Source organism: Anastrepha obliqua, chromosome 6, assembly GCF_027943255.1.
Source record: "Anastrepha obliqua isolate idAnaObli1 chromosome 6, idAnaObli1_1.0, whole genome shotgun sequence".
Taxonomy (NCBI): Eukaryota; Metazoa; Arthropoda; class Insecta; order Diptera; family Tephritidae; genus Anastrepha; species Anastrepha obliqua.
In genome coordinates, this window is record NC_072897.1 from 7,900,889 (window position 1) to 7,972,977 (window position 72,089).

Here is a 72,089-nt window from a genome sequence, read left to right on the forward strand (position 1 = left end):
CGCACCATGGAAAACATTTTGAGACAATTGAAGTCATAAAAGAGAATTCGAAGAACACACTCGAGCTTGACTTGTTTACAGTAGCACAGAAAACAAACTATGTGACATATCACGCTGAAATTTGCCATATAAGCTTATAACAGTACTACCAAAAAACAAAAAAATTATTTTTACCATATGTCATCCGCGGACCGTTTTATTGATTACGTCTCGTTCATATTTGAGTATAAGGTATAATAGCAGACTGTAAAAAAAGAACACTGTAGCTAGCCTATGTTTGTTCAAATAAATTATCTCTTCTCTAAAATCGAAATATACGTGTTTTTATTTCTCGATTCCAATATTTCCGATTTTCCACCGTAATATTAAATCCTAAAACATCATAGAAATCTTTAATTGGTATGAGTAGTAGTGAATTTTTAATTTTTATTCTGAACAGATAAAAAGTTTACCACTTCAGGCAAGCTTTTCCTTGTAGATTTGGATCTTAGTTTCCAATATTACCTTTTTTGGAAAGAGGATTTGGTTTGACATCAGAAGCTTTAATTGCAATTTGTTTTGTTATTTTTTCGCATAGGATAACGACTTGAAGTGCTTGGTTCAGAATTTACGTTACGTTTGATACGCGCTGTATGTATTTAAAGGGGGCTTAATATGCGGTTATGTTGCGATCAATACCCCTCTACACTGCCGACTCTATATTTATTGAACTGATGGAGTTTTGTTTTAAGCCTTTTACTTTTGCCCGAAAAAATAAGTTACATTTTAAGCGTTATTATTTGGCGCTGTGAATTTTACTGAAACGTTTTCAAATGGTTTTTGGGAAGGAAAATTTATCATCATAAACCTTTTTATTTTATGATAGGAAATCAACAATCACATTTTAATTACTTTTAAAAGCACTGAGCAAATATTCGACATTAGGAATGCATTGAGATATATAAATAACTTGTGCTAACATCCTTTTTTGATGCTTGGCCGAGCTCCTACTCCTACTTTTGGCGTGCATCTTGATGTTCCGGCAGATACTTCATATGAGGAGCTTTATCATGGGAGAAATACACTCAGGTTTGCCATTGCCTTCCCAGGAGCACCTTAGAAAAAAATGTTTCTATCACTTTGGTGTTTCATACACGGAAATTTGAACCTACGCATTTCCGAATGGTAGTCACGTACCACCGGCTACAGCCATTGGGAAGACATATGTACCATATAAACCATTCGAAACATTTTTTTGGGGACCGGGTTCACACGTTTTTACCCTGGATTTTCTCTTGACTGCCCTGTGTATTATATATGTACATATATATCTTTGTTTTGTCCTTTTTTCTTACTAACCCAGATAATCGATTTATTCTTTCCAGATGTGCCTAAAGGTAAGCAGTTTTTGTTTGAAACTCACTTTTCGAATTTACTTTAGTGAATGTTGAGAGCAATTTATAGAAAAATAATTTGCCACCTCCGAAGTCCCAGTAACTGTAGATGTAAATAATTTAAGGGTTGCGTACGAAAAACTTACGCAATTCCAATATCAGAAAGAGTATGGACTCCTTAAACGAAATCCTCGACAACCAGTCGCTCACTTGCCAATTGGCCAATGACACAAACGATTTGATTACTACAGCCTCATCCGTAGCTGGCCGTCGTGAGGTCAACTTCAGCGTCAATCATCTGTCATCGCCGAATAATACGACGCTTTTTGTTGGTAACCGCACCTCGTCGCCTCCGACATCTGCACACAACGGTGCCGTAGATAAGCATAATGTTGTGGCGCATACAGTAGTGACAACCAGCGATGGCACTATCACCAACGTAGAGGGAGCCGGTCCAGTCGTAATGGTACGAACTATAATTGATGGTCTCAGCCATAGTCCAGTACATTCGACGTTTCAGGCAACAGCGCCTGCTTCCGCTCCAAATCATCACCTAGATCAACACCCAAACAATCAATATCATGTAGAGACGTCCCATGAGCAATTGCTCCAAATAGGAAATGACCACCAACGTCAGCAAGACCATCACCGCCAGCTCCCAGAGAATCGTTTACATGGCAGAAGTCCTGTCGAATTTGTAGGCTCCAATGTTACCCTAGATGAGTTAGCTGTTGGCTCATCACCCAACTCAAGTGATGTAAATATTATTGGTGTAAAGCAAGAGCATAAGGATGTGATATTGGATACGAACGAAGTGTGTAATAATAGTAGTGGCAAGCGAAGAAGGGAAGAAACCAGCAATTTGTTGGTCAGGGCACACTTACATCATGGCAGTAATAGTGGGAGTTTAGATGTGTCACACATTGATGTTAACGTCAGTGTAGATGCGATCGATGATCTTTCGTCGGATACGGTTGAGGTGACCTTAAATCAACATCACCACCACCACGTTCAACAACATCACCAACAACTGCTGCAACATCACTATAGTGGTAGCAACAGAAAGAGTGGAAATTCAGCAGCACAGGACTCTCAACATCATGACCATCAGCAACATCTTGGCCAACTGGGTGGATTGCACAATCAACATAAAAATGCCCAATATTCTGTACAAGAAACACCCAGCCATCATCACCAGACATCCCATCACGAAGTGTTATCGGTGATTGTGCAGCAGCATGAAGATTCCCGCGGCTCGGCTGCTCAGATGCTCAGTCCTGAGCTGGGTGTGGTTGGGGACAGCTCAATAGAACCGACCACGTACCAAACATTGACGTCAGTAAATGGACGCATGTCTCCTCCAAGCTTTAGTCCGACGTCTTCATATGCCACTCTGACACCGCTACAACCCCTACCACCCATTTCGACCATGTCTGACAAATTTGTGTATGGCGGTCACATAAACGGCGGCGGCGTGGGTGTCGGTGGCAATGGCATTGGTAGCAGTACAAGTAGTAATAGTAATTCTTCGTCGGGAGGTGTGGGACCATTCGCAGCAATGCCACATCAAAACAGTTTGGGAGGGCTCAGTTTAAGTAGCCTTAGCAGCGTCCAGTCGCCATACTCATCATACGACAAGCTGCCTTCGATAGGTATGCCAATGTCACCACCGCACAATTATGTTACCCCGCCATCGCACACACTCTCTGGGATGGTGGTAGCATGTGAACTTCAAACTGGATCTCCGAGTCCGTGCGGTGCGCTTTCACCGCAGTCAGCCTATAGTCATTCTACAGAATTGCAGTCACCTCCCCTTCCTACCTCCAAAACAGAGCACGGCGGGCTTACTGGCAGTGGCGGTAGAACAACTCTGCAAATGCACCAATCTGAATCACAGAAGCAAGTTATATGCCTTTCGCCACGCGTCACGATGGGTAATGGTACTGTTGTTAGGGAGAATGTTGTTGTTACTGGCTATGAATCACCATATGACCCCAATCACAGAGATATTTTGGTAAATACAACGCCGACGTCCTCTTCAACGTCTGGAGGACGAAGTTCTCACCTTCAATTACCGCATAGCCCCATATTGAGTCCGCACTCCGTATCAGCTGGGTCGGTATCATTAAATTCACCAGGTAGCTGCAGTATGGTTAATCAAACGGTGTTAACGTTGCCACCCATCAATGGAGCAATGGCAACCTTATCTGCCGCCTCGCTTGGAAGTAGAGGTATCGCAGAAATTTCCCCATTGCATCGAGATACTGTAGTAGTATCACTTACCCCATCGCCACCATCTAGCGATATGGTGGAAACAGCCCCCACGCTATCGGTTATTCATCAACCCACGGCTCATACACATCATCAACAGCAACAACAAGTAGTCATTGGTGCACAACAACAGCACCAACACCACAGCAAACACTCGCATCCTGTCACTAGTGACTGCAGTCTCAATGTTAGCCTGTCCAACAGCAGCAATCTGCGCTTGACCAATATACACGAACGGCAAAATATGCTTGGTCACAACAATAATTTGTGCAATATTGTACAACAGCCACGGCAACAGTTTCAAAGCGACCAGCAACCACATCAATTGCAGATAAATATCCAACACATAACAAGCAGTAATAATGGTAGCAATAGTTCTAGTGGATCAAGTGGTGGTAACACCATAGGTGGAAGTGTCGGTAGTAGCAGCAATAGCAGCGGAGGTGCAAATTCTGCTAGTGTCCTTACTGGCGGAAACGATATGGAGGAAATTAATACCAAAGATCTGGCGCAGCGCATATCGGCTGAGCTGAAACGGTATAGTATCCCGCAGGCAATATTTGCTCAGCGAGTGCTTTGTCGTTCACAAGGTACACTTTCCGATCTACTTCGCAATCCAAAGCCATGGTCAAAACTCAAATCCGGGCGCGAGACTTTTCGTCGCATGTACAAGTGGCTGCAAGAGCCCGAGTTTCAGCGAATGTCGGCGCTTCGCATGGCAGCAGCACAGATGCCTCAACGCAGTAGTATCAACGGAACGAATGGTACGGTCACAATTTCTTCTGGTGGTGGTATTGTTAGCCCCTGTAGTGTTAGCATTGGCAGCAATTCCAATGGCGGTTAGTATATTTAAAATGATATCATCAGGAAATGAGTTTATATTCCCACATGTGTTTGCTAAAAAATTTTATCTTTTTTGTAGGAGGCAGTTTGAGCGGAAACGGAGTGTGCCGCCGTAAAGAAGAGCCACATATAGAACAAATGCCACAACCAAAAAAGCCGAGGCTTGTCTTCACAGACCTGCAGAGGCGAACACTCCAAGCAATATTCAAAGTGAGTAGAGTACCACTGCTGATAAAAATCGATGTCTATACAATTCTTGTATCAGCATATATATATGAACATTTAAGTTGAGATATACTATAGCTTCATATACTTGTGTATGCTTGCTATACCGGCCGAGTGGAAAACGACTATATAGACATGCCTTCTAAAACGTGGTATTGTCGATAAGGATCAAAACCGGCTACGTAGACCTATTCTAAGGGCTTCCATAATGGCTACTTTCTTTTCCCGCATAAAATACATAGGAAAATTATACACTCAGGGTTCAATCTTGGTGATTTTCCTCGAGTTTTTTTTTTATAAGGGAAAGCAAAATAACTATTACGGAATCTCTTAAAATTGTCCCGCGTAGCCAATCCTAAGTTCGGGCGTTTCTGCCAGAGAGTACTACGATTTACAGAGGTGCCAATCTAATAAAAAGATTTTCCTTCGCCCGGTCGCCCAAATTTATACATGTCATGAGTGAAATTGCCATTTTCTTATAGGAAACAAAGAGGCCTTCAAAAGAGATGCAAGTGACAATTGCTCGTCAGCTAGGATTAGAACCTACCACCGTTGGGAATTTCTTCATGAACGCTCGTCGCCGTTCCATGGACAAATGGCGTGACGATGATTCGAAAGGAGTGGGAATGCAGCGTCATGGAAGCGGTAGCGGAGGTAGTGGAAATCGCTTTAGTAACAATAATAGCAATGATAACGATATCCATCATCACAACTATCACCATCAACATCATCATGCACAGCAACATCAGCAGTCAGCGATCTCCCCAAGTAATCACAATCCATTGGATCTGGATGATGATCCCGAAGTAGACTTAGATCTCGGTCATGATGATTTCGATCTTGAAGGTGAACACGATCATGATCCAGATAATGACGACATGTTGTGACACCATACAAAACACATAATCAAGGAAGAGCGACAACAAGATCAAACAAGTCAGACATTGCAGCAGAAAAAGTCACAACAAAAGCAGTACAGATGCAAAAACCGACTACAAGAAAAAGTAACCAACAGTCTTACAAGCGATTTTGCAAGCCTTCAGCATGCACACGATTTAGGTCACAAGCGCAGCAAACGCATGCACGCTAAGACAGCGTTACATTCTGCGACCTCAGTCGAAGTCATGCACGCGAAACAAATTTTAGTTAGCAATAAAAATTTAACGATTGCCAAGAAGCATAAAAAGTGGTATACGACCTCTGCAACTACAATATTATCGAATGTGGATACTGAGCTGAAAAACAAAATCATGGTATTACAAACCAATACGAAAAATGACCATGGTTGTGGTGGTCAACATAGGACTTGCTTACCAACTATGAATTTGATACCCGAATTCGGTGACGGTAGGAACAGTAGTTTGATGTGTAAATTCACATATAGGGATCACAGCAGCGGTACCGTTTCAGATAATATTTTAAAAAAAAATCAAGATTTAGTTATTGAAAGTCAGAAGAATAAGCAGTTAAGTTTCAAAAATAGCAAGTTCTTACGGTATCCCCTGATTAATTACCTCAAACCGAACACAATAAATACGACCCAGAGCCACATCATTGATCATGCTTCTGACGTTCGGCACAAAACGCAATTCGTGCCAACTGACGTGGCAAAATACCAAACTAATACCAATAATATGGGGCAGTTTTCTTTGGCGTCTGGCGACTCTAACTGTAGTCTTAGGAAACAGCTTATAGTTGCTGTTGTGGGTTGCGATGGCAATATACAGCAAAGAAACAGCGATAATTTCGAGATTGGGAGTGCTGGCATGAGTATTTCTAGCGAAGTCAACACAATTGGAAATAGAAATAACAATGAGGATCCCCATGTTCAAAACATGACGAATAATGTCTTTGCCGAATTCGTTTTAAAAAACAATGATTCCGATAATATACTCATGAGGAGTTGCACCTCAGAGTTGTCCAAATGTAATGACAACAATGTCGCTATATACTGTGTGCCCAATAATAATCATATTAGGGAAGATTTAAGAAAGAAAACGAATAGTCCTCAATGGCAGACACCACAAGATATGAACATTACTGGCAGTTATAGCCAAGTTGGCTGTTTATTGACCAATTCGCCCAATATACGGGGTATTGACAACGCTGGTGTAATGCACGATATGCTTAATGATCCTATTGAACAGGTGTTTGCAGGTTTAAATAATGACAATAGAAATTGTATCGATCACAAATTAATGCCCAAATACGTTCTAAAATTGCACACGAAACAGTCGCATGCTCAATATCAGCAGCAACGGCAAAGGCAATATGCGAATGCAGATATAACAGCCGACAATTTGCGTAATGCTGACTACGTGAGCGATTGTGAGGATATACAGCGATTGATGTGCCCCAGTACCCTTAAAGGCGCGTTGACACTGCAGCAGGACATGGTGCAGCAAGACGATCTGCACCAAAATAGAAGTGGAAAGCTCCTCGATGACGATAATAATACTTCAGGGATTCCGTTTTGCGTGAGCAGCATAAGTGTAAGCGATTGTGTCGAATATTTAAACGACGAACTGGAAGATCTGAAGGTTATGTTAGTCTGCTAGCTGTACTTAGTGCTAGACTTTTGCAAGTACAGCTTCTAAGTTTGTGCATATTTAGAAGGTGCAGACTACTCCATACAAACAAATTGCAGTAAGAGCTTCAAGTGTGTGGAACAATGTGACTTATGCGCGGCCGGGATTGCCTGCTTTACTAAGATATTCCAATGTAAGTATAGGACTGAACATAAAACTAAATTCATTAATAAATAAATCCTGCTAAGAAAATATACCAACGAATAGTTTGTTGCCGATCTGACTCCTCGGAATGGTCCAAAATACAAGTCTGAGCAGATTAGTTCTGATGATTGGTTAATTATAGTATTGTTTGAGCAGTCTTCCAGGTATCAGTTACAAAACCGATGTACTTACATTGCATGGCGAGGGAAATCTGCTTTCATAATGGCGATATTGTAGGAAGCCGTAATCTTATTTCCAGCAATCGCATTTATTCAATAAATACATTAAAATAAAATTTTTAGCAACATTAAAATCTTACTAGCTGACGTTCCTGCTATATGGAACGATCGTTTTAAATTAAACTCGATAATATATAAAGTTTGTAGTGAAAATAGAATGAAGACTCACGAGGGCGACGCTACAACAACAACCCTGAAAATCCTACTTCTACTGAAAGGACAAAATCAGTATTGATTTTTACGGCAGTACTTTAGCACAACAGAAGCCAAGATCAAATTTAGAACTTCTTTTTAAATGAAAAAATAACTACTATATGTGGAAAACAGGCATGATTTCATTCTGGCAATTCCAACTGAATTATTATTCAAGAGCTAGCAATATTTTCTACATGCCCTACTCGTTAGTATGCAATATATAACTGGGCATGTGAAAGTACGGATTTTTTAGATTTATTCCGCACATTTAAAGTGATTGACCTTGAGTCTTGTTAATGGTCATAGAGAATACAAGACAAATAGGGAACTGCAGTAGTTTGAAATCGAATGGCTTATTGATGGGAATAACGGGAATGCGTAATATGAGCCCATCTTCTCTTTTTGACTTTGAGTGAAAATTTGGCACTCCAGGAAGATCCTTTAAATTTAAAAACTTGATAAATTTACAACTTCGTCCAACTGCATGGCGCATTCAATCGATTTAGTATCAGTTTGTTTTTTGCTGCCGAAATAGCACGTTCACAAAGCCATTTGCGTTTTATATAGGTGGTGATAAATTGCCAAATGAGAAAGGAAATGAAATACATTTTATGGTAGCATCAAATGGTCCTTTACCTTCAACAACGTTCAACAGTTTTAACGTGAATCTTCGAAAATGTCTCCAAAGATGCGATAATTTAAGGCAAACATTAAGCGTACCAGCTAGTGTTGATTTAGATACCACAGGAAGAGTTTACCGAAAGTTGCCAGATAATAAAATAATAGCGCTTCGAAACTGCTGTGGATTTGATCGCACACGTTAAAGAGTTCAATCAAGCACTTCAAGTGTTTTCTTATGAGCCATTCCTTCCACCATTGAGTAAGTAATAAAAAAGAGTCCCAATCACAAAATTTTTGGCAAACGGGCATATTGATGCGGTCGGTCGGGTGAAAATAAGAGGAAGGGCGAACCGTTGTAACAAATTCGCGACGCGAGAGACGATGTCTTTACTCATATGCACAAAAAGAAATCGACACGAAGTACATACAAATGCGGCGATTTGTCTTTGCCTAATAGTGCTCACAATCACAAACGTATCGTAGTCCCTTACCGCAGCTCGTAGGATACACACTTTTTCACACATCCGCGTCATCAGTTACAATTTTTCATTGTTTAATAAACCAAATGCAAATAATTCATTTATCTATAATTAACATTACTCAACATTGTTATTAAATTATTTTAAAAACAATTATATATTAATTTTTCTAAGTTAATTTTGTAAATGATTTCAAAATGAACTGTTTGGCAACACTGTGTGGTGAGAGAGCAATCAGATGACACGAATCTACGGAAATTTCCAAAATCCTACGATAAAATTTACGATACTACGGAACGGAAGGCTGGTTTTTTTTCGTTTACGTGGGGCTCTCATTCGTTTCATCCTAACAGCTGACACGGGCCTGCGTTTACTTTGGTGAGTGTGAACACCTTAAGCACTGAGCAAGCGTACGGTAAACTTATGTACACACATACATATATATATATATATATATATATAAATATATATATATACATATATATATATATATATATATATACAAAATATATATATACATTATTATTATTAGAAGGCCATTACGCACTGCGACCAGAGCTGATCTATTGTGAAAGGCCTATTTTGTAACCCTAGAGTTTTAGGCTTTTTAGAAATTTTAGCACAGTTTTGGGTTTGTTGTTCCAAAGATTGCATGGAGATACTACGATACCACCAAGGTGGTGAAGTCTTTGTCTGCCCAACGCAGGACACTCACAAAGCACATGCTCTGAGCTTTCTATGTCCATTTCGCAAAAGCTGCACACATTGGTCTCGGATAGACCAATATTGTTTAGATGGTACCTCAGGCTGCAGTGACCTGTAAGGTATCCAGTTAAAAGACGCAGATCTACTCTGTTTAGTGAGAGAAGTTTGTCAGATATTCCTTTGTTGGGACTTAGGAATAGTTTGGCTTGACGCTGACCGGCACAGTTTAGCCAGTGTGCGGCAAGTTTTCTTTCCTCCCATTTCCTAAGGAATTCATTAATGTGGCCTTTTGTCAGTCCACAGAAAGGCTCAGGACCAGTAAGTTGCATATTTGCTCCTTGTTTTGCAAGGTCGTCAGCCATTTCATTTCCCTCATGTCCTTCATGTCCCGGAATCCAACATAGTGTTACTGTGTTGAGGTTTCCTAACGTGTTTAAGAGGTTTAGGCAATCGTTTACCAATTTAGAGGTGATGGTTGTAGATAGAAGGGCTTTAAAGCCGCTTGGCTATCTGAAAGTATGTAGATGTGAATACCTCTCATTTTCCTTCTAAGGCATTCTCTCACACATATTTCAATGGCATGTATTTCTGCCTGGAATATTGTTGGGTAGGATCCCATCGGAATCGATTTTTTGAATTTGGGCCCATTGATTCCTGCCCCTGTTCTACCATTTTCCAATTTGGACCTATCAGTAAACCATAGCTGGGAGCCAGGTTTGAAGGTGATAGAGTTAGTTCTCCAGTCTGTTCGTTCATTGATTATAACTTGGAAGTTCCTGAAGAGTATTGGTTTGGGTGATAGTATATCATCCCTATGAAGAATGGGACTATGTAGGAAGTCTTCTAAGATCTTTAAATGTCCTTTCATATCCCCACTTTTAAGTTCAGATATACCTTTTAGTCTTAAGGCACTCGATCGAGCTTCCCTTTCAATTAGAATTGGAAGCGGTGGTATGTTCAGGAGCACACCCAATGCATCCGTGGGATACGTTTTCATAGCCCCTGTAATACCAACACATACCAGGCGATGCAGTTTGCTTAATTCGTTTGCCGCCTTTCTTTGCTTGACCTTGGGCCACCATGCTAAGGATGCATAAGTGACTATGGGTTTTACAACTGTGGTGAATGTCCAGAAGGTCATTCTAGGGCTTAGTCCCCATGTCTTACCAAAAAGCCTTGTACAGGCAAAGAATGCCCTTGTGGCTTTTGAAGTAACTCTCTCAATATGGGAGTTCCACGTAAGCGTTTTGTCAAGACTAACGCCAAGATAGTTCGCTTATGTCGAGAGTTCAAGTGTTGTTCTATTAAGGGTCGGACATTTGAGATTTATGTTCCTTCTCCTAGTAAACGGTACAAGTGTTGTTTTGGATGGGTTGATGGAGAGCCCTTTTTCCGTGCACCATTTGTTTATTATTGTAAGGGCTTGCTGCATGCGATCCGAAATGGTTTCCTCATGCCACCCTAATACGTAAACTACTAGGTCATCAGCGTAACCTTGAGTGTGAAATCCTAGGTTATTCAGTTTGTGGAGAAGTTCATCTATAACTAGAGTCCACAGAAGAGGAGAGAGTACGCCACCTTGAGGGCAACCTCTTGTGGCTTTGATAGATTTGATTGTTCCTCCTAGTTCGGTGCTGATCGTCCTAGATTTCAGCATGAATATTATCCATCTAGTGATGGGTTCAGGTACCTCCTTTAGATATAGGGCATTATAGATTGCCTCATAGGAGGTGTTATCAAAAGCTCCTGATATGTCAATAAATGCACATAGAGCTATCTGTTTGGACTCAATAGCCTTTTCAATAACTGTTACCAGGCTGTGTATTGCAGTCTCAGTGGATTTTCCCTGTTGATAGGCAAATTGAAGTCGATGCAGTGGGAATTTAGCTAGATTGTATTCCCTAATATACTGATCAACTATCTTTTCCATTGTTTTAAGGAAAAATGAGCTGAGACTAATTGGTCTGTATGATTTAGGCAATTGTTCGGGTTTTTTCCCTACCTTTGGAATAAATACGACCTTAACCTCAGCCCATTTTGTAGGCAAATATCCTAGCAGTAAGCTTGCTTTGTATAGTCTGGTCAAATTAGGGATAATATGGTGTGCACGCTGCTGTAAAAGACAGGGGAATATCCCATCAGGACCAGGAGATTTGTATGGGCTGAATGTTGATATCGCCCATTGTACCCGCTTTTCATGGAATAGCTTGTTTGCTAGTTTTAAGTTCTCAGCACCCGCAGATGTAGTAGTTTCTGCCGGTACAGAGATCTCGTCTAGCACAAGTGATCCAGGGAAGTGAGTGTCCAGCAGAAGTTGACTGGTTTCCTCTGGATTCCTTATGTAGCTTCCGTCTGGCTTTTTCAGGGTACTAATGCCGTTTGAGTGATCTTTCAGTAGGGCTTTTTGGATACGAATAGCATCCGGAAGACTACAGATCTTTTCACAGTGATTCCTCCAAGTAGCCCTTTTAGATTTCCTCAATTCTTTGTTGTAGTTGGTTAGGGCTGTTGAGTAGGAGGACCAGTCCCCCATTGCTTTAGCTCTATTCCATAGGGTTCTTGTTTCTTTACGCAGGTTGGAAAGTGTACTATTCCACCAAGGAACATTTCTTTGTGGCTTTTTCACTTTTACTGGGCAACTTTCGTGAAACGCAGATATTATGTTTGAATGTAGTTCGTTCGATTCGAACTCAAGCTCAGATATAAGCTGAATGTGACGCTTAGAGCAGTTAACACTTTGTTCTAAATAGAAGTGAAAGTAGTCCCACTTAGTTTTTCTGGGGTTTCTGTAAATTGTCATTTGTGGTTTGGTTGCACCTATATCGAATCTAATATGTCTGTGATCCGACATAGATGTTTCCTCTGACACATGCCAATTTGAGACTTCGGACAAAACATTATGGCTAGAGAGAGTGATGTCAAGGACTTCACCTCTGATTGCATTAATGAATGTAGGTTCGTTGCCTCGGTTTAGGATAGATATATTATACCTAAGTAGAAATTCAATAAGGTACTCACCTCTTGGATTGATGTCTGTGCTTCCCCACGCTGTGTGGTGCGCATTTGCGTCACAGCAGAGGATCCACCGGAGACGTTTTTGCTGACAATATTCCACCAGGGCTATAACCTCCCTTGTTGGAGCAGTGACCTCATCTCCTGGAAGGTAGGCGGAGGCAAGTACTACCTCATGCTCACCTTTGCTCGTTGGCACTTTTACCCAAATCGCCACCAGGTCTTCTGTAATGAACTGTGATATTGGGATAAAGGTTAGTTGATTATTTATTAACAACGCCGCTCTGGGTCGGTCTTTGTTGGCAGCATATATCAACTTACCGTTTGCGCTCTGGAGTCCCTGAATGACTCCTTTACGTACCCATGGTTCTTGAATGAAAGCTACATCCAAGAGTTCTTGGTTAAATCTCCTCGTAAGCACGTCCGAAGCTGCTTTTGCGTGATGGAGATTTATTTGAAGGCATCCGAGTTGCCTTCTGGTGTTGTAGGGTTTACGCTTAGGCCAGGTCATCTAGCGATCCTTCGTTTGGCAATGGCTGCCTTTTTCTTGCCTCGGTTGCTTTTCAGCAGGACTGCTTCCTCAGCGGACATCTGATCCCCCCTTCGATCCTTGTTGTGGCTGTGCGCTTTTTTATCAGCCTGCAACGGGGGTCGCATGCGGATACCCTCGGCCACGTTATGACGCCATGTGCCGGATGTTGTTGGCTTTTCTGGCTCGTGTCTGAAGCAGCTGGCCTTATCATCCTGGGCTATTGAAGCCGTTGGAGTCAAAGTTCCCGCTTCCTCAGAGCTTTGTTTCGCCGAGGGGTCAGGGTCCTGTTCGGTAACCTTAGGCGGATCAATCGGGCCTTTAGATTTTGGCCGAAGTTGGGTTTTACCGAACCCGTAGTTCAACCAGTTGTTGGAAGTCTTTATGACTTCTGCGGAGATTGGGTCAATAGCAATGGTAATTTCTACCACAGTACCCTTGCGCACTCTGTTGAGCACCCGCCAGTCATTGGTGTTGAGGCCCTCGTTTTGGCCGTCAAGGAGGCTAATAATATCCTCAGTTGAGGGGCTGTCCAATTCTGGAAAGTGACCAACGAAGATTTGTGGGCGCGGTATATCCGCCTCCTGCACAATCTTCAGCTGTGCATCTTTCCACGGCTTCAGCTTAGGAACTACTTCCTTTAGCCAATTAGCCGTATCATCGCAGCCGCATGATATAACTATATATCCTGGGCGAAAGGTGCAGCTATTAAATTTGGGCTTTGCAGCGCCAGCCTGCTTTTTCCTTATCGCCTCCAGGATAGCATGTTGTATGGCCGTTAGTCTTTCCGTCGACCATACTGTAATGGGATAGTCAGGAGGAATTATTCCCAACTTCGTGCTACACGCCGCGTCTTTGTAAGACATTTTTGTTGAGTCTACCTTGACTTCTGGATTAGGCACTGCTGCCTTTGGTCCTTCCGTTTCGGTAGTCTCTCCTGCCTTTTTTCCGACGCTGGAGCTCCCCTGTAAATTGGCACATTTAAAGGAGCTTTGCTTTGGCGTGGTGCTGCTGGAGCGTTGTCGCTTCAGATCAGCTGGTTTTTGAGCCAACTCTCTTGCCTCGTCAATGCTGTGACCTTTCCTCAGGAAGTACTTTAGGCGCTTTCTGGCGGCACCGCAAAGCCGCACCTTGTCTTCGTCCTTTCTTCCTGAGTCACGAGTGGGAGAAGATAATAGTTTCTCCTCTTCCTCTGGTGATATGGTAGAAGTTTTGCCATCTGGCCCCAGGGCCATGTCGTCAACTTCCATATCGGTGCTTTCGCTGACAGTTGGAGGGCATTGTTTGCCCTTAGCTGCCTGCGATGTTGTTGGTAATTCGGCACTGTTTACCGAAAGGTCGTTATCGACCTGGTTTATATTAGGCACTTCTGCCTTTTTTAATAAGTTGTTTAACTCTGCCATGTGGTCCCACGAGTGAAGGGGAAGGGAAGGTCGAGCCACGACAGTGCCCCGGTGTCGCGGTAAGGCTAATTATAACCAGAGGGCGCCCGATATCTGGAGGTCACCGTTATAAGACACACTTACGTAGTGCCATTCATCCTATAGGCACGGTTCGAATTACACCTAGGATTACGGGTTTTTTCGAGTTATGCCTCTCTAGATCCGCCATTTTTGGTTAAAAGCAGGGGCACCTCGTGCAGGAGTGGCACAACTGCCATACGCCTCTGTGTGCATTCCGCCAAGAAGCAACGTACACTTCACCCCCATATATATATATTCAGGCATACATTTGTATATACGCACTAATGTATAATATTTAATGCTATGGTACAATTTTGAATTGACTACTTTGGATTTTTGTAGGATTTTTTTATGAAATATTTTACATAAATCAACATTGGGCTTGTTAGGAAGGGGACTGAATTGGCCTCAGAGCTCTCCTACCCGGTCATCGGCACCCCCATGCCAGGTGTTAAAGGGGAACTGCACAAATTATATCACAGAAAAGCGCAGAAAAGATGGAGCTCCATTTCCTCTTGTGATATTTCGAAAACCCTTTGGTCCCAGTACAATGTATGGAGGACTCAGAAAGTCCTTTTAACTCCTCGCCTTTCAATTTCCAAACTCGTAGTTGTGTTTACCGGTCACTGGACGATCGGCACACACGCGGAAAAGCTACGATTACCATGTAACCACCATTGCAGAAGCTGTGGGAACCTTTCAGAGAAGGAGACTGTTGAGCACTTTCTTTGTAAATATCCCGGCTTATCAGCTAGACGATTAAGATCACTGGGTGCTTCTTTCTTCGACAGCCTGGGGCAGTGCGCCAACCTAAGTCCTATCACTCTTCTCCATTACATCAACAGCTCTGGGTGGCTGTAGATATCTTCCTGTTGTAGGTCTCATAATGGTATCCAAACGGCGCTTTAGTGCTACTTAGGGAGTGCCAGTGTGGCACTTCAGCCATTTCACCTACCTACCAACGTTAATATTTTATCACACTTTGTATCTCTATGTAAAATAATGTAACCAAATATTCTTACATCAGTTATAAATAGACACATTAATACATCTTTCTGTACTAAATATTATTACTTAAGTATACTATTTTTTTTTTATCTAGCCGACGGCCCTGGCAGTCAGTGCTTTAGATTTAAGTGCATCAATTATTTATAATTATTTCTCTTTTTATAAATAAATAAATAAAATAAAATAAAAATTATTTAAATATTTACATATGTCACAATAAAGTAGATAATTTTATACCTACCACACATTACCATTAATCGTTCTATGTTCCAACTAGGTATTAGAGGATCTTAAAACAAATTCATAGGCGCAGAAGCAGTATTCAAAACGTTCTTTAATACAACAAAAACTATTTAATTTATAAACGCAAGCGCATAATTCTCAAAGCGAGGCTTGATCATTCAAAAAACGAGCCCACCACATCTTCCCACACGAGCCTGAGCTGTGCATAAATAAGCCTATTTTTCTTGAGGAATACAAAAATATTTGGGGAACTGTCAATTTTTGTTGTGCCAAGTGAAGGCATCTTCGTATATATGTGCATATGTATGCATATCCATATGTATGTAAATATGGCTTCTAAATGCGCGACAGAATGGCGGCAGTCGTAACGAATTGTGATTGTTTTAGCTGCCGGGTGTCAAGTGCGCGCATGAGAAGAGAACGTTAATGTATAGAGAAGTCTCACGAGCTACGAATAGTGTGAATTGTCAAAAACTGAGGTCTAACAACCGCCGGGGTGTGGTGAAACTTTTAACAGAGCTGTTTACAGCGATTTCTCTCTTTAGTCAGAGAATGTTAATGGAATGAGAAGGAGCAAATGTTATTGTTAACCATTTTTAATACAATTGAGATTTGAAAGTTTTTAGAAACCGGCTTTGTAGACACCACACTGAGTTTTGCCCACACAAAAATTGAAAACACCACACATCTTTCACCTTAACACGCAACACATTTCTCACCTCGACATTAAACCAATTAAATTTTTACTATTTTCGTATTTTTGAAATAATAAGCGAAAACGTAAAATGTATTACACAAATTTTTTTTCGATTGCATTGATAAAAGAATAAATAAAAAAATAATAATTTGGCGCCGAGAATTGTTATCGAGTCTAACATATTTATTTCTGCCACTGCTAATTTTTTACTATTTTGTTACTTTTGAAATGATAAGCGCATACATAAAATTTATTACACAATTTTTTTTCGATTACATAAAAAAAAAAATTAAACAAAAAAAACAAAAAAATAAATGAATATGGCGCCGGGAATTGATGTCGAGTCATGTGGCGAGGATAAATACGCAGTGCGTTTATTCCTGCGACTGAGTTGTGAACCAAGGTTTTGTGCATGCGCGCGACGCGAATAAGTTCTGAAAGTAATTCATGAAGTTTTCCATTACATAAATACATAAAGGAACGTATACTATATAGTATGCATATAGGTATGTACATAAATGATGGGATATGACAATATAATATGTATGTACATGTCAATCGGAGCATTCTGCATTCATAAAAAAAGGGTTTAAGATCAATCAACACTTATTTTATATTGTATGTCAATTTATAGTTTATGTATTCGACATCATTTACATACATATGTATGTATGTATGTACAGTCCTGTGCAAAAAAAACCGGACAGCTAATTTACCCTATTTAAATTTCTATGGCTTGATTATAAAGCTTCTTGGCGGTAAGTAGCTTTTTTTTTGTATATAAATAGAACAGTTTTGAATTAATTTGTATCATAATTTAACCAATAAGTGAAATAGTTGATACGTGGCAAGTGTTAATATCAAAAATATGCCAATATGTCGTTACGAGGCAAATTATTGCACTATCACAGCAAAAATTGTCCGTACGTCAAATTTCTGCTAAAGTAGGCTTCAGCAAATCATCTGTTGCCGATTTTTTAAAGAAATTTGCAGAAACGGCTTCAACGGAGCGAAAGAAAGGATCTGGGCGACAAAAAAATACGTCGCCTGCTGAAGACCGGATGATTAAGCGGATGTGTATCCAGGACCGTTTCAAATGTTCGGCAGACATCAGGAAGGAGTTCTTGGATGCAACTGGCGTCAAAATAGATTCATCTACTGTGCGTAGGAGATTGATAAATGGCGGTTTTGTAGGAAGACATCCCGCAAAAAAGCCGTTTTTGAACGAAAAAATGCATCAAAAACTATACCGATGGGCCAAAACTCATGAAAACTGAACTGTCGAGCACTGGAAGAATGTGATTTTTTCGGATGAATCCAAGTTTAACCTCTTTGGATCGGATGGTATCCACCATGTGAGGCGCAGATCTGGCGAAAGATATAAAACTGGATGCATACTGCCTACTGTAAGACAGTCAGTTGGTAGAATGGTATGGGGCTGCTTCAGCTATGACGGAACGAAAGCACTGACTCTTATTGATGGTCGGGTGAACGGAGATGCTTACATTTCAATTTTAAATAGGCATTTAATACCTGTCATTGAGGAGCAGTATTCTCTAAGAACGGACGTTATATTTCAGGATGATTCTGCGCCATGCCACCGATCTCACAAAGTAAGTTATGATTTTTGTTAAATCTCCCGAGTGTTTTGTTTAAATGTCGAATCAAAAAACCAATGATTTATTCCTTATTTGTTGCAGGTAAAAGAATTTATGGAAAAAAACGGAATTGTCCAATTGAAATGGCCGGGTAACAGTCCCGACCTAAACCCAATTGAGAACCTCTGGGCCATTGTAAAGAAGCAGGCAGCTGAAAAAAAGCCGAAGCACAAAACTGACCTGGATAACATTATAATGGACACTTGGCACAACGATATTTCGGAGGAATTGTTGCAAACCCTGGTTACATCAATGCCGAGACGTATTAAAGCGGTAATTAAGGCAAAAGGCGGTGCGACCAAGTATTAAAACTTCAAATTATAAAATTTATAATGAAATAATTAATTTTGTTTTGAATTAATTAGCTGTACGATTATATAATAAGGATAAACTAATAATAAAACATTCGTTATTGACTATGCTAAAACAAATAAAGTATGAAAATATTAAAAACACGTACGAAATTTATTGGTTTTATTTCATACTTTTGTATTAAAATACAATGGAATATAACCACATTCAAACATATTTGATAAAATCCATACTACTTCAAAGTTTCAGACTGTCCGGTTTTTTTTGCACAGGACTGTATTTGTATATGAAAAACAATAATGCACAAGCGCAAGAACATCATCTTCCTTCCATACATATGTACATATGCATGTATGCCCAAACAAATCTCGATATTCCGAATATTGCCCTTACAAAAACAAAATAACTTGATAGACGCAAAAGCAGCAGCAAACGCAACGCGAAGGTCGCTTTAGCACCACGCATTCCAAAATGTGTAGAACACAACAAAAACACATGCGCAACATTAGTATGTCGTTCAAGGCCAAAATCTAAGCGTAGCGACTACAAAAATAAAATACATTCGTATACGCAGTCGCAGCGGCCACGATTCTTTTAGTCGCGACGACGCTGGACAGTCCCAAATATTGCATATCACAACGAAAGTAAATTCATTCATAAGTTCGAGCTCATATAATATTTCTAAGAGCAAAATACTTTCATTCATAAAACGAGCCGCCCATTTGCAATTTTCTCGACCATCCGAAAATAGTCAATATTGGAATATTTCGCGTGGAATTATTTGCCAATATTTGATAAATCTTTAATAAATAAACAATAGATTTTTTTTCATATCGAGTGGCTGCGGCTCCGTTTGTATGTAAGCACCTTTATATGTATGTATTTTTATCTTTTTTTTTGTTTTTTTGGTCGGGACAACTAGTAAGTGCAGCACTCAGACATTAATTAAGTCCATTGTACTACACTGGGATTCCCGTTTAATTTTCTTTAAATCTACCCAATCTCCGAAGAAATCTGAGTAGATCTTGTGGTGCCAGGGAGCCAAGAAGGCCGCTTCTTAACACATCAGTGCCAAAGACCTCAAACCTGATTCGAGCGAGGGCGGGGCAGTCATCAGTCTAACCGTCCGTCTGATTAACAACAGGAGGACTTGCGACTGTCAATCGGACATGACAGAGAACATCAGTTTAGTTCATCTGCAGCCTCTCTCAGCCTGCCAAGACCGCATGTGGGTGGTAGTTACCCATTTGCTAACCGTGGCTGTGACGGCCGCAGAAGGGAGTGGCAAAACAGGCTCTGGGCCAAAAAAGTTGGCCTCAGAGCCCATCTTAGCTAAGGAGTCAGAGGTCTCGTTACCCACGTGTCCCGGGACCCATATTAGCATCAGGCTATTATGTCTACCGACATAGTTCAGCCTGGATTTACAGGACTTGACTACCCCTGATGTGGTTGGAGGGCTGTCTAAGGCCATAAGCGCAGCTTGGCTGTCACTGCAGACACAAATAGATCTGCCTCTCCATCGTTTTTCCACAACAAAGTTCATTGCTTCTTCAACCGCATACACCTCCGCTTGAAACACAGATGCATGCATTCCAAGAGCAAAGTGCAGTTTTGTCCCGCTGGATTCCACGTAGACCCCAGAGCCGGAGCCATGCTCGGTCCTGGAGCCATCCGTAAAAATGCGAAAACAGTGTTTGCCGGGCTCATTTTCTGAGTCTTCCCACAGCTGAGCCTCTGATAGCACTACACTGTATCTCTTTTCAAGTGCGACTCTTGATGGCATGGAGTGAAGGGGCATGATTTGATGGCAAATCGAATGGCGGCTTCATTCATCACAGATCTGGCAACGAACCAGTCATGCCGAAAAGGTGTAACAGCTCTGACAACTGCCTCTGTCAATAAGTGCTGTTGCCGGTTGACATTTATCTGATTACCAGGAAAGTGAGATTCCATCAGCAAGCTGAGTGTCTCACTTTGCCGCTCCGTGAAGGAGCCATCAGATTTCCTAAGTGAACCCAGCTTTGCAGTTGGGTCCCTTTTCAGGATCCTTACCAATTTCGCCGTGTCACTCAGAGATTCAATACCGCTGCAGAATTCCCTATATGAGGCTCTTTTCGATACCCGAATAAGCCTCTTGTAGTTCTTCTGAACATCACGGTATCGCTCCCAGTCCTCTGCAAGGTTAGTCTTGAGGGCCCGGTTTAGAAGTTTTCTCGACTCACGCCTCAACATCTGGAGCTCTCGGTTTCACCAAGGAACGGAAGTCCGATTAGGGAGAGGTCGAATTGGGCAGGCTGACTCAAAGCATTCGGTTAGGGCAGCGTTGAGTTTCTCAACAGCCGCCTCAATGGCCTGTTCTTTTCGAAGTCTTGGTGGCGTAACGTCAAGGTCCCACAATGCCTCCCTAAACTTCTGCCAGTCTGTTTTTCTGGGGTTTCTAGAGAGCAATGGCATTTGTGCCTCCTCGCCACACTGAAACTCAATGTACCTGTGGTCCGAGCACGAATCTTCGGCAAGGACTCTCCAGTTCTTGATTGACCACCCAAGTTTAGAGTTTGATAGGGTTAGATCAATCACCTCCTGCCTTCTAGCTGTTACAAACGTTGGCTGTGAGTCCTTGTTATGTATGTCTAGGCAAGAGGACGCGATAAATTCGAATGGTTGAGAGCCCCGTCCATTGCACTTGCTGCTGCCCCAGATTGTATGCTGGGCATTAGCATCGCAACATAGGATGAGACCCAGGTTGCGCCGCTCACAGAACCTCACGAGACTAGTGGCCTTCCCGAGTGGTGGCCCTTCCAGAGCATCGTAAGGAAAATAAGCAGATGCAATCACAAACTTCGACCATCCGCATCTACCTCTGTAACACACAACAGCCGCTACCAGGTCTTGGCAACATAATTGCTCAAGACCACTCACAGTGAGATGGGATGATGCTATAAGACCGGTCCTAGGTCTACTCGAACTCCTGTCATATAGTAATGGGGCCCCTTTCAGCGCACTTAAGCCACAGAGACGGCCCCTAAAGACCCAGGGCTCTTGCACTGCTGTTATGTGGGGTAATGTGTGCAGCTGGGGAAGCCTTCTACTTAGTAGTGCAGTAGCGGCTTTGGAATGCTGCAAGTTAATCTGCGTCACCGTCAAGGGACGGTAGCTACAGGAACCGTCCGAGCCAATCCCAAAGAGACTCAGACGGTTCCCGTACCGTGAGCCCATAGCATCAACACAGGCCTCATCTACTCTCACCACAAGAGCAGCCCCTTCCTTTCCTTCCCGGTTTTTGCTCTTGGTGTACGAGAGGACTCGTGTTGATGCCCGGATTCTGAGCACGTAGAAAGGATAGGACATCCGCCGTAGACAGGTCTGGATCCGGAATCCAGCAGATGGCCTTCCTGAGGGGTACATTCTCCTCGCTATAGACTGTGAAGCGAGTGGTCAGGACCGGAGGCAATAACCTGACGCATCAGCTGACTTTTGCAGTATTTGATTTCTGCATTCGTCAGCTGATGGTCAGGCCCCAGTTTTCCAATCACAGTCACAGGTCGTGGGCCAGCAGCCTTCTCGCTATAGGATGGCTTCACCGCACCCTTGGATGTGCTTGGGCGAAGGTCCAGCTCCCGATCCTCCACTGACGAAGACTTCGCCGGGCAGACAGCTGTGCTGGACGTTTTGTCGGCCGCCGATAGGGACGTGGCTCAGCAGAATCTTTTCCCGCCACATTGACTGGCGCCAAGACCGCGCTCGTATCTTGGGGTTTCGTGGCTCGGCCATTGGCGGCAACCGCAGGGCAGGGAGGTGTGCTGCTTTCAGCCACCGTCCTTCTCCGCTTACCTCGAGAGCGGGACAACTTGGGAGCGCCCGTGCCCACCGAGGATTTGGTAGCTTCCGTGGGTGTCACTTCTGCTGACCGAGGTCTTTTGGGAGACATAGAGGGAGAAGGGCCGGCAGAGTCACATGAGGATTTCTCCAGGATGTGCTCTCGCTCATAGAGCTGAGAGACTTTTGTAATGGGTGGGGCCTCCAGAATCCATGCCCCTGCCGCCGAAGCGGGTGGATTGCCACTTGGGTGGATTCCACCTGGAGTAATATCCTCTGTATTTTCCATTACCAGTGATGGTTTTTGTTCGGGACTCCTCCCTAGCCAGTTTGGTTTGCGGATGGCACCCTGATTCTAGGCCAACTTTGAGTCATCACACGAGTGTTGAACCCACCCCATCAGGGAAGGCCACTAGTGTGATGTCAGGGCTTCCCTATCCACCACCTAGACCGCGCCTGATGGGAGATCAGGCAACTCCACACGGGTATATGTATGTAAATATGTCTTCTAACTGTTCGACAGTCGCGAGTTGAATGCAAGTTAGATTTCATGAACACTTCCAGCGAGTCACATTTTTCTGTCAGCAAAGCCGCATACCTATGTGTACCCTATGATCAAAAAGTATCGGGAATGTTTAAATAAAACAAAACAGAGTTCAATTTCAGGCAAATTTTTGTATCTCCTTCAAAATATGACCCGTCTGAAGCAACACACATGTGCCAACGTTTAACCTAGTCCTCCGTACACCCCTGGTAGGCCGACAAAGGGATGGCCTTCAGCTCCTTCGTCGCATTCTCTTGATCTCTTTGATCGGTGCGATGGCGCGTTATCATCACGCAAAATTGAAGAATTGTTTGCTCACATTTCCGGCCGTGTGCAACATACAGCATCTCGCAAAGGCTTCAAAACGGATACATAATATTCTTTATTGACTGTCTGGCCCGATGGAAGGTACTCATGGTGCACTATGCCGTGGCAATCGAAGAAAACAGTCAACATCACCCTCATCAATATAATTTGGATTTGATGAAAGAGATTAAATATATGCATGTTTATATGTACATATTTTCTTTTTGATTGATTTACAAAATCAGGTCATATCCAGTATGAAATATTTAATACCGAAAAGAAATTTCCATTTATCAAATACAGAAAAAAACACTATTTTAAAGCAATTATAATTAAAATAAACTCAAAAATTTTACCAAGCTTTCCTTCTTTGAATTGTAAAAAAAAAATTCGCTGTGGGCATGAAATAAGTCGAGTCCCTTACTAGTGTGGTGAAAAATCATATGAAATCCCTTATTAGTGTGGTAAACACAGAAAAAATCTGAATTCCTCTACTAGCGTGGTAAATATCTGCAATCCCCCACTAGTGTGGTAAGTTGAATTTGAAAATCCCTTACTATGAATCTACAAAGTATTACTCGAAAAAAGATCATTTAACATTTGCTCCTTCTCATTCTATTAACATTCTCTGCTTTAGTATATTGGCTGTGCACAGTTTTTGGCTTCTGTAGGAAATCAAATTGACGAATGGTCGACGGCATTTTGCAAAGTATTTACTTGTGCGTTTGTAGGTTCTCTTGATTAACGAAAATTTATTCAATGTGTATTTTCAAACAAACTTAAATGATTGATGAATGAAGAAATGATTTGAATTTATTATATGCACCAACATTTCAAATCAAAGTAAATTTATTGTTTTGATTTATTTAAAAAAAAAAAACATTATAAAACGACCTCTCAAAGTTCAATTGGATCTTCAATTCTTATAGTGTTACATACATATGTACATATGTGTATACGCACTGCAGGAACCATGCCCTATCTCACACGTCATATCATATTTACATTTGAATATGCATTTATTTGTGCCTTGGGTAAACGAAATTTTTTTCAATTTACATGTTATTACAGGGAATATTATACATACATATGTATGTACAACTAAGGACAACTAAGTTCAATTGCATCTTTATTAAATATAGTGTTACACGCATATGTGTGTACTGAAGCAACCATGACCTACCTCACGCCATCGCCTTATATTTCATGCAAAAATTAGGGAGTAAATATCCTAATGATCAAATTCCTGCCTAACAAATGCTAAAACAATTCTCTTCTGCATATGCATCTACGTATTTGCATGTGCGTATGCACACATGATGCCCTAGCCTATGTACGTACATACATACATTCATATACATACAACAACAGAAGAACTCAACCGCAGCATCAGTGCTAAAATTAAAGAGCTAACGGAGATGATGGAACTCCCGAAGCGTAATATTAACCAGCCAATGCGTGATCTGGTTTCAGGCATTTCTGAGCTCCATAAGAAGTTAGAAAGGTCGATTCTGACTTCCAGAATAAGGATTTTAAAAGGGACCAAAAGTGTTGTACTCGAAGCAAAAAATGAATGCACGCAAACATCGCCTCTCATAAAGCGCGTCACGGATGGTACGCCAAAGAGATGTATAGACACAGTCGCTGCACGGAAAAGCCCGGCAAAAAAGAGCAAAAGTGACCGCGATGGAACACTGAAGGCAACGCCGGTATCAACAAAAGAGCAAACCAGCTCCGAAGGATGGAACACGATAATAAACAAGAAAAACCGTAAAGAAAACAACAATAAAAGCCCAAAAATAGACGAGAATCAAAGAGACGAAGCAAACACGAGGGGAAATCGCAGGCGACAGAGACCGCTCCGTAAAGACGCGATCGTTGTGAAAAGCGTTGGCAATGTCTCATACGCTGACATTCTGAAACGAGTGAAAACAGAGCCATGTTTGCAGGAGCTTAACTCTAAAGTATATGGTGTTAAGAAAACTGCAAAAGGGGACTTGCTACTGGTGCTTGAGCGATCATCTGATCCAAACACTCTGAAGATCAACGAAGCAGTTAAAGCTGCCTTAGGAGATGTAGTTGAAGTAAGGACACTAACTGAACTACGCCAAATCGAAATTCGTGATCTTGACGAAATCACGACGAAAGACGAAGTCCATGAAGCTATAACTAGCCAATTCAAGGAACTAAATGTGCCCTTGTCTGCAGTTGCCAACTTGCGAAAAGCTTATGGTGGGACGCAAACGGCGACCCTTAAAGTTACACCAGAGATCGCCACTAAGCTTACAGCAGCAGGAAAAATACGGATTGGCCTAGTTATCTGCCGTATTAGAGAAAAACTTGACCCGAAAAGGTGCTTCAAGTACGGACGACTTCACCAAGTCCTGCTTTAAATTCGGCAGTAAAGATCACCAGGCGAAGAGTTGTACCCAAACAGCAAGTTGCTTAATTTGCAAAAAGAAACAAATAAGCGACACCGCACACGCGATGACTAGCAACAAGTGCCCTTTATATCAAAGAGCACTCAAAGAAATGCGTCATAAATGAAGTTTCTCCAACTGAATTTAAACCACTGCGAGAAGGCTCAAAGCCTTCTCGAACAGTCTGTACGAGAGCACAAAATAGATATTGCAACCCTATAAATACGGAAATGGGAATGATTGGGTATCCGACACAACAGGCAAATCAGCTATATGGAATTGTGGAATGATTAGGTCACGAATGACAAATATAAACGCAACTCGTGGCTATGTGCGAGCCCGTGTTGGTAAGCTGTTTGTTTACAGCTGCTATCTTCCACCTAACTTAACCCTAGCGGAAGCCATACACGCACTGGAAGAACTTGCACAAGACATTAAAGATCATAGTCCGGTCATTGTAGCAGGCGACTTTAACGCTTGGGCAGTGAACTGGGGATGCCCTCGAACCACCCCTAGAGGCAAAGCCCTTTTAGAAGCGTTCGCTATGCTTGACATAGCGCTTATGAATACCGGGAACCAGCAAACATTCCAAAGAGCAGGGAAAGGGTCAATAATCGACCTGACATTTATTAGCTCTAGCCTCGTGAGTAGTACGAGATGGTCCCTTAGCCAGTATTACACTGGTAGCGATCACTTTGCAATACTTTGCGTTATAGGCAAACATGATAGGCCGAAGCCATCTAACTCGCACGAGGTCAGGTACCGGGTTGGAACTTTGGACCCGGAAGTGTTCGAGATAATGATGGAAAATTTTACACCTACTGGAAATGCGGCTGAAAAAACTAACCAAGTCATGAGGCAACTCACTAAAGCATGTGATGCAGTTATGAGTAAAACAAGGCCTAATAAAAACCACAGAGAGCCCGTTTACTGGTGGACGGAAGAAATCTCTGCAGCTCGTGAAGAATGCAATAGAGCAAGAAGAACATATCAGCGGTCGAGAGGTACGACCAGCTTTGAAAGGAACAGACTCCTATTTAAACAAAAAAGGAAAACACTAAAAAATGCAATTAATAGCAGCAAACGCCAGTGCTTTCAAAAACTATGCGAGGATGCTGACAGCAATCCATAGGGATTTGCATAACAGCTGGTGATGAAAAAAACAAAAGCTTTCAAACCGCTGCCCACGACGTGCCCTGTTATTCTGCGCAACGTGGTCAAAACATTGTTCCCCCAACAGCAAGGCATCGCAGCCAATGCTGCCAGCTGTATGTAAGACGATGGAAATCGATGCCTGGCCAACGCGGACGAAATTTTGCACATTTGCAAACAGATCAAAGGCAATAAGGCACCCGGGCCCGATGCGATCCCGAATGAAGCTCTTAAGTTGGCAATCCAAAAGCATTCAGAAATCTTTGTGGATGTTTACAACTCCTGCCTAGAACAATGCACATTCCCGAAAGAGTGGAAACTGCAAAAGCTAGTGCTAATACCAAAAGGGTCTAAGCCGGCGGAAGATCCCTCAGGCTACCGCCCACTATGCTTACTGGACACGGCAGGGAAAATATTAAAGAGGCTAATTGTAAATCGCCTGGAATCTTCCATCGATAGTGCCGGAGGGTTATCGCCGCACCAATATGGCTTCCGTAAAACACGCTCTACCACAGATGCTGTTATAGCGGTTAAGCGCATTGCTCACAAAGCGATTGAAGGTTCACGCTGGCTCTACGGAGATAAAGAGTATTGCCTAGTCACAACGTTAGATGTAAAAAATGCATTTAATACAGCAAACTGGGGCAAAATCCTAAATGCGCTGGAGAATTTCCGAGTCCCAGCCTACATTCGGAAAATTGTTGCAAGCTACTTCACTAACAGAGTGCTGCAATACAAAACCGACGAAGGAATGAAAAGGTACAGAGTAACCGGAGGAGTACCACAGGGGTCAGTGTTGGGCCCACTCCTCTGGAATATAATGTACGATGGAATTTTGCGTCTCCAACTACCTCCAGGATCCCAAATCATAGGGTTTGCTGATGACTTTGCAATCGTAGTCGATGCTAAATTCCTAAACCAGGCCGAAGCGATTTGCAACCAAGCGGTCGAAATCACAAAAGATTGGCTGCGCAATAGTGGTTTAAGCCTTGCAAACCATAAAACAGAGGCAGTTCTCATCAGTAGCAGGAAAATAGTCGAAACAGCAAATCTCAGAGTAGGAGACCACGCCCTAGAGTCTAAGTTATACATCAAATACCTTGGGGTAATGATTGACCACAGGTTGAGCTTTAAACAGCACCTATCATACGCCAGCGATAAAGCAGTGAAGGCTGTAACCGCATTGACACGTATTATGATGAATACGAGAGGACCTAAGCAGGCTTCTAGGAAGTTGCTTAGCAGTGTGGTATCGTCTATCTTGCTATATGCGGTACCAGCCTGGGTCGAAGCAACTAACTGCAGCACATACATGAAAGGCATTAAATCGGTATACCGGTTATGTGCCCTCAGGGTGTGCTGTGCATTCCGCACAGTATCGGAAGATGCTGTATTAGTCCTCGCGGGTATGCTACCAGTTAAGCTGACTGCACTAGAATTCGCCGAAATGAAAAAACATCGAGCGGATCCACAGCTGACTAACCAAAGGACTGAACGGGAGCGAAGCATCCGTACTTGGCAGGAGGAATGGAAGAACTCCATGAACGGACGATGGACATATCGATTGATCCCGAATATCACAAGATGGATAAATCGAAAGCATGGTCAGATAGATTTCTACCTGACCCAAGTACTTAGTGGGCATGGATGCTTTAAGGCTTGTCTGCATAGATTTAAGCACGAAGATGACCCGTACTGACACCTTTTGCGACTGTCTAGTTGAAGATGCAGAACATGTTTTCTTTGTCTGCCCCCGTTTCGAGCTGGAAAGAGTAGAATTGAGTGATAGGGTGGGGAAGCCAATAATGGTTAGCAACCTAGTAGATATCATGCTTGACTCAGAAGAACATTGGTCCGCTGTCAGTAACATGGCAAGGATTCTTACGTAGAGGCAATAGGACACACCCCCTCCCGTGAAGTAGTACCTAATAATATTTAACGGTATTAGGAATCACCAACTGCGTCACGCTGAACAGCAGCGCAGATTTTCAAGTATAGGCAATAGGCCGCTCCCCTCCCAGAATTAATACTTAAGGAGAAGTAAATACCAAACTGCGAAGTGCTGAACATCAGCGCAGATTATCATGAAGAGGCAATAGGCCGCTCCCCCTCCCGTGAAGTATTACCTAACGGTCGTCCCGCGGGAGGGAAACGGAGCTGGGGTGGGGTTTTTAGTGGCTGAGTCGAAAGACAAGTCTCACACTATTCGGCTTTCAATGCTTTTTGCCACCTCCATAAAAAAAAAAAAACCAGTCTAACGGTTAGACTCGATAGAAGTGAAACCTTCCGTAAAACAAACTGAGAGAGAATAAGACGAAAGCAGCATTAGGAGCGGGATAATTATAGGTTCATTATAATATTGCTATAAAGTTCATATTTTATTTTCTTCATTTTATCATTATTCATCCTCAATGTTTTCAATTTCAACAAATGTACGAGTGGCTTATGATAGATAAAATATGATACAAATGCTTTGGTTTCGATGTTGTCAAAAAAAAATACCCAAACGGACCGAAGAAACAGACTTACAAATTTCTTCCATTTTCGTCTACTTGTATTCATATAAAAATTTATGTCTCTTCCCACCAAAGCTAAATGTATTTGTATATTTCTTCTTGTATTTATTCAAGGCCGAAATCCCGGGGGTACTGCAATACCGGGCCAACCCGTGGCAGAGGTGGAGAGCAAGCCCCTAAAACACTCCGCCCATTTCCAAAAATCAGTTTAACATTTGTTGTCCTCCGATGGAGGATCTATCAGATGTTAAGCTGATAAAAACAGATACCACACTACCTAGTCAATAGATTTTCTAATAAACCTTTTGAGAATTACACGCTCACAAAAATTAATGTACGAAATATTTAAAGCGATTCACTTAAACTGACTTTCAGTATCTAAACCAAAAAACTGTTTTCAATAAATAATCAGAAATGTCCTACAATGCAAATTTCAAAAAAAAAAAAAAATTCCATTTTCGTCTACTTGTATTCATATAAAAATTTATGTCTCTTCCCACCAAAGCTAAATGTATTAGTATATTTCTTCTTGTATTTATTCAACGCTGAAATCCCGGCGGTACTGCAATACCGGGCCAACCCGTGGCAGAGGTGGAGAGCAAGTCCCTAAAACACTCCGCCCATTTCCAAAAATCCGTTTAACATTTGTTGTCCTCCGATGGAGGATCTATCAGATGTTAAGCTGATAAGAACAGATACCACACTACCTAGTCAATAGATTTTCTAATAAACCTTTTGAGAATTACACGCTCACAAAAATTATTTATATCAACATATAATATTTATATCAACATATAATATAACGCTTCGTAACTAAATAACTTTCAGGCCAGCGACGACAGCATGGCGCGGTAGCCGAGCGACTAGCAATGTGAGCTTCCGATCCAAAATCCTTGGTTCGAATCACAAGAAAAAATAAAAGTTATTTTTATTTAGTTCGTCGCTACGTTTATATCAACATATAATATAACGCTTCGTAGCCAAGAGGGTCGCTTTTTCGTTTCACTTTTCCTCAAATCACTCCCAACGATTCTAAAGAAGTTTTCACTTCAAAAAAAAAAACATATATTATGAGTTTTGCCTATGATCAAATCAAAAACTTCTTTATAGCATATGCAATTTTAAATATGTGAATTTTTTATACATATGATATGCTATGGCAATAGAATCATGGCATAGCCACGTACATATTTGTGTTCTGAACTTCCAGCAAAACAATGCTTATTAATATACACATACAAATGCATGTACATACATTTACACTTTATTCCTGTAAATGCGTATGCCGTTCAAAGCTAAAAGTCTATGCCTATCGACTACAAGAACAAAATGCATTCATAGCCGCAGGCCTAGCGGCCATCATTCTAGTTGCCATGGTGCTGAACAGCCTAAAATAGTCGCGGCGGCGCTGAACAGTTTCAACAAAAAATCATCATCAGAAAATTCATTGATGAATTCGAGCTCATATTTCTACGAGCAAAGTTCTTTCATTCATAAAACGAGCCACCCATATGCCAATTTTCTCGACCATTCGAAAATAGTCAATATTGGAATATTTCGCGAAGAATTATTTGCCAATATTTGATAAATCTTGAATTTTTGTCGAGTGCCTGCGGCTCGTATATATGTATGCAAATATGTCTTCTAAATGCTCGACAACCGCAGCTGCTGTGCGTCAAGTGCGTGCATGAGCATACAGTAACTTGCAGAAACAACATAAGTAGCTTATAAAAAAATTCTATGTCGGACATTTCAATACTAGAAGTAAATTTCGAAACACTTATTTTATGTTATCTGACAGTAGGTAAATAGTTAATTAGTATATTACTTTACGTATGTAGTTCTTCAATTGATAAACAGTGCACAAAACATATGCATATATCTACAAAGTTAGAAACTTACTCTGAAATCAGAGTATTTCAAGGTGCCTGTACACATTTCAAGGTTACTGTACATACAATGCTGTGCCTATGAATGTGCGCTGCGCCTATGCGCGCTGGATTTCTTGAGAAGTTTTACCGTAAAATGTACATACACACAGCATATATATGTACATGCGCATATGTATATAAATTCACAAATTCAAATTTGCATATGCCATCTTCCTGTGTGCCTGGAAATGGAGTGTTTTCTATAGAGGATTTTGATTCAGTTGAAGCGAATTCAACAAAGCACCAGACAGACAGACATAATATATGTATATATTTTTTGATAGTTTGCTCTTTCTAAGTCACTATTGAACTTAGCATATGTATTTGTTTTTTATGATAAAGTGCCTGTAGCTAGCCTACAGCGTTAACATTCTTTCTTCATTCGTACAAACGAATTTTATTCAACTGCTATTTAACCCTACAGTAGTCGCGCCCCTGAAACTGACGTAATTGGTCGCGCGGTCTACATATGTAATCCATTTTAACCCTTAACTGGTCCGGCGTCGTCTGAGAGACTACGTCATATAAACAAATCCTGTTTATTTGGTACCGGAACCACCTACATACGGGTCGCTCCGCCTATTGCTTCCCCTATTGGTCATTAAAAAATAGTCACATTTCTGTCGATTTTGTTAGGAACGATTATATTTGCGCGGTAGTCTGTCAGACTACGCCGGACCCTTTACGTTACTTTAGTGCGTATTTCAAATATAGTGAGTTATGGCTGGGCCATCTAAACGGGTGCGTTTGGGCGATTGTGATTATGAAGAAATTCTCTCTAAGTGGAATAACGAAGACACTGATAGTGGTAGTGATATAGACTATGTGTCGGACGACTATAATTTTGAGTCAGAGCATGACACTAACTCGGAATTATCTGAATGTGAGGAGGACAATGACAGTGATGAAGTGGACTCAACGGAAAGTGAATGAAATATATATATGGCAAAAGTCGGTATAGGTGGTGTACTTCAGAAGTTCGTCCATCATCTAAAGTCCGAAAACATAACATTGTGATAAAAGTTCCCATACTGAAAGCAAAGGCAAGGATGCTTGGTGAGTCTGCATATCCGCTAGCTATTTGGGGCTTACTTTTTAGTGACAATATATTGGAACATATTATGCAGTGCACTAACAAAAAGCTAAATTCGATGAGTGAAAAATATTCTGCTGTTTCAAAACACCACCTAAGGGAAACAGATATAACTGAGTTGAAAGCTTTTTTTGGACTTCTCGTGAACACGGCAGTATTCTAGACTGTCTATTTGCAACAGATGGAACTGGAAGGGACATATTCAGAGCAGTTCTCAGTAAGAAAAGATTTGTTGTCCTTTTGGCTGCGATAAGATTTGATAATCGAGAAGATAGAAAAGAAAGCAAAAAGGATGACCCTGCTGCAGCTATATCCTTCGTGTTTAACAGTTTTATAGAGAATTGCTAAAGTTTATATGGATTAGGGCAATCTGCTACTGTAGACGAAATGCCGGTGAGTTTCCGTGGGAGATGCCGCTTTAAGATGTACATGCCAAACAAGCCAGCAACATATGGCCTTAAAATTCAGTGCTTAACAGACGCGAGAAACAGCTATCTTTATAATGCTTATATCTATTGCGGAAAGGACTCGGATGGTTCTGGTCTCAGTGACGAAGATAAGAAACTTTTAAAACCTACGCAAGCAATATTACGCCTAGCAACGCCGCTCTTCAACAGCAATCGCAACATAACAGCTGATAACTGGTATTCTTCAATACAGTTAGTGGACGTCCTTCAAAAGAAAAATTTAACGTATGTAGGCACCCTAAAAAAAAAAATAAACCCGAAATACCACAGACCTTCCTACCCAATCGCAAAAGAGCTGCTGGATCCACATTCTATGGATTTAGGGAGGAATGCACAATAATTTCCCACGTTGGAAAAGTTGGAAAAGCCACAATTCTGATATCTTCCATGCACGACAGAGAATACACTGACCAAGTAACTAATAAACCAGAAATAATCACCTTTTACAACGAAAATAAAGGAGGAGTTGATTCCATTGACGAAAAGTGTTCAAAAAGTACATCCAGTCGTCGTAGTCGAAGGTGGCCATTGACAATCTTTTTCCGTGTCTTGGATATTTCTGTGGTAAATTCTTATATTCTACATCAGTGTTAAAAAAACAATCCAATAATAAAAGAAAAAAAGGTTTTTGGAAAACAGCTAGCTATGCAATTGGTGGAAGATCATATGAAAGGCGCTTAACAATGATGAATATACCACGTGAAATATGAGCCATGATTAGAAGGATACTTAGAGTTCCAGAAGAACAACCAACTAATGATGAAACAAATCTTATTCTCCAAAAACGTAAGATTTGCCATATATGTCCTAGCAACAAACGCAGAATGACCAAATACCTATGCGTTTATTGCAAGAATCCAGTCTGCTTAGGGTGCACAGATCCAATCTGCAAAAAATGTATCTCAAACTTGTGAACTTTGGGCCTTGCTGTATACAAAACCACCTTCAACTTTCCATATCTTTATGAGCTTTATGGTTATATAATGATTTACAAATCAATTCTTAAAAAAAAAATAGTTAACCAGCTTGTTCGCACTTTTTTATAATTTTCGGAAAGAATAAGCATTTTTTTGTAGATGTGTGGTACATTATTTCTTCTTCTGTTTATAATTTGTTAGACTTTGCCCCAATTAATATACATGAATTTTTACTAAATGTAGTTCATTTGTGTTCATAAGAAGATCCAAGAAGTCTTTTATTTTAAATGTCAGTGTTCTAGGTAGCGTGGTAAGTGTTAATCTTTGGTGAGCCAGTGGTTTCATCCAAGGCAAGGATAAGTCTATGAGAAAATCACGCCTTTTGACAGATTCATAGTTACTGTTTGCAGTGTAAATGCATAATGCGTTGAGTGCATTGAGGTGTACAAGATTATAGAACTTAGTCAGCAGCCACTTAATCGAAGTCCTAGATACGTCATAAAGAGAACACATCTTGTCAACCAGATCAACGCCATTTTTAGTGCGATTATAGTATGTTATTATTTCCGGCTTTCGTTGATCTCCCTTGTCAGAATTTACTACTTTGTTGGCTTTTGGTACATAAGAAACCAGAGTATATGGAGAGTGAGTGATTTTGAGGAGCATATTGTTAGAGGCAATTCTAAATTCCCGGGGAACTTCTCTTTTATCTTTTCGAACGGTAGCAACCATTGTAATTCCATTATCAAATCATTACTTTGCTATTTTCAGAAAGGAAAACCAATATGATATGTCTATTCAAAATTGGTTGCACCATTCTCATCACGATATCAAATCTCTCGTTGCTTAACCGAAATGGACCTTCGGGTTGTTGGCCGGCGTAAATTTCTAAGTTATAGGTGTATGGGTAATGAACATCTACAAGTGCAAAAACTTTCAGTCCATACTTAGCAGGTTTATTTGGAATATACTGCCGAAAAGAACAACGCCCTCTGAAGGACAAGAGTTGTTCGTCCAAAGTCATTTCAGCAGAGTAGCATACATATGTAAATATTATAAGAAAAGTTCCACAAAATTGTAACATGAAAAGTTATGCCAAAAGTCCACTTTTATTTACAAAGTATAACTAGCTATTAGCATAAAACCTTATTTAAAATACTTACGTAATCGGTCGCGCGGCATACATACGTAGACCATGAATTTCACGAACCTCTAGCGACAGAACTGCATGCGACAATTAACAGCGGAAAACTGAGAGTGACTCTCAATTTGTTAGTTACAAGTAGCAAAACTCTCCGATGAAATCGATGCACGATTTTCAAGAAATTTAAAATTTAACAATGGTGGATTACATATGTAGACCGCGCGACTACTGCAGGGTTAATTTGACCAGTTGAGTAGGTTAGATTAGGTTTGGCAGCCGCATCGCACATAGAGACAACGATGCCACTTAGACCACGAAATGGGTCCGTTGTGAAGCCGCGGGGGCTGAGCTACATTTCCCTCTCCATATTAAACCATCCTGAGCTTTTGACAAAGCGTAAAAGGTTGTTGATACCTAAAATGTATAGATTATCTATATTCGTTAAGAAGTAGGATTTTAAAAATCGGTTCCTGCTTCTGGCTAGAGCTGGGCATGTGCAAAAAAGGTGTTGAATTGTTTCCAACTCCTCCTCATTTCTGCAGCTACGACAGAAATCATGCGTGTAAACGCCTAATCTCTTTGCATGATTTCCTATGAGACAATGTCCTGTGAGGGCCCCGACTAAGGTCCTGATTTGAAGTCTATTCAGTTTTATAATGCTCTTGGACAGACGTAAATTTAGCCTTGGCCATGTTTGCCTAGCAATTTCACAGGTGTTAACGCTAATCCATCTCTGATTTGTAGACCTGATTAATGCGTCCTTAATGAGAAGCTTACAAGTTGCGAGAGGTATCTCCATAAGATTACTTATGTCTGGCAAGCAGGTACCTTCTCTTGCAAGTTGGTCTGCCCTACAGTTCCCTGGTATATCTCTGTGGCCTGGAACCCAGCACAAGATTATACGATATTGTTTGGCCATCTCATTTAGAGATTGGCGACAACGTAAGACACTCCTTGATGTTGTTTGGAATGCATCCAGGGCTCGTAGGGCAGCTTGGCTGTCTGATAGAATGCAGATATCCGTTGATGATATTCTGTTTATCTTTAGCCATTTTAAGGCTTCATGAATAGCGTTTATTTCCGCTTGAAAAACACTACAGTGATCCGGTAGTTTAAAGGATTCACTAATAGAAAGCTCTTCGCAATATAATCCTGATCCTACACCGGTATCCATTTTAGACCCGTCCGTGTAGATCTTAACGGGTGTGTTAGGTGCTGGATCTTCTTCAAACCATTCCAGTCTAGAAGGGATTTTCATTTGGAAATTCCTTTCGAAGCAGAGAATGGGAGGATGATAATCGCAGTCACTGGGTATATCCGTGTAGGAGTCTAAGATGGTCGAATGTCCCTGTGTGACAGTCTTCCATTGTGAGCTCGCTTTGAGCCTTACAGCGGAGCAGGCCGCTAAGTATTTGCAGAAGAGATCTAGGGGTGGCAGATGTAGTATGATATCCAAAGCCATGGATGGCGTGGTTTTCATGACGCCACATATTGCTAATTCCGCTGATCTCTGCACCTTATTCAATAAATTAGAATAGGTTTTTTTCTGCATAGCACACCACCAGACAACATTTCCATATAGAAGGATGGGTCTGACGACAGCAGTGTAAAGCCAATGAGCAACCTTAGGTTTAATTCCCCAGGTCTTACCTAAAGCTCTCTTACAGGCATAAAAAGCTAGGTTCGCTTTCCTGACTCTTTCTAAGATGTTTGACTTCCAAGTTAGTTTCCTATCTATGATTAGTCCCAAGTACTTGGTTTCTTCCGAAATCACAAGAGCTTCCCCCTTGAGCATAATTGGACTTAGTTGAGGGATTTTGTGTTTCCTAGTGAACAATATAAGTTGTGTTTTGTCTGGGTTAACTCCTAGACCACACTTTCCTGCCCACCTAGAAAGTATTTCTAGAGCATTTTGTATTAGGTCTCTTAATGTAGACACAAATTTACCAGAGACAGCAATGACAACATCATCGGCGTAAGCTATCACCTTACAGCCCACCGATTCCAGTATTAACAGAAGTTTATTTACAACTGCGTTCCATAGAAACGGTGAGAGGACTCCGCCTTGCGGTGTACCTCTACTTACCAATCTCCTGAGAACCGATTCTCCTAGTTCCGCTTCAATGATTCTGCTATTTAGCATTTTGCCAATGAAGCCTACCAAGCCCGGTTCTACCCCAAGATCAGTGAGTGCTGCAGTAATTGCCCCCCCTTCGACATTGTTAAAGGCCCCTTCAATATCAAGGAAAGCGGCTAAAGTAAACTCCTGTTTGTGCAGTGAACTCTCTGCCGTGTAAATAAGGTTATGTAGAGCCGTCTCTACCGATTTCCCTTTCGTGTAGGCATGTTGTGACGTAGAGATAAGATTTCTATCTATAGTTAGGCTTAAATGAAATTCTATCAACCTCTCCAAAGTCTTCAATAGGAAGGAAGAAAGAGATATCGGTCTTAAGTCTTTTGGATGGGTATGTGAGTTTTTACCCGCTTTTGGGATGAAAACAATTTTGACTTGTCTCCACTTAAGAGGTATATAACCGTAGAGAAAGCAACCTTTGAAGATTGCTAGCAGCCAGTGTGCTAGATATCCGGCGGTCTTTTGCAGTTCCACTGGGTAAATTCCATCTGGACCCGGTGATTTAAAGGGTTTGAAACTTTCAATCGCCCATAAGAGCCGATCCTCAGATATAGCATCTATTCTGACTTCACGACAGTGTACTGTATCTTCCATATCATGCCCAGTAATGTCTGAGCAGCTTGGAAAATGAGTGTCGAGTAAAAGTTCTAAGGACTCTTTACTGGTTGTAGTGAACGTACCATCACTTTTCTGTAGCAGTTCCCAATTTTAAGGACTTCCCGCTAAGATCTTACGAAGTCTGGAGGTCTCAGTTGCCCCCTCGACCTCTTCACAAAAGGATTTCCAAGATTGTCTTTGGGCCTTCCTGATTTCCTTCTTGTAGATTTTCAGAGCATCTTTATAATCTTTCCAATCTTCTGCGAGACGTGTTTTCTTTGCCTTATTAAAAGCACTTCTGCTTGTTTTTTGAAGCATGCTTAGTTCAACCGTCCACCACTTAGGCTTGGGTTTACCCCTCAGTCTTCTTATGGGACAGGCTTCCGCTAAGGCAGCATTCATGTTGTAGGTAATTTTGTGCACCAAGTTTTCTAGTCCTTCTATGCTTTGCGGTACCACTGATGGACATGTTCCTAGGGTAACCCCGATACAATCTGTATACCTTTCCCAGTCTGTTTTCCTGATATTTCTACCAGGCTTAGGATTCGGTAGATTTTTGCTAACCTCAAACGAGATATATCTATGATCAGAGAAGGAATGTTCTTCCAAAACTTTCCAGTTCCTAATTCTGTTAATAACGGAGTCAAAAGCAAAAGTAGCGTCTAACACTTCCTGTCTATTACTAATGACAAAAGTAGGTTTATTACCTTTGTTGCAAATCTGTAGTTTAGTACCTATCAGATAATCAAAGAGACACTCACCTCTAGCGTTAGTATCAGTGCTGCCCCATATCTCGTGATGCGCATTTACATCCGCACCAATAATTAGCTTTGCGCCAAGCTTCTGCGCCTGCGCTACCAGATCTTTGAATATTAATCTCGGTAGCTCCTCGTGGTCATGTGCGAGGTAACAGGAAGATAGCCACATCCGTTCATTTCCCGACTCCAGGCTGATGGTCAGTTGATCGGTGTCGCTGTAATTAGAGAGCATGAAAGCATTTATCCCTTTTCTTATTAGTACGCACGCTCTAGGATTACCTTTGTTGCGAGCATACATCAGTTTATATTTTTGAGTCCTTAGTCCGCACACAAGTCCATGTGATACCCATGGTTCTTGAATCAGGACAATATGATGTCCACCTTTGGCCAGGTGGATTATGAGGTTGGCGGACGCAACCTTTGAGTGGTGAAGGTTAATTTGAAGAACCCGTAACATCATGGTTACTGGGCTTCCTCTCCACCACTGTTTTGTTGGGCTCGTCTGAATCTGACGCCAGTAGCTCTTCCTCATCAGTGAGAGTAGTATCAAGTACTCTATCTAACAAGGAAGAGATACTGCCGTCAGCAGATGCCTTCCTTAGCGCTGTAGCCGTGTTAGGACCGGAGCCAGATTCCGCCGTGGGGGCTATCTCAGCTCCAACCGGGTCCTTTAAATTAGACGTCTTGTCTTTGTTGTAGACCCTCAGTGTTATGGACGAAAACCCATAGCTTACTACACCGTCAGATCGCGCCAGTGCGTCCACGGAGTCCTTGCAGACTACGAAGGTAGCGCTTCGGTACTCACCTTTGGGATCGTCCAGCTTTGTGACCTTCCACGACGATGTAGGAAGCTCTGGATTACATACCCGAAGCATTTCAAGGATCCTCTGAGGGTCCGATGGCTCCGCTGGTAACCAGGCCCTAGCTCTTGGTAAACTGGGGATGTCATCCCTTGAAATTACCTCGAGTTTAGACCCAGGCCATACTTCGCCGATCCTTGAAATCGCTATTTTATATAGATCAGTTGATCTCTGATCGGCACAGGCGATAAGTTTCACGTGGCTCTGATGCCATCCATTATCGCGACAGAAAGGAGCAGGACCAGGATTCTCCTTCAGGATTTGGAAGAAAACGCTTGAGAGCCTGGCTTCCACTTTCTTCCAGTTGTCAGGCGAAATAGTGCCGTCAGGGTTGCTTTTGTCAACCACCGCCCATAGTTGTTGGCCTCTGACAGCTTCACTGTATGTGGCTGGAGAAGTCTTGGAGTTTCGGGGCTTCTTCAACGTGCTGGGGTTGCTGGGTGGGTCGTCCGACAACTGACGTTTTGGGTTCGGTTCAGAACCCCGAGGGGACTCCTCCGTTACCCTTGTCGCCCAGCTAAAAGAGTGCTTCTGCTTGTCAGACCACTCCCCCTCTGGGATCGTTTTTAGGCGCTCCAGTAGCCTGAAGGCAGCACGTCTCTCCTTGTAGCCATGCCGTGCAGGCTCTGCTACTGCGGAGGTATCAGTCGTTACAGACTCAGTTTTACCACCTTTACCAGGGCTAGTCCCGGTATTGGTGGTACAGGAAGATGACTTCTTGGCCAGAGGTTTGTTGCAAGTACCGCCACTTCTGCTGTTGCCAGGTTTGTCCTCAGCGCCAGCTTCCGCCGTACGAAATGGGCTAGCCGTGAAGGGCTTGGATGTACTGACACTTCCACTAGGCTTGAGTATCCCAGCTTCCGCCGTACTAGAAAACATCTGGTTTGATCCAGATTCGGGGGTGGAAGCTATAGCTTCCTTTGCATTTAAGGACTGCTTGTCCATAGAGGTTTTTGGTTTGAAGGACTCCATCTGTTTCGTACGATCACCGTCCACCGTGGCAGACATGGTGATCTTATTTAAAGGAAGGGGAAACATAATGGTCGACCGTGGCAGCGCCCCATACCACGGTAAGGTCATGGTTATACCCCGAGGTGACCCGGTATCGAGGTAGCTCCGTAGAAATACAGTCGGACTGAAAACCCCCTGACTGCAAACCACCCAATAGGCACGGGTCGCATGACACCTTGGGTTAGGGGGGGTCTAGGAGAGGAAATGATGGAATGATGGGAGTTTAGGATTGACAGGGGATCTTCGTCGGTACGGTGATCTTCATATGGGGATTGGATGGCCACCAAATTTTGCCGTAAAGCGGATGGATGACTAGCCAATCCTCATATGAAGCTTCCCTCTTAGTTCGTGTTGGGTTGGTCCCCATGATATGGGGGTCAAACCACCACTTAAGCCTCATCCCCGCGGCAAGGAGACCAACATGATGAGTATATTTCTGTTATATTTTGGTGGAAAAACGAGTACCGCGCAAAACGAGTACCGCTCAAATTTCCATCCCTTCCTGTCATTGAGACTTCTCTATACAATAACGTTCTCTGGCATGAGCATACACGAATGATGTAAACAAAAGCCACCGTTAGATTAAAACAAGTTGACGTCTTCGAAATTTCGAACTATTGAAAAATTTAAATCCATTCCTGTTTGTTTTCTTCATGAAGATAAATACTTGATTAAAATATATCTTCACGTATGGGATTATCCAATAAACAAAAACTGTACGAAATACATATGTAAGTAACAATAAAGTATTTTCTTGTCAGAAATATAGGCGTATTTGGATTGTTGAAATACTTCAGAAAGAACATTTTTAAACTTTATTTTAAACTTAATTTCATCAAAAATATAAAACCTATGCAAAACCAAAAAAACCATCCCGAATATCAAGGATTCAGCGTAGCATGCGACAATATTTCCTTATCCCTAATCCATACATATGTACGTACATATAAGTCGGCAAACATATAGGTATGTACATATGTATATGCGCCGGCACGCACTCCCTACAGCATAAAAATTACCATTCGCCACATTCCGAACATTGTACATACATACATATGTATGTATTTGTATGTGATCTACATACATAAATAAATAATTTAATAATTTAAAGTAACGTTTGTACTTTTTATGCAGGTTTTTGGTACAACAATTATCAAAACAATAAAATCAAAATAAAAAGGGAATGTACGAATATGCCGGTCCCAGGATTTGAACCTGGTGCCAAGCATCTACGGATTTTTTAAAAGCAATCATTGAGTAATTAAATAAAGCAGTAAAACATTGCACCCACAACCCTGCCCCAAGATTCATAACGAACGTACACATCAAACTCCCATATGGAACTTTTGGTGCTCACACTCATCAACGTAAACGTACGCCCGTTTCCGCTGACAGGATGAAACTAATGAGAGCCCCACAAAAAATGTTAATGTATAGAGAAATCTCCATGACAGGAACGTATGGAATTTGGAGGGGTACTCTTCCTACGAAAACTAATCACCCCAGACACAATTTTCACCAAAAGTTAACAGTATGCGACAGAATAATGTAAATTTAGCAGCAGTCAATTAGAATTTGTTGGTGAATAGAAACAAAGAATGTTAACGTTGCCACAGCAAAAATATTACGATTCGCTAAAACTTCTCAAGAAATCCACCGCACATTCATAGGCACAGCATCCTGCCAAAAATTATTAGTTATGAAGCGTCAACAATATTGCTTCATAATTTAGTTAAGCAACTTCTTAGGTCTTTACTATGAAGTAGAATCTTATTATGCGAATTTTAGTGAGCGAGAGAGAAAGAAAAGAAACAAAAAGTGCATATTGATTGAAAAATATTACCGGCTTTGGTCCCTGTTGTTATGAACAGAACTGCACAGCTTGCTGAAGCTTCAATATTGCATATTTTGCACTTTGTCTTCATCCGAAGGCTGAATGTATGTATGATACAGCAACCTCCAAATAAGCCGCATTCTGATTTCAGAGTAAGTTTCTAACTTTGCAGATATATGCATATGTTTTTGTGCACTTTTTATCATTTGGAAAACTACATACGTAAAGTAACATACTAATTAATTATTTACCTACTATCAGACGGGCGGCCGCCGTAGACGAATGGCTTGGTGCGTGACTACCATTTGGAATTCAGAGAGAACGTAGGTTCGAATCTCGGTGAAACACCAAAATTAAGAAAAAACTTTGCTAATGCGGTTGCCCCTCGGCAGGCAATGCCAAACCGCCGAGTGTATTTCTGCCATGAAAAAGCTCCTCATAAAGAAAATATCTGCCGTTCGAAGTCGGAACGCACACCACAAATAGGGGGAGGAGGTCGGCCAAACACCCAAGAAGGGTGTACGCGCCAATTATATATATGTATATATACATATATATACAAAGAATCGTTTCGAAATTTTCTCCTTGTATCGAAATGTACGACACAGAACTTTTTTATAAGCTACTTTTTGCTGTCTTACAATACATACATATATACATATCCGCGACCATACTACTCGACAAAAATTCCCAATTCACCAAATATTCGCAAATATTTCTGTATGGGAATATTCCCATAATGACTATTTTGATTTAATTTTTTCAATCTTAGATGTAAATTTTTGGCATATGAGCGGCTCGTTTTATGAATGAAAATATTTGCTCCTAGAAATATGAGCTCGAGCTTATCAATGAATTTCTTTTTGTTGTGCTGCACAATATTTGAAACTGTTCACTGACTCATCGACTTAAATAATGATGTCCGCTACGGCTGCGCCTATTAATGTATTTTGTTCTTGTAGTTGCTAGGAATAGAATTTTAGTTTTGGACGACATACGCATTTATAGGAATAAAGTGAGTGGCCCGTGTGTGCGGTTGTATCTATATGCATATGTATAGGTCTACTGATATGCATTGTTTTGCTGGAAGTTCAGAATACAAATCCATATGTACGTACATAGGCTAGGGCATCAAGTGTGCATACGCACATACAAATATGTAGATGCATATGCAGAAGATAATTGTTTTAGCATTTGTTAGGCAGGAATTTGATCATTAGGATATTTACTCCCTAATTATTGTATGTAAATATGATAAGGCCTCGTGAGGTAGGTCATGGTTGCTTCAATGTATACATATATTTGCAACACTATATTTATTAAAGATGTAATTGAACTTAATTGCCCCATATATGCTAATACGTTTCTTTAAATTTTTCTTTTATTTGTTTTAAACTTCAAAGTTCTATACTATCTATAAAATGCATGCATATATTGTTCCCTTTAATAAAATATAAATTGAATAAAATTTCGTTTGCCGAAGGAACAAATAAATGCATATCTAAATGCCGTCGTCAATTTGATTTTATACAGAATCCAAAAACTGAGCACAGCAATGTACTTGTACAGAATTCACTGTAATCAGCTCTGTTAAGAACTTCCCCGCTGTCCAGTTGGGTGAGGTGAAAAAGTCTTTTGACAATTCACACTAGTCGTAGCTCGTGAGACTTCTCTATATCATTAACGTTCTCTGAGCCCCATGTAAATGAATTCTCAGCACCCTTCCGTTACGTAGTATCGTAGATTTTATCGTAGGATTTAAGAAATTTCATGTATAATCGTGTCAGCTGTTTGATCTCTAACCACACAGTGTTGTCAAACAGTACATTTCAAAATCATTTACAAAATAAATTTCAAAATGAACTATTTGCGTTTGGTGGTTTTTGGCTTTGGTTTATTAACCACAAAAAGTTGTAACTGATAACGTGGATGTGTCTAGAAGTATGTAACCAAAAATATTAATGGAAACATTGTGATAGCCAAACACAAACACACATATAATAAAATGATGTATTGTGTAAATATGTAACTAAAGAACGCAGTTGTTCTCTACGGGTTAAGTTTTGCTCAATTTTCTGTTCTCTAGGGGCTGCGGTAAGGCACTACGATACGTCGGTCAGTGTGCGCAATATAAGAAATTCAATTCAGAAATTGCTTTACCACAAGTTAACAGTAGGAAACTAACATGATGGACAGAATAATGAGATGGCGCCTATCGTGGTACCGTTACTTTGCGCTCAACGAATTTGACAATGCTTGTGGAGTTAGAAATTTACTTTGAAACTTTGTTTACACACACATTTTTCTGTGCGCCCGGCGCAGAACTTGCTTGGCTGCGTCATCCAGTGTCTTCTTCGCGGGCACAAATTAAATATTTTATTGTGAGAAATAGAGACGTATTTGGATTGTTGAAATGCTTAAGAAAAACAATTTTTAAACCTTATTTTACACTTAATTCCATCGAAAATATAAAAGCTATGATAAACCAAATAAACAAACACGAATATCAAGGATTCGTAACAATTTTTATAAAAAATTCATTCATTTTTGCCCATTGATTATATTGAGCCTTTACCCTTTGTGTTTACGAGCAAATAAATCATTGGTCGCCTTTATTATTCGGTACAATGATTTGCGTATCTTTATGCATTTATATTACTACGGAGTCGAACCCACACGCTTTGAAATTAAAATTAAATACGATCTAATACGAAAACATTACTTGGTCCATCGATCTTTTTCAACGGCCCAGGGGCAGTGCTTTCGCAGACGCCCTAGAACGAAAAAGTGTAATAATTGAATCCTATTTTCCTACACTCACCAGTAAACCAGCCAGGTGTAGATAAAACACATTTATCAATTATAAGTCTGTTAACTCTATGTTCTTCTAGTTCAGATTTAAATAAATTTCATAATTTTCTCCATTTCGCGTTTTTGTCTTTATATCTAAATAGATCTGTATGTATGTACATACATATGTACGTGCTTACGAAATATCATCATTCTTATGGGAACGTAGAAAAACAACCGTACATATCGATGGCTTAATATAGAAAAGGCGTATCTATACTTTTCGTTACTTTTCAGGAGAAGAAAAAACTGAATAAAACCTTAAAAACTTAAGATGCAAAAAACATTTCTATTGCAATTTTTATTCAAAGCAGGTAACAAATTCAATTCTGGTATAATTTTGTTATTATTTTTAATTTCTTTGAAGTTATTTGAGATAGAGTTTTTTGTTATTATTTTTCTTGAAAATAAATTTAAGTTAGGGCTTTTTGTTGTAAGTTAAAATTCGGACAAACTATTATAATAATTCATGTTTGAAGCAAAATAAATAAATAATTAAAACTAAAATACATATTTCAAGGCAGATGTTATTATACTGAAAACAAATTAGGTTTTATAAGGTAAATTATCATAAAAATGGTTTCAATCTGCTAGAAGAATTTTTTTAAGATCTTGCAAATGGTCCCACTTTTTTTTAGATATGGCTATTTTCTCTTTCTAAAGACAATCGGGGGACACATTTCTAATCGGAAACTTCGATCTCTGTGGGAGTAACTGGTATTCATCTGTTACATTTGTTTTAAAATAAATTGATCCTGACGAGTCATACGCCAAGGCTCGAAGCATGCTTACTGTATGATCTCCAATGCCCCTGCCTGTAATTTAAGAAAAGCTTAAGTATATATATCTAAAGAGTTGTTTCAGTGTGCAATATTCACCTGGTCGTATTGATGTGTATATCTTTGAAATATTTTCGAAATTTAAAAAATAACTGGAACTTTTCTAGCTTCCTTAATGAGTTGAACAAATTGAGACGGCAAGTTTATTTGTTTTTTATCTATTTTTCTCTCTATAAGGGAATGCGTTGCATCACATTCCATTTACGTATGACCACTTATTAAAAACTTTTGTTCAATTGTTATTTCGGTTTCCTTTGAAAAATTCAACAAGGCATTAGAGAAAACAGTATTACGGTTTTGGTGAAAGCAACCATTCGAGTAAATAATAATGTGATGGGTTTCAGGCGATCGAGCATGGAAATTCCTTAAGTGCTTAATAATACATGTAGCAAAAATGGAAGAGACTAAATGTCCATCTGTTTCGTCCCACACATAATTATCTGATTCATGCGTTACAATATTATAGACAGTAAAATTATGTAGTTGAAGCTTCATTTTATAATATGCAGCATTCGCGTTTAGTTGAGGCACTAATTTAACTGCCTGCACATCCATACAGAATACTGCACATAGTCCGGATTCAGCATTTTTGATATCGTTTTGCTCTTCTACACGCATTTTTCCGATTTCTTCTCTATGTTTTTCGTATTGCTTGATCTTTTCTTGGCTTAAAAATAAAATAATTTAATTCCTTTCTTAATTGCGTAAATATTGGGTACGACAATTTTAGGCCTCCATTTTCTTTTTCGGATTCACACTCGTTGACATAAATCTTGTAAATGTCCTGATATGAGGAAAAATCCGATTCGAAGTAACACTTTTTTCTATCTTTTCGACAATAATGTGACTCCATTTTTGGCAACTCCTCTAGCCATTTTTTTAGAAAGTCACGTCGGTTTTTGTTGCGCTGACCTATAACTGATGATCGCTTAGCATTTTTGCGCAAAATTAAAGCTTTATCGGGACTGCATTGAGTACCGCGTTTACCGCCACTGCTAATCCAATTTCGAACCATCTTTTTTTTTACTCCTAGTGTTGAATAAAACATTTCACGGCACACTTGTAATCGCTTTGAATTATGACTCAAGAAATATGATATGGACTGATTCCGTCTCGAATTTTCAGACGTTTTCCTTTTTGTTTCAGAAAAGTTTGTAAGACCTGCAACATACTGCCTCTTTTGCTCCCAGGACATCCCAAAACAAACTAAAAATTTCTTTTCGCGTGGACTCATTAAACGTCGAACACTTTCTCACCGCACTTTTTACACAAAATTGTGATGAACATGGCTCTCATAATTGCCTAGGAGGTTTTTGATAAAGTTCTTTTTTTGATATACCCAAATATTCCACGCCTTCCATTCTTTTTTCTTATTTACATTTTGTTTCCATTCGGATTTGTTAGCAGTATTTTTCCTTTTTGGAACACCATCTGAATCAGAGTTTTCTTTTGCACAATTCATGTTATTAAAACTTTCAATAAAAATACTGTTTCCAACACAAAAACGTTAATTGAACTGACACAAAAAACAAAAACGCACCGACGAACGCAACGTAACACAGAAAATATTCTTGTGCTAGACAAACTCGGGGAAACCCCTTTTTCTTTTAAAATAAATACAAAAGCAAAACAATAGGAATAGACACACAATCAAGGCAACAAAAAAATTCGCTAAGCAAAAACCAATTTCTGTTGTGGCTTTGATTGTGTGTCTATTTTAAATTCAACTTTAAATGACTTAGGGCTTTTTTCTTTCAAAATAAACTTCGAATGAGTTAGGGCTTTTTTATATACACTATAAATCCGTTATTTGCGATCATAGCCCACTAATTTTTTAAGGGGAGGTGTATTTGACAGTGGTCTACCAGAATACATTAAAAACGCGATTTCGAAAAAAATGTAGATACGCCTTTTCTATATTAAGCCATCGATATAAAAAAGCATACATACACTACATATTCCCTGCTACAATATTGCCCTATCCCTAATCCAAACATACGTACGTGCAAATAAGTCGGCATACATATACGAGAATAAATTAATTATTACTACATTAATTTATTTACTACATTACTTAATTTAATAATTTTTTTACGGAGCAACCTCCGTCTTTATTTCATAACTCTCAAATTTGAACTGCCCTTTACAAAATTTCTTAAAACTAACTTAGCCTATGCATTCCCTCATTCACCTGTTATGCCGCGTGATCATATTCGCGGAATTTCGCTTCTTGCCGTTCACACGGTTTATTGCAGACATAGTGTCCAGAGAACGTTAATGTATAGATAGTGATGGCAAAAAAATGGATTAATCGGTTAATGGAATCATAAGATTAATTGCGGCGATCGATTATTAATTGCAATTAATCGAAATCATTTTCAAATAACTGTTTATTGATCGATGTTTTCCAGGTAATATTAAAAAATCATAAAGACCAGAAAATCACAATTTACAATGTGTTAAAATTTGCGGGTTAATTGAAAGAATTTCTTAAATATTTATTGAACTTATACTCGTATTCCATTGAAACTTATTTATTAAGGATTGAATTTAAAAACAACAGTAAACAACATAAACGCTTGGTTGTCAATCTATTGCGCTTTTCTGTAGCAGTGGCCCCTGCTTTTGAAAAAAGGCACTCCGAAGGAACTGATGTTCCTATTATGAAACAATAATTTTGTGAAAGTGAGTAAAGCTTTTGATACACTGAGCTCATTTCATCCCAGGCGGTTACCTCATCGAGGACCTTCAATTCGAGGACCGGAGAATTTAAAAAGTAGCTTAATTCATCTTGTGGTTGCGTTAAGTCGTTCTCGTTTCTTTTCCGCTTGTGGGCCAAGGACTTATGGGGAGCCCATAAATTGAACTCGGTATCACCGGCGGAGGAAGTTTCACATCCACTTCCAATGCTGTCTTCCATATGCTCGATTTCAGCCATTTCCCTTCTTCTATGTCGCATAACTGTAGATAGAGCAATTGGATTTTGGAAATGGATTTTCTTAAAACGAGGATCCAGTAAAGTAGATGACGCCAGTAAAAATGAGTGTTCCATTTCTCCAAATTGCCTATCAAATTGTTTTAAAATATTCGTTTTCAATTTATCTGCCGCCACAGATGTGCAAGAAATTTTTATTATTTGTTGGCGCCCACAATGAGCAAGTGGAATAACTTGACTCAATGTGGCGTACTTTTCTCCACTTATTTGAGTCGTCATCGCTTCCAGGGGTCTTAATAAGCCGATCATTTCAATAACTTCTTCCTTGTTTTTTGTTGTAATCATCGGTGGTGCGTCAGAAAAGCTTATTAAAATTTGGCTGACACATTGAATCAACTGAATGAGGCGAGCAAGCATATAATATGTAGAATTCCCCCTGATTTTAACGTCCAAAATGAGTTTTAACTGTTTGCCTTCAAGAATTCCAGCAGATATTTGCAGTTGGCGCAAATTATCATTGGCTTTAACATGCCGTTTAAACCAAGTCACTATTGCTCTGCAGCTTGTGATGATATCGCTGACTTCAGGCGTATTTAATGAACTGTCGCAAATTAAGTTAAGCGTATGCGCGAAACATGGAATATGGTGATTTTCCCCAAAAGTGTTATAAATAGATTTAACGATATTAGCGCCATTATCAGTAACCACTGCAATAACACTGCTTCTGCTTATGGAAAATTCCGAAAGCGAACCTTTTAGTACTTCTGAAATGTGTGCAGCTGTATGGGCTTCAGTTAGTTTAAATACACCAATTGTTCCATAAAATTGTTTACTTTCAAACAAACTATGTACCGTCACACCAAGCATGCTGTTCATTTGAGTGTCAGTCCATATATCAGTAGTCAAACAGATATTAGACATATGCGATAACATCTTTTTAAATTTTTTCACTTCTCTATTATAAATTTTTTCAATTTCTGCTTTTATTGTATTCCTGGTCGGAACTTTATAAAGCGGATATTAATGTTTCATCAACTGCAAGAACCCTTTCCCTGAAAAGGATACACATCCATATGTCTATGAGGAATCAGCAACAATGCCGAAATAATAATCATATGAAAGAATACCTTCCACATGCGAAAATGGCAAATTGTCCATTACAACCATTTCCACTATTGATTGCGTCAATTTCCGATGCTTCGTACCACCTGATGCAAAAATCTCTACATTTGAAAACACAGTGTTTATACATATTTGGCTGATTGCTTCTTGGTGTAGGTTTTTGGCTCGTGCTTGGCATTCATTGCTATCCTCTGTGACACAACTGGCTTCATACAATGCTTCATTGTTTCTCTGTAGCACACATTGTACATTAAAGTTGCGATTAATTGATGGTGGAATTTTCAACTTACTTTTAAGGCTTCAGCCTCCTTTGAATGTTTCAACTTTAAGTGCTGCATCACATTTGTTGTGTTGTTGGAGCAATTTAAAGTTTTGCAGCTCAACTTACACCTTACATCTGTAGAACTCTCCTTTGAAAAATGCTTCCAAACATCACTTCGTATTGGTATTGGTGTTGGCTTTTTCTTTTTTTTTCGCTTGAATAAAACCGTGGACAATATAAGTTTTTCAAAAAATTGTAAAAAGCGCTGCTGATGTGAAATGTTTTTATTTTCTATTGGCGTACATCTTTCGATTATTTTGGAAATAATCGATTAACATTGCAATTAATCAAAAGGGCTTTCACGATACAATTAAACCGACAAGTAAAGGAAAATAACCGATTAATATTAATTGTTCGATTAATCGTGCCATCACTATGTATAGAGAAGTGAAGTGAATTGTCAAAAATGAAGTGAAACCGCGAAGACTTTTTCACCTATGTAGCTCAACTCGACAGCGGAGAACTTCTTAACAGAGCTGATTACAGCAAATTATGTACAAGTACATTGGCTCTGCTCAGTTTTTGGTTTCTGTAGGAAATCAAATTGACGAATAGCCGACGGCATTTTGCAAAGAATTTCCTTGTGTATTTTTATGTTCCCTTGATAAACGAAAATTTATTCAATTTATATTTTCAAATAAACTTAAATGATTGATGAATGAAATGAATATTTATTATATGCGCCAACATTTAAAATCAAAGTAACTCTAAAGTTTGTTGATTTAATTTAAATAGAAGAATTTAAACAAACTACATTATAAAACGACCTCACATTTAGGTGTGTGTGCGTTTTAGTAAATTTAAAACTATACAAATTTGATGAAAATGTTTACTAATTTTTTGAGTCGAAATTAATTTTAGACAAGAATTCATAGAGCATACAAGTGTTTTGGTATATTGATATAAACATTTGTATATGTAAGTTAAAGATTTTCGCGTGGAAATATCTTTTTAAAAAAGATTGCGGTATGACCGCTCTTTATTGAGTTCAACTTAAAACTAAACTTACAAAATTTCTTAAGCTAAAACCTAAACTTAAAATGCACCGAGCTACCTGTGGTGGCGTGCGCAATTTCGAGGAATCGCTGACTTGGGTTGCGCGTGCATTACATCCGGCCTAATTCAATTGGGGTGTTGCTGCTGTTGACTTTTCTGCTGACAGTGCGTCTGGAATATTGTGGGAAGCGCTGTGTAAGCGTTGTACATCCGCTGTACTCATGTTGCTGATCGGCGTGTGAAAAGTTAACATTTGCCATGTTAACACTTCCCCTCTTAAAAACGTTCGTCCTCGAGCGTTGTTAGAAATAGGGTAAGTTATTGAAACTTACATATCTTGATTGATCTTTTGGCAGATCTTTGAGTTGACCCAAGTTGAGGCTTGCTGGAGGCATCTGGTTGCTGTCTAAGCTTTGTGCGATGATTATTTTGTTTTGAGTTTTCCTCCAAAATTTGAAAAATATTAGTGCTATGCAAGTAATAGCTGCAATTGATCCAAGTGAAAGTGAGCCAGTTGATATTGTTACTGTTTTTAGAAGATTTATTTTTCGGGTATTATTTATATGCAGTTCTTGCAGAGATTTTAGTGAAAGCAATTCAATCCGTTCGTTTTCGATTGGTGCTGGTTGTAGGACAGCTGGGATAGCTGGAGGAGGAATTGCCTCATAGTTGATGAATATTTGATTATTAACTTTCAATGTTGAGTTATGGAAGTTGATAACATGAGTTCCCGTCAAGTTCTGGGTTGTTGCGTCAGCATCTATTTTTCCCATAAAGCCATTAAGTAGTAAAATGCCTGATTTTATTTCTTCAATATGTGGAATATGGTGCCCGTTGCTTATGGTGCAAGTTGAATTAAAGCTATTAATTATTCTAGGTATACAATTACTATTAGTTATATTAACTATCTGCTTTTGTTTACAAATTTCAATTATCTTATAGTTATTACAATGAGTTTTTATTCCGTAAACTTGATTGTTTCCTTTTAATATTTCACTATATTCGACATTAATTATAGTGTTATTTGCCTTTATTACAGGTCTTATAATGATTTTTTGAAAATTTTCTTTAATTGTTAATGGTATTTTCACCATATAAAAAATTGTAAAATTTTTGTTAATAACATTAACTTCTGATATTTCTAATGCCTGTTCCGCATTTTTAAATGGAATTTCATAATTTTCTAATTTTTCAAGTGCAATTTCAATTTCGTTCTTGTTTAACAATAATGAGTTTAATATATCTCTCTTTGCCCATTGTACGGCATATTTAATATTTATTAATTCCTCTTTTATTAATCTAATTCTATTTTGTAAATTAATAATCATTTCATTTACTATACTCATATCTTTCCGTATGTTATTAAAAAGTTTATTCACAATTTGTGTAACGTTATTAATTTTTTCATTAAAAATTTCGTTTATAAGAACTTGTTTATCATTATTGCTGTTAAGCTGGTTTAGATTATTTGATATTGCTTCTAGATCCTCATGATCGGGGGATCCGGCTATAAATTTCCAGGCAGTACCTAGAATATTTATTGATCTTTTTTGTCGTAAGTTTGCTGGTTTAAGGGTATCAAGGATTTGGAGAGATTGGACTAATTCGTGCTTTAGGATAGGTAGTAAAATGCTATCCTTAGGAATGTCTGAAGAAATGTATTCGTAAATGTCCGTTAGAAATTGTTCGTATTTGTTAAGGTCGATTATATGTATTAGCCTAAAGGCTCCGTTTTGAATTTTTGCTGTCCCGTCATTGATTGTAACCAGTTGAGCAGTAGAGTAGTCATAAATGTCTATTGTTGCGGTGGTCGAAATAAAGAGAGTTCTGAAAAGAAGGTTAGACGGTTTTATTCTAGTTTTTTATATTGCTTTTGTGAATTATTTTTCCCGATTCTGTTACTATGGTTGAGTGTTTGTTCTCCTTTACTATTTCTTTTTTGAATTTTGGGGTAATTTTTGTGCCTAGCCTTTTGTTTATTTTTACATAGATAGTTTCGCCTGGATGATAAATTTTTATGGTTTCCCTTTTTTTTGTTGTGAAAACAAAGGTCTTTTGCCTGTTTATTTTTTAATTCTAAGATGTTTTCCTTCCTTGCCTTTTCGAACTGGCTGGGGTCTGTGGAGACTCTTCTCCCGAAAAATATCTCTATTGGTTTCTTTTTTGTTGTTGAGTGGATGGTATAATTATATTCATAGACTGAGTTATCAAGGTGTTCGGCAAATGAAGTAAAATTCCGTTCTGCTTTTAGGCAGCGCATTATTTCTGTTAAGGTAGAATGAAATCTTTCTACTTGGCCATTAACTGAACTGGAATAAGGCGGTGTTTTAAAAATTTTGATGTTGAGAGTGTCTTCGAGCAGAAATTTTATAGTTGCAGAATTAAGGGAAGTTTCGTTGTCTATAACCACTGATTCGGGTACGCCAAATTGGAAAAGCAATTCTCGTAGAGGTTCTTTTACGTGTTCTATTGCTCTCGATTTAATTATCTTTGTTTGTGCATATTTTGAGAATTTGTCTATTGCTGTCAATACTATATTTATGTCGGTGATGTAAATATCAATATGCAAAATCTGTCCAGGGTATTGCGGTATGGGCGTTTCTCCTAATTCTGGTTTACTGGGGTGTCGGTCGTATTTATTTTCCTTGCATATTGAGCATTGCTGAATTATTGTTTTTATTTTCTTCGTCATTGATGGGAAGTAGTATTTTTCAAGGATTTGAGATTTATTTTCTCGATGGTTTCTGTGTGCTCTTTTATGGGTTGTAATTATAATTTCTTCCTGTTCTTGTTCATTTGTAACGTCTTGTACTTGAAGTTGAGTAAATCGAATTTTATAGTTGCTAAAATGTATTGGGTATACTTTCTGAATTTTTCCCATAATTTTTATAATTTATTTTTTATTTAAATTTTTTATTTTTTATTTTTATTTATTTTTTTATTATTATTGATAAAGCTGGAGGGTCCCCCCGAAGGTGGTGAATCGCAGCTTTTGCGTGTAATATGTGGTTACTCTTTCTTGGAAGGAGGGCTTTCGTACTCTGGAGGGTCCCTGGTGTTGGGAATCGCAGAGTTAAGCTATATTATCAATTTGCAATTTATTGAGTTACTGGCTGTACGAGCCGTTCTTTATGAATTTATAATTATTATTTTTGTTTTACTCCTTCTTGGAAGGAGAGCTTTCTTATCCTGGAGGGTCCCTGGTGTTGGGAATCGCAGAATTAAGCTATGTTATTAGGTTTAAATTTTATTAAGTTATTGGCTGTACGAGCCGTCCTTTAAAAGCTTTATATTTGTTTTACTCCTTCTAGGAAGGAGGGCTTTCTTACTCTGGAGGGTCCCGTAGGAATCGCAGAGTTAAGCAATATTATAGTTTTTTTTTTTTTTATTTTTTATTTTTATTTAGTTATATTATTTTCTTAACCTTACTAAATTTCTATTTTTAGATTTTTTTTCTAAATAAAATTTCTCTTGATTTTTCCTTCACTTTTTGTTTAGTTGCGTTAATTTTCTTACAAAATTTCTCTTTTTAGAATTTTTCCCTTATATAAAATTTCTCTTGATTTTTTCTTCACTTTTTGTTTAGTTGCGTTAATTTTCTTACAAAATTTCTCTTTTAGAATTTTTCTCTTATATAAAATTTCTCTTGATTTTTTCTTCACTTTTTGTATTTAAAATTTTAGTACAATAATATTTTTATATTTAGTATCTTCAAAATTTTACAAATGTATAACTTAAATTTATAGACTTACATAAAAGTATGAAGGAACATTTTATTGTTGACCTTTCCTTAAATGAAGATTTACTGATTCGGTGCGGCGGCTGACGGCTTGCGTCTCCCGTTTGCTTTCTCTACTAGGGGGCCTCTTTTCCGTCACTCTTGGATGCGGCGGATTGTTGATAGTCCCTGTTTGTCAGGGAATCCCTTTTCCGGCACTTGGTCGCTGTGGTGCGGCGGATTGTTGATGGTCCCCGTTTGCCAGGGAATCCTTTTTCCGGCGCTTGGTCGCTGTGGTGCGGCGGATTGTTGATGGTCCCCGTTTGCCAGGGAATCCTTCTTCCGGCACACGTTCTTAGCTGTTGGTGGCACGGCTTGGAAAAGCCTTTTATGTCCACCAGGTTCGGGGGCCAATTCAACTACCACTCGCGAACGGAACACTTATTAGCGGAGGCGGCTCTTCTATTTTTAGGACACTATGGACACTATTACTGGAGACGGCTCCTTTATTTGTTCACACCCGCGTTATGTTAACGAATTGGCCCCACGTTGGGCGCCAGTTAAAGATTTTCGCGTGGAAATATCTTTTTAAAAAAGATTGCGGTATGACCGCTCTTTATTGAGTTCAACTTAAAACTAAACTTACAAAATTTCTTAAGCTAAAACCTAAACTTAAAATGCACCGAGCTACCTGTGGTGGCGTGCGCAATTTCGAGGAATCGCTGACTTGGGTTGCGCGTGCATTACATCCGGCCTAATTCAATTGGGGTGTTGCTGCTGTTGGCTTTTCTGCTGACAGTGCGTCTGGAATATTGTGGGAAGCGCTGTGTAAGCGTTGTACATCCGCTGTACTCATGTTGCTGATCGGCGTGTGAAAAGTTAACATTTGCCATGTTAACATGTATATTAGTTGTTTATGTTTGTGCAAAGGTTCAATTGCATCTTCAATTCTTATAGTGTTACATATGTACATATATGCATACGCACCGCAGGAACCATGACCCATCTCACGCGCATCGCCTTATCATATTTACATTTGAATATGCATTTATTTGTTCCTTTGCCAAACGAAATTTTCTTCAAATTACATTTATTATAGGGAATAATATGTGTATGCATTTTCTAGATACAGTATTCCCCGCTTATATGCACCCCGGTTATAAGCATTTCCCGGTTATGAGCACTAGGAAAATTGTAAGAAAAAAATTCCCCTATTTCAATGTACACAAAAAATCACGATATAAACACCCCGCGTATGAGCATTTCCCGCTTAAAAGCACCTAATTCTTTCTCAACTTTTGTAATTTTCCCGTTTATAAGCACTGAATAAAAAAAAAAAATATTGTAAACCCTCTACTACACGTTTTGAATTTATTTGGCTTTTTACTCTATTTAAAAGCACTGTGTCAATCATTTTACCAATCATACTTTTATCAATTTTATTCATAGATTTAACTAGCGCACACATCCCTAGTTTCTTGTTGAAGTATGTACAATGTAAACAATGAGCACGCGAACAAGTTTAACGTATGGGCAAAAAAGGCAATTCTTTCAGAACTGCAAAACACAAATAAAAATGAACTTTGTGTAAAATATTATATAAATGTTCACGATCAACTATTAACCGAATAATTCGCGAAAAAGACAGTTTGGCCGTAAAATGTAACTCGGGAAATATACGTAGGAAGCGGAATAGGTCCAGCAATTCGTCCGAGATAGATAGAGCGGTAACAATTTGGTTCAACCCAATGCGTGCGTCTGGCGTTGTCATATCTGGGAACATGGTGAAAGAAAAGGCAACGCAATTGTCTATTAAAATGAATAAGAATTTCAATGCCACCACCGGATGGTTATGGCGCTGGCAAAAACGGAACGGAATTTCAGTCAAACACCTTCACGGAGAAAGTGCATCAGCAAATGTTGAGGGTGCAAATGATTTTTATAAAATGCTTCCCGATTTTATAAAAAATTACAGCAATGAGAACATATTCAACGCCGACGAAAGTGGTTTATTGTTCAAGGCACTGCCCAACTCAACTCTAAACATGCATAACGATCGACCGAAAGGATACAAATCAAGCAAAGAACGGTTGACGGTTTGCTTCCTATGCAATGCATCTGGGGACTACAAAACAGCTTTCGTTATTGGTAAACCCAAAAATCCACGATGTTTTAAAAATGTAACTTTACCAGTTCATTACTTTTCGCAAAGTAAGGCTTGGGCGACGCAAGACATATGGACATCGATACTGACATCTTTTGACAATGAAATGACACTGCAGAAAAGAAAGGTTATTTTATTCGTCGACAATGCCGCGCCCCATAAATTAGTGCCTTTACAAAATGTAGATCACCAGTCCCTTCCAGCTAACACGACATCAATTTTACAACCGCTCGATCAAGGCATTATCCACGCATTGAAAGCTTATTATCGTCAAATTATTGTAAGAAAGCAGATACTTTCTGTGAAGAGTGGAAGAAGCATTGAAGAGTTTAAGAAATCGATTAACTTGTTGACAGCAATTCAAATGATACATCGTTCTTGGTGGTTGGTAAAGCCCGAGACCATATCTAACATTTTTAAAAAGGTATGGCCATCCTCATTTTTTTACACAATATTTATTTTTTATTTATTTATACATAGTGCAGATTTTTCACCGAAAATTCCGAGATCGTGGAAGGCGACGACGAACTGGATCAGGAAAACATAATAATATTTAGTGAGCTACAACAAGAAGAGTTCAGAAATTTCGTTAGGATTGATAACAACCTTGCCTGCTACGGGGAATCTACCGACGAGCATATAATCGCAGAGGCCATACAAGGAGAAAATTCAATAATGGAAGACCCGTCCGATGATGAACCTCCTAATAGTGTTGCAGATAGCATTCCAAGCCATAAGGAAGTCATTGATTCCATTAATACTATCCGTAGAGCACTTATGCCTACAAATAAATTTATGCTCGAGATCGATAATATTGAGCAGTATTATTTCGAACTCTCTAAATTAAACATTCAGTCGAAAATTACAGACTTTTTTAAGTGCATATATGCACGTATGTATGTATGTAAGTATGTAGAACCCAATAAGTGATACAAAATTCAGTAAAACTGTTAATGTATTGATCTCTGTACACTTGCAATTATTTATTTTAAATAAATGAATTCTCAGTAGTTCTGTTGTTCTGTTAGAGGCACTAGTGATTGGGGATTTCAATATAAGCACAAACAATGCTTATAAGCGGGATTTAAATATAAGCACAATCAGTGCTTATAAGAGGGATTTCTATAAAGGCACTCCCCGCTTATAAGCACGGAAACTGGTGAATTTTCCTCGGTGCTTATGTCCGGGAATTACTGTAGTATAAAACTTTGAAATTTAAAATAAATAATAGAAAACTTCAAAGAAACGTATTTGCATATATGGGCCAACTAAGTTCTATTGCATCATTAATAAATATAGTGTTGCACGCATACATATGTATGCACTGAAGCAACAAGACCTAGTACCTCACGAGCATCGCCTTATCATATGTATATCTTATTGCTTAGGGAGTAAATATCCGAATGATCGAATTCCTGCCTAAGAACGCTAAAACAATTATCTTCTGCATATGCATCTACGTATTTGCATGTGCGTATGCACACTTGATGTCCTAGCCTATATATGTACATACATACGTACATATTTGCCTAGTTGCCATAGTGTTGAACAGTCTGAAATAGTCGCGGCGCCGTCGAGTGCCTGCGGCTCGTATATGTATATGTATGTATGCAAATATGTCTTCTAAATGCTCGACAACCGCAGCTGCTGTGCGACAAGTGCACGCATGAGGATACAGTAAGTTGCAGAAAACTACATAAGCTTGTTGCTTATAAAAAAGTTCTGTGTCGGACATTTCAATACTAGGAGAAAATTTCTAAACAATTATTTCATGTTCTCTGATAGTAGGTAAATAGTTAATTAGTATATTACTTTACGTATGTACAGGGTGGGCCAAATAAGATCTACTAATGTTAAGCACAAATACCTTTTTTATTTTTTGATATTCTTTTTTTTCTCTTTTTGTAGGTTATAATTAATTTGTTGGAAATTTATTATGGAACCACCAACAACGACTACAATACGCTATTCGTTTTACACATTTAGCAACACACATTTATTTTTCAAATAATGGTTTTATGTCGGATGAAGCGCATTTCTGTTTAAATGGTTATGTCAACAAACAAAACTGTAGATTGTGGGGCTCTGAAAATCCTAGGGCAACACACCAACATCGGGTGCCCCCATTTTAATGTACTGTTTGGTGCGGTGTTATGGCCACTAGAGTTATCGGCCCATATTTCTTCGAAAACGAGAATGAAACGCCGGAATCGATTTCAGGAGCTTCTTACAGAACATTGATTGAAAACTTTTTGCGACCAATGGCGGAGCAGTATCCTAATTTGTTGTTTCAACAAGATGGAGCAACTGCGCATACTGTTAGGCAAACTATGGACCTGCTGCGTGAAATTTTTGGCGAACGTCTGATTTCCAAAAATTCAGGTTTCCCTTGGCCACCTCGTTCGCCAGATTTGACTGCGCCCGACTTCTTTTTATGGGGATATTTAAAAGGCAAAGTGTATTTTAATAAACCAGAGACTATTAGACAGCTGAACCAAAATATTCGAGACGAAATATTGAGCCTTCAACCAGAAACATCATGTGGTGTAATGGAAAACGCGTTAAAAAGAACCAATCTTTGTATCGAGTAAAATGGTGGGCATTTGTCTGATGTAATATTTCATACATAATTTCCATAAAATATATTCAATGTATAAAAACAATTAACCAAAATAAATGATTTTTGCAAAAGTTTTTTTTTTGTTTAACATTAGTAGGTCTTATTTGGCCCATCCTGTAGTTCTTCAATTGATAAAAAGGGCACAAAAACATATGCATATATCTGAAAGGTAGAAGCTTACTCTGAAATTAGAGTATTTGAAGGTTCCGGTATAATTTGATGGTTACTGTACATAGAATGCTGTGCCTGTGAATGCGCGCTGGATTTCTTGAGAAGTTTTACCGTAATTATTTACTGTGGAAAGTCCACATACATACACACAGCATATATATATGCGCATATGTATGTATATAAATTCACATATTTAAATTTGCGTGTGCCATCTTCCTACATATGTGCTTCGTAATGAATCAATTCTCTATCAATGATTTTGATTTGGTTGAAGGGAAGCAGACCGTTCATTACAACAGCACAATGCTGTGCCTGTGAGTGCGCGCTCGATACCTTGTACATTTTTTGCGGATCCTAATATTTTTTCTGTGGCAAGTGCACACGGCCGCATATGTGTAAATTCACAAATTTAAATTTGCATATGCCATCTTTCTGTGTGCCTGGTAATGAAGAGTTTTCTATAGAGGATTTTGATTCAGTTGAAGGGCAAAGTCTTACAGAGCACCAGACAGACAGACATAATAGGTATATGTAAATAATTTTGGATGATTTGGATTACATAGTCATATTAAAAAGCTACTTAACATTCTTTGCTTTTAATCACCAACAAATTCTTATCGACTGCTGCTAAATTTACATAATTCAGTCCCTTACTGTTAACTTTTGGTGAAAAATTGGTCTGTGGTGATTAGTCTTCGCGAAACGAGTACCCCTCAAAATTTCATACGTTCCTGTCATTGAGACTTCTCTATACATTAACGTTCTCTGTAGCGTCAGATCGAGCAATGGAAACGCGTGTAGTGGACGAACTTTCAGCATAAGTAGCGTTAACTTATATTCACTGGCACGCACTCGCCACAGCAAAAATATCACCATTTGCCAAATTCGGAACAATTCTACAATATTTGGGAAGTTAGCGTATGAATTTGTATGTGATCTACATACGTAAATGCGTATATTTCAATAAATAATTTAATAACATAATTAAAAGTAACGTTTATATTTTTATAAAGATTATGATTATAAAAAAAAAAAAAAAATTTATATATTAAATAAGAAGTGGATGTGCGTGCGGATAGGCTTCAAGATTTGAACCTTATGTCGAGTATTTTAAAACAAGCATACAATAAATCACTGAAGCTATAAAACCCCGCAGTCACAAGCGCTTTATAAAGCTACGGCGCATGACGCTTGCCCGCGAAAAAATCTAAAATTTTTGATGTTCATTATGCAAAAGCCGACAACAAGTACGTGTGTCACCCGACACGCACACATGTAAGCTGCTGGACAGCAAATGCATGAGCGTGACGCCGTAGCTTAAAAATTGCAACAAACTTACATATTAAACGCACACATCAACTGACCTCTAAACCATATGCTAGAAGAGTAGAAGAAAGCAATGGAAACAACCAAACACAAGAAATGATACAGACACAAACACACTTCCTTGCCGCATAAAAACGCAAACAAACGGCATTTAGAGGCTTTATATTATCCCTAGTAAGATAACGCTATTGTCTACCCCTAAAAAGATAAGGATACGTATAAATGACGTATCATCTTTTTTGCTGAAAACACGGAATCCCTTACCGCAGTCCCTTACCGTGCACAAAGCTCACCCCCGAGAACTGCGTTCTTTTAATTACTTATTTACACAATACATCGGTTTGTGTGTGTGTGTGTTTGGTTGTATCTACACAATGTTGCCATTGATATTTTTGCTTACACACTTTTTCACACATCCGCGTTATCAGTTACAATTTTTCATTGTTTAATAAACCAAAGCCAAAAACCAACAAATGCAAATAGTTCATTTATCTATAATTAACATTATTCAACAGTATTTCTAAGCTAATTTAACAAAAATTATCATTTTTCTAAGTTTATTTTGTAAATAATTTCGAAATGTACTGCTTGGCAACACTGTGTGGTGAGAGAGCAATCAGCTGAGTCGGTATTACGGGATTTTTTTAACAATCGTGAAACAAAATCTACGGTACTACGATACGGAAGGAAGGAACTTTTCATTTACATGGGGATCTCATTAGTTTGATCGGAACAGCTGTGTCGGGATTGCGTTTACGGTGTTCACTGTTTTCCCCATTTTTGTCAGTTAAGGGTGGAATAAAATAAAAATTACTAAGTTTTTAATTGATATCATTTATTTTCAGTCAAATAAAGTAAACAAAAACATAAAATAATACCTACACAACGTAAAATAAATAATAAAATTCATTTTGTATTATAAAACGTAACAAAAATTAGGCAGTCTTCACATAAGGACACAAATTGATTTCTTAAATCTAAATGAATGGAAATTTTTTAACTTCGTTTGCACAACAATGCATCGAATAATCATTCAAGATAAAAAAAGCTAAAATCGAAAAAGTTTATATGCCGTGTTGCTAACTTGATTTTGGTGCTCTCCACACAGAGGTATTTTACATAAGACGCATACCTTCTTAGACATGCGAGTTATTTTTGACGGACAGAAACCAAAGTATTTTCTCTTTTGTGGTTCTTGTTGATCTGCACTGCCTTCTCGATCACTGTTGGTATCATCTGGATAGGCGTCTGGAACACCACTGCTTCTTCCAGCGCTGTCGGATGAGTTTTGTATGGCAACTTGAATGCTGCTGCGCAAAGTTTTTGACAGTGAAGGAATTTCAAGTCTTTTTTTCATCCATGGTGTTGTTAACGATGAGGAAAGTGCCTTCATATAATCTTTACGGCTCAATGGCTTTTTATTGATACTCATTATGTTATGGCAATATATGATATACGAATTAATGAATGCTGTATTTAACATGCCATATTAAACTGTCATCGGCCATCTATTGGTTTTTCGCGAACACGACACAGAGAACGTTAAATATAGAGAATTCTCACGAGCTACGAATAGTGTGAATTGTCAAAAATGAAGTGTAACCACCGCCGGGGTATGGTGAAACTTTTAACAAAGCTGTTTACAGCGATTTCTCCTTTAGCATATTGGCCCTGCCCAGTTCTGGGCTTCTGTAGGAAATCAAATTGACGAATAGCCGACGGCATTTTGCAAAGTATTTGCTTGTGCATTTTTATGTTCCCTTGATAAACGAAAATTTATTCAATTTGTATTTTCAGACAAAGCTGATGAAGAAAAAATGATTGAATGTTTATTATATCGTCCCCTTAGTATTAAAATAGCCTATAAATTTTTTGATGTTTTGAGAAAATGAATTTCAAACTTTTTGTCGAAAGTAGCTCTCACTCAAATCTCGTTATGTCTGTAAATATTTATTACTTTTTGACTGACGTTTTGACCCACTTTGTGGAACTAGAATTTGACAAAATTTTGACCACATATAAAATCGACGATGGAGAATCCAAAAATTCAGTAAAAAAATAATAGCCTATGAGCACATAGGCTATTGTTATACTAAGGGGACGATATGCGCCAACATTTCAAATCAAAGTAACTTTAATATTTTGATTTAATTTACCTCTTACATTTTGGTATGTGCGTTTTAGTAAATTTAAAACTAAACAAATTTGATGAAAATTTTTACTAATATTTTGAGTCGAAATTAATTCTTAGCATACAAGTGTTTTGGTATATCGACATGTGTATGTATTTACATTTGAATATGCATTTATTTGTTCCTTTGGCAAACCAAATTTTTTTCAATTTACATTTTATTACAGGGAATAATAATATACATACATTTGTATGTATGTCTTTTCTAGATAGTATAAAACTTTAAAATAAATAAAGGAAAACTTCAAAGAAACGTATTTGCATATATGGGACAACTAAGTTCAATTACAACTTTATTAAATATAGTGTTGCACGCATACATATGTGTGCACTGAAGCAACATGACCTACATCACGAGGATCGCCTTATATTTCATGTAAATAACCTAACGATCAATTTCCTGCCTCACAAATGCTAAAACAAATTTCTTTTGAATATTCATGTACATATTTGTATGTGCGTATGTACACTTGGTGCCCATATCCCTTCAAACAAATCGAAAAATTCTGTATACAAAACGCTTCATTACCAGGCACACAGGAAGATGGCATATGCAAATATAAATATGTGAATTGAATTCAAGCAAAACAATGCTTATTAATATACATATATGCATGTGCATACAACCGCACACACACGGCACTCACTTTATTCCTCAAAATACGTATGTCGTTCAAAGCTAAAATTCTATGCCTAGCGACTACAAGAACAAAATGCAGTCCTAGACGCAGGCGTAGGCGGCCATCATTCTAGTTGCCATAGCACTGAATAGTCGCGGCGGCGCCGAACAGTTTCAACTATTGTACTGTGCAACAAAAACTCATCATCAAAAAATTCATTGATAAATTCGAGCTCATAGTTCTAAAGCTAAATACACACCAGGCAACCGTTGAAGCAACGGTTGCAGCAACGTGTTGCCTTTGTTTAAGAAACACGTTGCGACCGTTGCTGCAATCTCAGTATTGTGTATAACTGTGGTGCAGGAAAGGTACAAGCGGAAGATACGTAAAATTAAATTTTTTAAATGATCGACGAAATGCATAAAATTACTTCTCTTATTATAATTGACGAACTTTTGTACGAAAATGAGGAAGAAGAGATGCAACAAAAGAAGAGAAAAAAAATCTGGTAAAAAAATTGGCTTTTAAAAAAATCGAATTTTCGAACGAGAGGCTGCTGAAAGAACTGAAGGAAAATGAGCCAGCGGACTATAAAAATTACATGAGGATGGACGAAGCCTGTTTAGAAAATTGTTGGACTTCGTAAAGGCCAAAATAACGAAACAAGATACCATAATGAGAGAGGCAATATCAGCAGAAATTAGATTGGCAATAACTTTGCGGTATCTTGCAACAGGAAACGCTTTTGCGGACTTGAAATTTTTATCAATTTTATTGTATTCATTTTTTAATTGTTCGTATGCTTTTTTTCTAAAATTTTTATTTTTATATTTTTCACTACTTATATCCCACAGCTCTCTCAAATTTTTATATTCGTTAATAAAATTAACATAATTTTCATTATTTTCAATTGCCATTTTTTCCTTTTTCACTTTATTTTACTCCGCACGAACCTTCTTCTTTGCTTGTGTTCAACGAATTGAACGAGTAAAAGCAGTAAACAATGATACACACGAGGCAACGGTTGCAGCAACCTATTCCAAAAATCAAATTTATTTGATATTTCAGGCAACGGTTGCAGCAACACGAAAATCATTTGGCAACACAGCTACACACGAGGCAACGGTTGCTTCAACATGGCCGAGTTGCTGCAATGGTTGCCTGGTGTGTATTTAGCTTAAGAGCAAGAACTTTCATTCATAAAATGAGCCGCCCATATGCCAATTTTCTCGACAATTCGAAAATAGTCAATATTGGAATATTTCGCGTAGAATTATTTGCCAATATTTGATAAATCTTGAATTTTTGTCAAGTCGAGTGCCCGCGGCTTCGTACATATGTATGCATCAATATATGTACGTAAATATGTGTATATGTACAATGCCGTGCCTTTAAACTATTTTTTATTAGGAATGAAAATTATTGTTATCATTGCAGTCAGTGAATTAATGATTCGATATATTCGTGTTATATTTAATTCCTTTCTTATCGACTGTGAGTCTAAAGCTATGCAGTTATCGGCCGTGATAAAGAAGTAATCGGGATGAAGAACTTGTTTCGTGGAGGGAGCCTGAGAAACGGCTACCCCTCTCCTGAAACGGAGAGGTAACAACAAAAATACTGACATAATCAATATGTTACATACTTTTTCCCATATAGATCATTGATTGAAGGTCGAGCCTTGTTTTTCTGAATGAAAATTATTGTTTTCATTTAGTCAGTGATTTATAGTCCGATTTAATTGTGTTATATTTAATTCCTTCTATACCGACTATATGTCCAAAGAAAGGCCAGCATTGGGCTTGACACAGAATAGATACTCTTAGCACAGAAAAAGGAGACGGTGGATTATATTGACACAATCAAAACGAGATGTAAAGTTCCAGGTTTTTTTTAGTTCATTTTTGTTGTGAATTGTACTTTAATCGATAAAATTTTATAAATGAAATTATGGTAATGATAAATTCCTTCTTTATTTTTCAAAATTTTTTTGCGTAAAATAATTTCAAAATTTATGTTTTGATTATTTTATTGTAATTAACACAATTACATCTTATATGAAAATTATTTCATCTTATATGAACATTGAATAGAGTAAATTTGTGTGTATGAGACTTGTAGTATCTACGCATGTGTAAAGACTATACAAAGTGAGAATGCAACTACCCTGAAAACGTTTTAGCCTTCTAATCGTACTGCAGTGCCGCGTGCCCGAACAAGTTCGAATTCGAAAGAGTAAGTCGTAGACTCCCGAAATCAGTAAGAGTAACTCAGAGAGTGCAGGCATGCGCAGACCGCGCGGTAGCTCTGTCCTTCTTACTCCCATACAGAAGATCTACGACTGTGGGCAAAAAGTACGGTGCATTTATTTGTCAAAGTTCGCGGGATTAAAATTTCGCTCTAGTTATTTTTTCAGGAGTTGGCAGCACTGTTAATAACATCTGGGCCAACTTTCATGTGAATGTCATTATCAGTAATATATTTACGCTTGTGTTTACCAAACGACCAAGAGTGCATTTTTCGATTTTTGCAATGTCTGATTTGATTGAGCAGAGAAGTGCCATCAAATTGTGTTTGCGGAATGAAATTTCAGCTGCGGAAACGTTTAGCATGTTGTTTATAAGTGGTACAAAGGCTTCAAAGAGGGTCGAGAACGTGTTGATGACTTGGAGCGCTCCGGACGACCATCGACGTCAACAGATGACCAACACGTCAATAAAGTGAAGGAGTTAGTGCTCAAAAATCGTCGGTTGACTGTTAAAGACCTTACTGATATGATCGGAATATCAGAAGGATCTGTGAAAACCATTTTGAAAGACCATTTGGGCCTACGAAAAGTCAAATCTCGTTTGGTACCGAAAACTCTCAATTTCTTGGAAAAAAGTCGTCGCGTTGATGTGTGGGAAACAATGCTTTCAGACTATCAGGACAAGCTCAAATGCATCATTACGGGAGATGGAACTTGGATTTATGCTTACGACCCTGAAACAACCGACCAATCAAGCGAATAGCGTGCTAAAGCCGAGGCCAGACCGAAAAGAGCACGTAAAAGTCGTTCAAAAATAAAGGTCATGATGACAGTTTTTTTCGATTTTCGTGGTGTGGTGCACTATGAATTCCTTCCACCTGGCCAAACTGTTAATAAGGAATATTATTTGAGCGTTATGCGTCGTTCTTCGTGACCATTTCGCCAAAAATTCCACGCATATCGTTCCGCAACCACCGTATTCGCCTGATTTGGCTCCGTGTGACTTCTGGCTATTCCCAAAACTCAAGAGACCACTCCGGGGAACGCGTTTCGAGTCGATTGAGGAGATAAAAGCTGAATCGAAGAAGGTGCTGATGGCTATACGGGAAATGGACTATTTGGCATGTTTCGGGGATTGAAAAAATCGTCGGCATAAGTGTATTTCATCGAGAAGGGATTATTTTGAAGGGGATAAAATTGATTTCCAAGAATAAAAAAAGATTTTTCATTTTACAACCAAATTCACCTTACTATTTGCCCACAGGTAAAATAAGAAAATATTAATCCTGGCAATCCTAATAAGGATAATGGAAAACTTTTATCAAATTATTGCATTGTCATCGGTCCTTGATAGGTGTCCAAAATTCCAAGTCGATAAGATTTTTAGAAGCCAGTGAAAATTAAGCTCAAAGATTCCGTTACATAGATACATACATACATACATACATACAACCCCGAAGATAAATCAACACTTGTTTTATATTGTATGTCAATTTATAGTTTATGTATTCGATAGCATTTGTATATGTATGTATGTACATTTGTATATGAAAAACAATAATGCACAAGCGCAAGAACATCATGATCCTTTCATACATATGTACATATGCATGTATGCCCAATAACCTTGACTTGTGTATGTACACATGTCACAGCACATCACATTCTTACAAGAAATCAAATACACATACGCACTAGTGAACGAGTTTCTTCCTAACAAGTGCAAAAACAATTCTGCTCTGTGTATGTATATATACCCACTTTATGTCCTAGCATATATACATACATATATACCTACTTGCCTTCTAAACTTCCTACATAATAATTGTATTCATATGGTACTAAATCCATGCACGTTCATACATTCATGCATACATATATGCGCGAGCACAGCGCTCCCTTCTTGCTTCCGTGTACTTTTGTCTTTCACCAGTCGATATTCCTAATATTGTACTTACAAAAACGCAATACTTTGATAGACGCAAAAGCAACAGCAAGCGCAACGCGATGGCCGCTTTGCCACCACACATTCTAAAATGTTCTAGAACACAACAAAAACACATACCTCACATGCGTATGTCGCCCGAAGCTAAAATCTAAGCCTAGCGACTACAAAAACAAAATACATTCGTAGACGCAGTCGCAGTGGCCATGATTCTATCGGCGACGGCGCTGAACAATTCAGAACAAAAACAAAAAGTTCATTCATAAGTTCGAGCTAATATTTCAATTTCATTCATAAAACGAGCCGCCCGTATGCCAATTTTCGCGACCATTCGAAAATAGTCAATATTGGAATATTTCACGTGGAATTATTTGCCAATATTTGATAAATCTTGAATTTTTGTCAAGTCGAGTGGCCGCGGCTCCGTATATATGCACCCTTATATGTATGCAAATATGTCTTCTAACTGTTCGACAGTCGCCAGTTAATGCGACTTAAATTCCTTGAACAATTCTACCGAATCACACATTTCCGTCCGCAAAGCCGCATATATGTACCCTATGATCAAAAAGTACCGGGAATGTTTAAATAAAACATAACAGAGCTAAATTTCAGGCAAATTTATATTATCTCCTTCAAAATATGACCCGTCTGAAGCAACACACATGTGCCAACGTTTAACCCAGTCCTCCAAACACCCCCGGTAGGCCGACATGGCCTTCAGCTCCTTCGTCGTATTCTCTTTGATCGGTGCGATGGCGCGTTATCATCATGCCAAATATGAGAATTGTTTGCTCACATTTCCGGCGGTTTGCAACACACAGCATCTCTCTAAGGTTTCAAAACGGATAAATAATATTCTCTATTGACTGTCTGGCCCAATGGAAGGTACTCATGGTGGACTATGCCTTGGAAAATCGAAGAAAACAGTCAACATCATCTTCCCGGTTCTTTTTGATCATAGGGTATGCATATCCCATCTTTTCACTGACGCACAAGAAGGCGGTCGCAGTTGTTGTTCTTTATATGCATACATTTTGCGTTCGTTGAAGGCTTGTATATATTTATATAGGTACATATGCGTGTATGCGCGTTTGGTTTTCTGGATGTATCCATGGATATTAGAACATTTTCTCATCAATATGTGTATGTAAGTAGTTCAGATTTGAAATATAGGAATGCATATTCATATGATTGCCTTTATGGTTGTTTTACATATAAATCAATTCAAAATAAGTATGAATAATGTTGTACAGAAAATAAATTTCTAAATAACAGGTATTAGAAAAACCTGAATACACTATTTTAAATCAATTCTAATTAAATCAAATACAAAAAATTAAATAAAAATATCGAACAAAGAAAAATACCTAAGGGACTTGAACCTGACTCAAATATGGGACGATGTACTGCATACACGACACGGCTTTCACGATTGCGCTAAACTATAATTACTAATGAACTTTTATAAATCAGTCATTTATTCGATTCGCAGTTTTATATGCACATATTCTGCGTTAGTGCAAAGTTTGTATGCGTAATTATATGCATATGTATGTGTGTATGCGCGTTTGTCTTTCTGGACGGATATTAGAATGATATTTTCTCATCAATATAATTTGGATTTGATGAAAGAGATTAAAGACATATGTATGTACACATTTTCTGTTTTGATTGATTTATATAAAAATCAGGTCATATCCAGTATGAACTATTTTATACCGGAAAGAAATTTCCACTTATGAAATACAAAAAAACAGTATTTTAAAGAAATTTTAATTAAAATAAACTGAAAAATTTTCCCAAACTTTCCTGGTCTGAATTGTAAAAAAAAAATGTGCAAGAAAAAAATATGACTTCAGGACTTGAACCTGAATTAAATACGTGCCAAAAAACAAAGCGAATAATTCCGCCGATTTTAGCTTCTGTACCACAAATTAACTGCCGCGCGGCCTTCTTAATCGCAAATTTATTCGCTTCGCTGTGGGCATGAAATAAGTCGATTTCCTTAGTAGTGTGCCGAAAAATCTTATGAAATTCCTTAGTAGTTTGGTAAACGCAGAAAAAATCTGAATTCCTGTCCTAGCGTGGTAAGTAAATATAGAAACCCTCTACTTGCGTGGTAAATATTTGCAATCCCCCACTAGTGAGGAAAGTTGAATTTGAAAATTCCTTAGTATGAATCTACAAATTAGTACTCGAAAAAAGCTCGTTTAAAATTTGCTCCTTCTCATTGTATTAACATTCTCTGGTATGAATCTACAAATTAGTACTCGAAAAAAGCTCATTTAACATTTGCTCCTTCTCATTGCATTAACATTCTCTGCTTATACCAAGTTTGGAGAGAAAGGCAAAAAAATGCGAAAAAAACTCAAGAAGTGTGTGAACAGCGTCGACAGGAGTTTCTTTCAAACTTAAACAATTTTTTTGACATCGCACATGCCGATGCTCTTCAATTGATTAAAATAAATGAAGATAAGATCTTGTTGCAGCGCCAAAGAGAACCAGGTCGGTCCGGTCACTTAGCCGGAGTTGACAAAAAAGTAACAAACAAAGAAGAAAGGACGCGCCTTAGAATCATCGAGGAGGAAAAGCGACGTGCTAAATATTTTTCACCCTTAACACCATCAACATCATCTCGTGAACCACCACTAGAAAAGTCATCTTCTGACTCTGAAATAATGGAATTAGATGAAAATAGGACCAGCGCAAGAGAAGCCTCCTCTCAGCCCGATAAAACTTCTATGCGGAAAAATATCATAACTCTCAAGTTAGTTGCAGGGGTCAGTTAAGTGTGAGGGATTCTGTCTTTATAATTGAAGCTACTATTGAGGCTCTAGGGCACAATACGGATGAATTCCCTATAAGCAAGTCCTCCATCCATCGAGTTCGTACGGAAATGTGAAAAGAACGAGCTGAAGCTATAAAAATTGATTTTCAAAACAAGGTCCCGGACACGGTAACTGTTCCCTATGACGGAAAACGGTTGCCAGCTCTAGATTCACGTAAAAATAAAGAAGAACACCTACCGGTAGTTATTACATACGATAATAAAGAACAAATTATTGCTGTTCCTAAATTGGATAGCTCGACAGGAAGGGAACAGGCAGACGCAGTTTGGGATGCTATTACGAGCTGGAACCTTGAAGAAAAAGTGCAGATTCTCTGTTGTGATACTACTGCTTTTAACGCAGGCCGCATAAGTGGAGCATGTGTGCTTCTCGAACAAAAACTGGGTAGAGAAGGGCTTATTTTTGCTTGCCCTCATCACGTTTGAGAATTAGTACTTAAAGCCGTGTTTGAAGCGAAAATCAGTCAAGTAACTACACGCCCAGACATCCCAATATTCAAGAAATTCCGAGAAAACTGGAAAAATATCGATCCCGAGAAAATACGAAGCTGTACAGAAAAGCTACCTTGTTTTAATGTTTCGGAAATTGACAAATTGCTAGAATTCTACAAAACTGAATTAACCAAAGAAATCGTTAGAGATGACTATCGCGAATTAATTGAGCTTTCAATTACATTTCTTGGCAGAGATTCAGACAAGAAATTTAAGATTCGGCCTCCAGGTGCTATGCACCAGGCTCGATTGATGGGGAGATCCATTCATTCATTAAAAATATCGTTACTTAGCTCTCAATTCAGAATTTCAAACAAGGATAAGGCAGCTCTGTTGGACCTATGTCTTTTCATCGTGACATTCTACGTAAAACCCTGGCTCCAATGTATTTTAGCAGTAAAGGCGCCGTATCAGGATTTGTGTTTTTTGAAGGCCATGAAAAATTACGAAACAATAGACAAAAGCATTTTTAAAGCAACTTTGCAGAAGAGTTTTCAGTATTTGTGGTATTTGACAGATGAAGTATCTATTCTGGCTTTATTTGATGATGATGTCGATCTAGAAACTAAAGTAA

General features: G+C 39.0%; 3 protein-coding genes and 2 non-coding genes across 6 annotated transcripts; 2 read left to right on the forward strand and 3 right to left on the reverse strand.

Annotated features, from left to right (window-relative positions):
• The first annotated feature begins 1,513 nt into the window (after nucleotides 1–1,513).
• On the forward strand, nucleotides 1,514–5,601 carry LOC129249825 (homeobox protein onecut). 2 transcript variants are annotated; one of them, XM_054889493.1, is made up of 4 exons: nucleotides 1,514–4,483; nucleotides 4,567–4,697; nucleotides 5,195–5,366; nucleotides 5,453–5,583. In XM_054889493.1, exons 1-4 carry the CDS (start codon nucleotides 1,543–1,545, stop codon nucleotides 5,482–5,484), a joined length of 3,276 nt encoding a protein of 1,091 aa, XP_054745468.1. In that variant the 5' UTR covers nucleotides 1,514–1,542; the 3' UTR covers nucleotides 5,485–5,583. The 2 variants fall into 2 exon arrangements, with proteins under 2 accessions (XP_054745468.1, XP_054745467.1); XM_054889492.1 differs by having other exon boundaries at nucleotides 5,195–5,601.
• Nucleotides 5,601–58,036, forward strand: LOC129249826 (putative uncharacterized protein DDB_G0282499). The gene is made up of 3 exons (XM_054889495.1): nucleotides 5,601–7,433; nucleotides 56,337–57,475; nucleotides 57,532–58,036. Exon 1 carries the CDS (start codon nucleotides 5,792–5,794, stop codon nucleotides 7,268–7,270), a length of 1,479 nt encoding a protein of 492 aa, XP_054745470.1. The 5' UTR covers nucleotides 5,601–5,791; the 3' UTR covers nucleotides 7,271–7,433; nucleotides 56,337–57,475; nucleotides 57,532–58,036.
• LOC129251125 (U2 spliceosomal RNA) lies at nucleotides 29,465–29,660 on the reverse strand. Its single transcript, XR_008582927.1, has one exon. It is a non-coding gene; the product is annotated as a U2 spliceosomal RNA (small nuclear RNA).
• Nucleotides 29,895–30,090, reverse strand: LOC129250896 (U2 spliceosomal RNA). Its single transcript, XR_008582837.1, has one exon. It is a non-coding gene; the product is annotated as a U2 spliceosomal RNA (small nuclear RNA).
• Nucleotides 44,799–50,189, reverse strand: LOC129250078 (zinc finger BED domain-containing protein 6-like). The gene is given in 4 exon segments (XM_054889722.1): nucleotides 44,799–44,879; nucleotides 49,177–49,781; nucleotides 49,857–50,082; nucleotides 50,142–50,189. Coding segments are annotated over 4 exon segments (960 nt in total).
• Nucleotides 58,037–72,089: the final 14,053 nt, after the last annotated feature.

Excerpts from the sequence above, each read along its gene's own strand:
- LOC129249825 (XM_054889492.1), top strand. The coding sequence starts at position 1,543 with ATGGACTCCTTAAACGAAATCCTCGACAACCAGTCGCTCACTTGCCAA. Across the intron at positions 4,484-4,566 it reads TGGCAGCAATTCCAATGGCG|GAGGCAGTTTGAGCGGAAAC; the intron begins GTTAGTATATTT and ends TCTTTTTTGTAG. Across the intron at positions 4,698-5,194 it reads CACTCCAAGCAATATTCAAA|GAAACAAAGAGGCCTTCAAA; the intron begins GTGAGTAGAGTA and ends ATTTTCTTATAG.
- LOC129249826 (XM_054889495.1), top strand. The coding sequence starts at position 5,792 with ATGCACGCTAAGACAGCGTTACATTCTGCGACCTCAGTCGAAGTCATG.